This window comes from Scleropages formosus, chromosome 3, assembly GCF_900964775.1.
Source record: "Scleropages formosus chromosome 3, fSclFor1.1, whole genome shotgun sequence".
Taxonomy (NCBI): domain Eukaryota; kingdom Metazoa; phylum Chordata; class Actinopteri; order Osteoglossiformes; family Osteoglossidae; genus Scleropages; species Scleropages formosus.
Genome location: NC_041808.1, coordinates 2,301,649 through 2,356,683, shown reverse-complemented (window position 1 = coordinate 2,356,683; position 55,035 = coordinate 2,301,649). Strand labels below are relative to the sequence as shown.

Here is a 55,035-nt window from a genome sequence, read left to right as displayed (position 1 = left end):
AGGGCTACTACACTTGCGTTTTCTACCAGCTGGTGTTGTGGCTACCCAGAATTCGATTTGTTTTATCGTAGCCTTAAGGTCTGCTACTATTGTTTAGCTGCTGCTCTTGCTGCCTGGCTGTTCTCTGAAATTACAATAATTGAAATTTTATAACAAAATGTCTGCACGTAAAGCATGTGACATTAGTAATAAAACTGCTGTAAATTAAGCTAAATTATTTGTTACTGCAATGCCACTGAATATTCAAATCAAACAAAAAATTGTGTCATGGCGCACATTTTCAGGCATTTATAACACATAATTCACAAACTCAGCGAATATTACTGAATGCTCTGTGATGATTTGAAATACGCTGTACATACAACACAGTTCTGAATTCGTAATTTATTTTAATTATTGTAAGCAATAAAATTAAGAATTTTCAGATGAACAGACATTTCAGTTAAAAAAAAACACTACAGTAGGCATCATGCCAGCAAAGTACCGCAGTAATGTAATATTGTAGTATATCAGAAAACTACATTAATTACTGTAATCTCCCTTGGCATACTACAGTAACCTATAGAACACTACGGTAATATACAGAATTGAAGTAAAGCCCATACTATGTTGTATTAAAGAACTCAGTATATTATATCAAAACTATACTATAGTACTGCACTGTTATTCTCAACCTGTAGGCCTCAGTGTTCTGTGCCATCTGCTCTCAACCTTAAAATGTTTTATATAGGTTTTTTTTATTAAATAAAAACATCTATAATGATGCATGTAGCCAGAGATATAGGTAAATTTCAGTTCTGGTACTGTTTTTACACCTTCAACAAGACTGCAATGTCATTTGGACAAGACATTAGTAAGAACCGTCTGTCAACTGCAGGACATCCAAGTGCACACTAACCTAGGATCAAACAGCTTAAAGATTCATAATAAAACCTACACTCACCCAAACAATTAAAAAGCTTATTTTAAAAATGTAATTTTACGTTGAATAAAGAAAAATTCAAACTGTACAAATATTAAAGTATAAACTTGCCTTCCATAAATGTATGTGTCAACTACATTTCCTCATCTAGTGTTGGAAAAATTATTTTTTTATAAAAACATTAACAAATATTTCAGAGATCTACATTCATGTATCAATCAGCATCCTTCTGATTGGTGAAATGGAACGAAAAGTTTGAAGGCTTTCTTTCAAGTCCTTCCTGCTGAGTGGGACATGACACGCTACTTCCTTCAAACGTGGAAAACTTCCTAAACTTGTCAGACAGTTCAACGATTTAAAAAAAAAAAAAAAATTCAAAGCTCAGTCAGATTCATCAATGCATGTATGGCGAGCATCATCATCCCCCATGTTTCAGCAGATCTCTGTTCCTTCCTAGCTCTCAACAGGCACCTGTCCTGCTGATAGCGTCCCATGCACACAGTGTTTGAATGGCCGGCGCGTGTCCCCCCGAGGTACTCTCAGGAGCCGGGCAAACCAACGTCCACCGTAACGTTTACGTAAAGTGCAGCGCGCTCAACCGACAGAGTCTCGTAAGAGCAGGTGTTCAGTCCGTCATTCTTCCACACTTTTCGCGTCTGTCCCAGCAGACGCATCCTGGAGAAAAAAAAATTTTTTAAATGCAAAAATCCTTTCCTTTTTTATACTTGACACTTTTCTCCAAAACAACTTTAGCTACTTACAATTATTCATCCATTTATACAGCTGGGTAATTATTACTGGAGCAATTCAGAGTAAGTTCCTTGCTCAAGGGTACTACAGTTAGAGGTAGGATTCAAACCTGCAACCTCTGGGTCCAAAGGGAGCAGCTATAACCACAATGCTATCAGCTGTCCCTGGTGGCTGTTTGAACTAATTTTGCCACTATTAAATGTCACAGGGATTAATTGGCCATTTTTAAATTATTTACCAAGTTGCAAGGAACCACATGATGCTGCTTACAACTCATTGTTTATTTTGAAACAAGTTGGACCAGTACACCTGATCACTGTCACACAGAAACAAAAAAAAAAAAAAAATTGCTCACTACCTGTCTTTATTAACTTCATTTCCATTGTCTCTCTTGTGGAAGATCATTGTGTATCGAGCCACTCTTGGAGGTGGACGCAAAATCTTCATGCGCTGAAGTTCCACCCTAACGAAACAAAATACACACACACACACACACACACACACACACACATACACACACACATTTTCCAGAAAACTGACGGCAATACTTAACACTGAACCAAATGCAAAGTCACACTGGACAAAGACACGAGCTGAAGTAACAATTTCAGGAATTATACGTACAACAAAAAGCAATTTGGAAAGTTTGTGCTCTGGTGGCAAGTGACTTGGAAGCCAGACTACAGCGTTTTTACACTGCTCCAATTTCCTGTGATGCCAGAGGAAGCAATGAGCATATTTTTGTCTAATATCAATTTTCTGTCTCCATCTTGGGACAAGCGGTTTCAGACAATGTGTGTGTGTGTGTCTCCATTTTGTTTTAAATGCCCTCATTCATCTGATGTTTGATAAAATATTTGGAACTTGGGATAAATTGTTATGGAATGGCACGGTCATGTTGACCAAGATTGTCTGTGTGTCCAGAAGAAACCTTGAGTCAAGTGTGGAACAACAGGAACTACCTTTAAACTATGTAATAGCTAAATATTTTTACTGAGAAAACCATTAAAAGCATAGACATTACAGTATTTACCATTTCATATTATACTTCCTATAAATAAAACATGCAACGTGAAAACAATTCATATCAGTAGCTAACCTGAATAATGATAAATTTCTTTGTCGGACTTTTGTTTTCAAATATAGCGAGATTTAACATTAGGAAAATAAATGAAAACTTGGCAACTGAATACCACCTGCAGGCAATTCTACTTTTATTAATTAAAAAAAATAAAATAAAAATGGACCTTTACTAAGTATGCCAGTGCTGACTGTACTCAAATAGTGCAGTGATATTCTTACCGAACGCGAAGATCGTCGTCCTCTCCACCCCATCCCCAGTAATTGTTGGAAAACCCGTTCACTTTAAGGAACTGCTCCTTCCTCATTGCTGTCACCCCTCCAAAATATCCTTTGTACCGCAATCTGTGAGTAAACGAAACGCAGCTATTTCACACGCCCACTTTCTATTGAGAAACCATTCAAACATAACAATCAACACGGGATATGCCGGAACACACGTTTAACACTCACCTTTCTACACTAAGTGTCATCATTACAAAAATCATGAAATGGTGGCATTTCGCAAACATTTGTGCAAAATTAGCTACAGATGATTTGTCATATTATTCAAAACTCAAACTGTCAATCTGAATAAATTATACATTTTAGATTACACACTTTCCTGGCAGACACAACACAGTATTTGCACATTCTAATAAGTTCACCTATACGAAGCTCACTATATGCCCAGCAGTGCCCCACCCCCCACAGGACTGGAGCTGTCACGTCTCTGTATTTACAGCTGCTGTAGGAACACGAGTCTTCTCTTGAAACCAGATACAATTACATGTACTGACAGTAATTAATTCATTTTTTTTATGAGACCAGAGCTGAAACGTAATCTTTTTTGACACTTACTTATAGCCGGTCACGTTCCTGCCAACCACGAGATGTTTGGGATAGTGCTCACACATGTAGAGGTTGTGGTCATTCTCAGGCAAGAGGTCCACATCGTGAAAAATAAAACAATCCCAGCTGTAATCCTTCAAAGCTTCCAGGTAGCCGACGTTCAGCAGCTTGGCTCGGTTGAACATGGCATTTCCAGCCTTTCCCAGAAAATGGTTAAAAAATAAATTGTGGACAAAGACGTTCCTAATTGGTTAGACTGGTGAAGTATCAATTGTGAATCTTTGGGTCCTTTTTTTTTTTTTTTTTTTTAAAAAACATGTACATTTTTTTCCCCTGCTTTCCTGTCTTTTCCTTTGCCCTAAAATCTGTCCCTAGTGCTCCCCTGCCCTTCTGCACCCATCAGACATGTAATATTTGTATTTACCACAAAACCAGGAATGTTTACCATTTTAACAAATTTTATGCAATTATGACAAATATTAATTTACAAATATTTATGCAATTATGACAAATATTAATTTATGCAATCATAAATTACACTTATTTAGAAAATTTCTCAACACTCAATGACTAATAACTTTGAAAGCCTTACATTTATTATGGTGAAACTAAACCAACGTGGAGCGAGACACAGGGGTGCTGTAGTACCAGTAGGAGTTCTCAATGGACCAGGCAAATATATTTAATTTACAGTACATTTATTCATTAGCTGATGCTTTTCTAAAAAGTGACTTACAGTGTTAATCTACCCACAATTACATACCCAGTTATACAGATGGGTAATTTTACTGGAGCAATTTAGGTTAATAATCTTGCTCAGGGGTACTACAGCTGGATGCAGGATTCCAACCTGAGGCCTTCGGGTCCAAACCACTACACTAAATGCCGTTCCCACGCGAAACTGGACACCTCAGTCCACCAATCAGTTCAGACTGGTTCACGCAGACCTCGTGTCACACGCACATCTGGAATGGGGGGTTACCTGATGGATCACGTAGATGGCGTAGTGCAGCTGCTGCCTCTGCAGAAACGGGTGCAGATGGTACAGCAGGTATAGAAGGTGCTTCTCGCGGTTGCGGTGAGGAATGAGGACAGCGACGCTCTGCCTGGCTCGGCACTCCTCCGGCTCAAATTTACCCTCGGCCACCTTGCTGTTCTTTGTCTCCACGTCCTTCAGGGTCAGGGAGGACGGGAAGGACAGCGGCAGCGATCCCACTGAACAAGACAAACATCAAGTCACTTTCCCAGCTCTGTAGAACACCACATGTATTTCACAACGTTATTTATTCTAAGATGCAGTTTTCAAATGTCTCTAAATTATGCCATATTAATTTTTAACAGCAAAAGTTTTCCACTGAGGAAAGTCCTAAAATGAGACTAGGAAAACAGGGCAAATGCTACTGAAATAGTATCCCATCCATCCAATTTCAATAACCACTTGTCCTGAGCAGGGTCACGGTGACCCAGAGCCGATCCTGGAAACATTGGGTGAGAGGCTGGCGGGGGGGAGGGATACACTGTGGACAAGAAGCCAGTCAGCTGCAGGGTGGTTAAATCACACACACACACACACACACACACACACACACACACACACATTTTCAGAACCGCTTGTCCCATACGGGGTCGCGGGGAATCGGAGCCTACCCGGTAACACAGGGCGTAAGGCCGGAGGGGGAGGGGACACACCCAGGACAGGACGCCAGCCCATCACAAGGCACCCCAAGCGGGACTTGAACCCCAGACCCACCGGAGAACAGGACTGCGGTCCAACCCACTGCGCCACTGCACCCCCTTGGTTAAATAACACTTTACTAATTTTCTTTTACAGACATACAAAACATGTAAGTCTACCTCTAAGCACCTGTTTGGGCACCTAAGTTTCTGCAACATAAAACAAACATACTTTTTTGATATTTAGTAGATTTTCTTTTAAAGTATAAAATGTTGGTCATGTAAACTGTGGCAAACAAAACCCCGGTGTGTAAACATTTCCATAGTCAAATTTACTTGGTTAAGGAATTTATAGGCCACATGACAAAAGCAAACACAGACAGCATGAGCTCCCAAGGCACAGAAACAGCAACACACACACACCTGAAGATATACTGAGAAAAATCAGACAATATATATGAAATTGTATCAAACAAATACATCTTCCATACCATTTCATGTACAATTATATAAAAATTAAACATTTCATATAATACATTTACATTTTATACATTTAGAACTACTTTTTCGGCAGATAGGGCTGTATTTCCTATTTTTATGCATGCAACTGTTTCCTAACTCTCACTTACTTGATACTATGTAGTATTTGAATATTGGATTTACATTTACATACTTTTCTCCAAAGCAACTTCCAATGAACTCTGTGTACTGTTATCAGCCCACACACCTTATTCACCAAGGTGACTTACACTGCTAGATACACTACTTACAATGGGTCCTTCATTCATACATCAGTGGAACACACACCCTCTCTGTTACTCACACACTATGGGAAACCTGAACAGTATGTCGTTGGACTGTGGGAGGAAACCAGAGCACCGGGCAGAAACCCACGCAGACACAGGGATAACATGCAAACTCCACACAGACTGAGCATGGATCGAACCCATGTCCTCTCATACCACCCAGGTGCCGTGAGACAGCAGTGCTACTCGCTGTGTCACCATGCCACCTTTAATTAATTAAATATTTTTACAGAGCGCTCTTTTCATGCAGTGACACAGAGTGCTTTAACACAGGCATAACGCTTTACTAAATTTATTATTCATTTATTTTAAACTCAAGTATTCACTTTATTACAGTAGTGCTGATCGGTTTCTTTTGCCCCCAGCTTATATTCCAGTGTAACGCATACATGTCCCGTACGTGAAAACTTTAGATGAAGCGGTGAATAAAGACGCCCTGTCCGATTCAGTACTCACTGAGAAGTGGAGAGGGCAGGGAGCACTGACGAGTGGCTGAGGACAGGACGTGTGAATGAGCAGGTTGGTGCGATTCTCCTTCCTCGGGCTGCTCCAGGACGAGGGGCCACAGAGCGCTTGGAGCATCGCGCACAAAGTCACTGGCAACATTCGCGATCCAGGCCAGAACAAAGAAAGACAGCAGCAGAATGAGGAAATATTTGCCCTTTCGACTGAACTTACAGACAGCTGGACAAGTGCCCATGGCCATGGAGGGGGAAGGAGGAGGAGAGGAAAAAAAAAAGTCAAAAATCTGTACGTAAATGTGATGCTTTCGAATCCTTTGGCACCATAAACAATGTGAAGAGCAGCTGAATGTGAGTCTTCAAAAAAAAAAAAAAAAAAAAGATTGGCAGGTATGTTTCCAAGTGTTAGAAAACCTTTTTCCCCTCCTTCTTCAAATGTCAAAACACCCAGGTGCGACTCTTCATCTGCAGACAATAAAACGGGGGGACAGAAACGACACCTTCACAGCGAAGTTACAACACGGCTCCTGCAGGAAAGGAGAGGAGAAATGCGTCGTTCACTTTTACACGGTGACCCTACCTCATGTCAGAATGCCCCACCGCGGTATTACAGAAAATACCTCCAGTAATCCGTACGCCTCTTACTAATGATGTATTCAGAGCAGCTTCCCAAAAAACAGCGCACATGATTTAAACATGATCCCTTCCTTCTCCCTTTGCTTCCCCCAAAATTCATTCATTCATTCATTCATTCACTCACTGTCACTCACTGTTCATCCCCTCCCAAGTGTAAATATATTTCACTGGAAGTCAGAGGAAGCGGTGTTTGGGGAACAGGTCCAACGAGTTTCTCCAGCTGGGCTACATTCCGCACTGCTCTTCCTGTGAAAACGCTACACTGGACACACACACACACAATCACTGAGGACATCCACAGAGCACTTTCCGCACTCAAACACGTGGACACCAGCACGCGCGAGCAAGCGAGCGACACCTTTAATGCCATATTATTAGGCACAGCGGGTGGCGCAGTGGTTAGAGCTGCTACCTGCCTGGACAGCTGGATCTAAACTTTGCGAAGGTCGAAGGTTCGATTCCCACCTCCAGCACTAGAGACTGGTACCTTTCTTTCAAGATACTTACCCTAAAACTATGCCAGTAAGAATTACCTGACCCTATGGAAAATGGGCAAATAATTAAATTATGCAGCTAAACAGAGTGAGTCTAGAAAAGCGCCAGGTAATGTAAATGCGCCGAATCTAATGTTCGCTCGCGCGCCGCTGTAGAAGTTACGCGTATGCAAATGAGGCACAAGTTTAGCGAGCTGAGGCGAATTTGTTGCTCCCCTTCCCCCCTTTTGGAGCACTGACTGAGCTCAGCTCGCACGCAGTCAGTCAGTGCCCCGGCGCACAGCGCTCAAACTGACATTTCATTTCCACACGACTCTAGCCATCGCCGCACACAGCACCGCTGTCTACACACACTTAGCTTAGCTCGGGCTCGCGCTAGTTGCTAAACACTTGACATGATGATCATCATCATGAGACCAACCAAGCACGACGCTCGCAGCTTTAAGTTTAAGTTCAACTATGTTCACCTGCGCCGCAGCTCTGATAAAACTCGAGGCTGCCGCAAGGACAACCGGCAAAGTTTGAAAGTAGAGCGATACGTACCTCTACCTGCGAGCAGCCCTGCCCCATCTCCGACCATCCTCTCTCAGGTAACGCGTTCACGGCGCTAAACGGGGTGACGTACTTCCGCCTCGGGAGCGCGCACTGCCGGCACGGCCACGAAAATAACAGGAAATACACCGGAAGTCCCGTTATCCTCACTCGCCAGCTGCGTCTTCAAAGATCCCTTAAGTGTTAGGTGAGGCTTGGCGGTGCCGCGCATTAGTGGCGCTTTTTCGGAGTTTTGGCATACAGCATCCCAGCGTAGGTGTGAAAAAATAAAGAAAGAAATAAAGAAAGAAAGAAAGAAAGAAAGAAAGAAAGAAAACGAATAGGATGATATGAACCTACTTTCAGTTATGTAGAACTCAGTATTCCTAAAAGCAGTGAAATAATAATTCTCGTGTCGGTGTCGGGTTGCCAACTCCTGCAGAAGATAATCAGAGGTTCTTAGGAAGAATAAGGAGCAGTATATAGGGACAAAAAAGAAATCTCTGCTTGACTGAATTAAATGCTAAAATGAATTTGAGACACATTTAATTTTCTTTTAGCTCACTAATATACATGTCAGCTATAAAAAAATAAATTAATTTTAATTAATGTCTAATCCTAAAGTCTCACACCATTACTATTACACACATATCACTATAGTGTCTCCCTGGTGATTTATAACACTTGTTACACAACTGATGAACAGACAGTCCTTTTGAGTGATTTTTTTTAAAACTTTAATGAACAAATTCAAAAAAGTGAAATTTGCATCAATGAAAAGCACACGCTTTGATAAGGTTAACTTTTCTTTAAGCACAGCAAATGATTGAAGGTAGACTGCATTTCACACATTTTTATGAAGAGCACAAACAAAAGTGCAATATTCTGACCGGTTAAAGTGCAAACAAAAAAGTCCCTTCTCTTTCTTTCTTCTGACATCCTCTTTATTTTTTCCATGAGTACTTCTTCTCACTCTTCCTGGATCAGGGCCTTGGCGTGGCGGAAGGGCGTACGTGATCTAGGGATCTCCAGAGCTATGTCATCGGGAGCATTATGCTCCTGGTAGGGTCTCCCAAGGCGAACAAGTCTGGAGTGAAGATCCAGAATAACACGATCCAAAAACCTCCATGAAAAATGGAAACAGAAAAACATTTACCCTGCCCAGAATAGGGTCACCGGGACCTAAGCCTGGAGCCAGGCCTGGGGGTAGTGTTCCTAGGCGAGCGCCTGGTGGCCAGGCAGCCCACGTAGCCTGGCCGGGCTCAGCCCAAAAAGGCATCATCGGGTGGCCATGTGGGCCCACCACCTGCAAGGTCCAGCATGGGGGTCCGGTGCTATGTATACCTGGTGGCGGGAGGGGGCGGGGTGGCACATGGCGTCACGGCCCCTCGCGACGAAAACCGGCTCTTGGTACGTGGAATGTCACCTCACTTGGAGGGAAGGAGCCGGAACTGGTGCGGGAGGTTGAGAAATACCAACTAGATATAGTTGGGCTCACCTCCACTCACAGTGTTGGCTCTGGAACCAAACTCCTCGATAAGGGGTGGTCCCTCTCCTACTCAGGAGTTGCACGAGGTGAGAGGCGCCGGGCGGGTGTGGGGATACTCACAAGTCCCTGGCTGGCTGTCATACAGTTGGAGTTTGCCCCGGTGGACGAGAGGGTCGCCTCAATGCGACTTAGGGCCGCAGAGAGAAAAACTTTGACTGTTGTGTGTGCTTATGCACCAAACAGCAGTTCAGAGTATTCGGCCTTCTTGGAGAAGGTGGGAGGGGTTCTGGACAGGGCCCCACCTACAGACTCCATTGTCCTGCTGGGGGACTTCAACGCTCATGTTGGCAATGACTGGGAAATCTAGCGGGGGGTGACTGGGAAGAACGGACTGCCCGATCTGAACCCGAATGGTGAAATATTATTGGACTTCTGTGCTAGTCATGGTTTGTCCATAACAAACACCATGTTCGAACACAAGGATGCTCATAAGTGTACTTGGTACCAGAGCTCCTTGGGCCAAAGGTCAATGATCGACTTTGTAGTCGTTTCTTCTGACTTGAGGCCACATGTTTTGGACATTTGGGTGAAGAGAGGTGCTGAGCTGTCAACTGATCACCATTTGGTGGTGAGTTGGATCAGATGGCGGGGAAAACTGATGGACAGACCCGGTAGGCCCAGATGTTTAATGAGGGTGTGCTGGGAACGACTGTCAGAGGACCTTGTCCGGAATGATTTTAACTCACACCTCCGGGAGAGCTTGTCCCATGTCCCGGAGGAGGTAGGGGACATGGAGTCTGAATGGACCCTGTTCAAAACCTCCATTGTGGAAGCAGCCAAGCACAGCTGTGGCCAAAAGCTTGTTGGTGCCAGCCAGGGCGGGAACCTGAGAACCCGCTGGTGAATACCGGTGGTGAGGGAAGCTGTCAAGCTGAAGAAGGAGGCCTTTAGGGCCTGGTTGGCTCTGGGGACTCCTGACTCAGCAGACAGGTACCGGCAGGTGAAAAAGGCAGCAGCGGCTGCAGTTGCAGAAGCAAAATCCCGGGCATGGGAGGAGTTTGGAGAGGCCATGGAAAACGACTATTGGTCGGCTTCAAATCGGTTCTGGAGACCCATCCAGCAGCTCAGAAGGGGTTGGAAGAGTTTCGCTCAGGCTGTATTTAGCAGGAGTGGAGAAACTCTGACCTCTGATGAGGACATTGTTGGGAGGTGGAAGGAGCACTTTGAAGAACTCTTAAACCCGAGTGATATGCCTCCCTTACAGGAGTCAGGGCCAGAGGCTTTCGGGCTGTCAGAGTCCATTTCCCTGGTGGAAGTCACTGAGGTAGGTGGTAAGCTCCACAGTGGCAAAGCACTGGGGGTGGATGAGATCCGCCCGGAAATGCTTAAGGCCCTGGATGTTGCAGGGCTGTCATGGTTGACACGCCTCTGCAATGTTACATGGACCTCGGGGACAGTGCCGTTGGATTGGCAAACTGGGGTGGTAGTCCCTATCTTTAGAAAGGGGACCAGAGAGCGTGTGCTAACTATCGGGGCATCACACTTCTCAGCCTTCCTGGAAAAGTCTGTGCCGGGGTGCTGGAGAGGAGGCTCCGGCCGATAGTTGAACCTCAGATTGAAGAGGAACAATGCGGATTCCGCCCTGGCCGTGGAACAGTGGACCAGCTTTTTACCCTCTCACAGATCATTGAAGGGGCATGGGAACTTGCTAATCCAGTCTACATGTGTTTTGTGGATTTGGAGAAGGCCTATGACCATGTTCCCCGGGAAATTCTGTGGGAGGTGCTTCGGGAGTACGGGCTACCGGGGCCACTACTGCGGGCCATTTGGTCCTTGTACATACGGAGCAAAAGCTGTGTTCGCATACTCAGCATTAAGTCAGGCCTGTTCAGTGTGGGTGTTGGACTCCGCCAAGGTTGTGCCTTGTCTCCACTCCTGTTTGTGGTTTTCATGGACAGGATATCAAGGCACAGGCGAGGTCAGGAGGGCATTCTGCGTGGGAGTTGGAAGGTGACGTCTCTGCTTTTTGCAGATGATGTTGTCCTTTTGGCACTGTCACATGGCTGCCTCCAGCACTCACTGGAACGGTTTGCAGCTGAGTGTGAAGCGGTGGGGATGAGGATCAGCACCTCAAAGTCTGAGTCCATGGTTCTCTCATGGAAAAGGGTGGTATGCCCCCTCCAGGTAAAAGGAGTTTTTGCCCCAGGTCGAGGAGTTCAAGTATCTTGGGGTCTTGTTCACGAGTGAGGGAAGAAGGGAGCGTGAGATTGGCCACAGACTGGGAGCAGCGGCAGCAGTAATGCGGTCGCTGTACCGGTCTGTAGTGGTGAAGGGGGAGCTAAGCCATAAGACGAAGCTCTCTATTTACCGATCGATCTATGTCCCTAGCCTCACCTATGGTCATCAACTCTGAGTGATGACCGAAAGAATAAGATCGCGGATACAAGCAGCCGAAATGAGTTTTCTCCGCAGGGTGCTGGGACTCACTCTCCGTGACAGGGTGAGGAGTTCGGACATCCGGGAGGAGCTCAGAGTAGAGCCGCTACTCCTTCCCATTGAGAGGAGCCAGTTGAGGTGGTTTGGGCATCTGATAAGGATGCCCCCTGGATGCCTCCCTTTGGAGGTATACCAGGCACGGCCAACTGGGACGAGGCCCCGAGGTCGGCCCAGGACCCGCTGGAGGGATTATATCTCACAGTTGGCCTGGGAACGGCTGGGGATCCCCCAGGTTGAGCTGGAGGAAGTTGCGGGGGACAGGGGCAGCTGGGCCTCTATGCTCTCCCTGCTGCCACCGCTACCCTTTTAGGACAAGCGGGACAGAAGATGGATGGATGGATGGACTTCTTTTCACTTCTTGCATCAGCAAGAATTTCTTTGTCCTGAAGTACAGTTTTGTAAAATTCACTACATGGTTTATTAAGGTTCATGGTCACAAGCAGTTCAACAGTCATACACAGCATATACGGGCAATAAGGGCTGTGTGTGTCCCAAACGATGTTCTGAGCAATACTCTTTTGTACCTGCCAGTGGTTTTGTACAGACTGGAGGGCTATTGCTAATATTGTAATATAGCGCCTGTCCATCTGCACTTCTGATAGAATATCATTCATTGTGCTGAACCGCTCATCCCAGTCACGGTCATGGTGGTCCGTCCGGAGCCTCTCCTGGAAGCACAAGGCACTATTACTCATTGTATATACCACCGGTGAACAGTACACCAGCCCATTGCTCCCCCCCCCGTCCCACACACACACACACACACACACACACACACACACACACACACACACTAAGGGCCTCCTTGATAACGCATCAATAAGAATGTAACTATCAGACAGGCTAAATGGTGCTGAATCATGCCCAGTTTTCCAGGTTTCTCAATAAGTATGAGAGCAGTTGCACCTTCCTTTGAAAGCTTATGCTGTACCATTAATGATTCAGTAACAGAATAATTTCCTCAAAGTGAGGAAATGTGAAGAAAACATTTAAACTGTACGGTTTTTAAAAATTAAAAAATGTAGGTTATGGTGAAGGAGCGGCTGCCGCGTGGGGGCGCTGTTCGCTTCCCAGTGGAGATGGATTGAGGGCGCGCGTATAATAACCGATATCGGAATCACATAGATGGGTCCAGACAAAACAAAATAAATAAATAAATAAAATATAAATTTAATATGAAGTCAATGTAATAAAATAAAAAAAAAAATTCACATTGTTTATTTTGTTTGCTTTTCTCAAGGGGAACTCCTATATCTTGAAAGTTAATATGGGCTGCGCTATATTATCAAAACACTTTTAAAAACATTGCTGTGAAGGAGCAAGTCAAAAAAAGACAAAATAATCGAGAAAAGAAAACACTGCAAAGAGGATTCAAGTGAAAAACTATTTTGGGAATAGATAATTCATAACCTAAAATACTGACGAGTGCGGATATTTGACAGACATCAGCTTTTTGCAAAGTGCAATTTTCGAAAAAGCATATTGATCATACATCATCACTGCACTATAGATACAACAGCTCATGCAACTATCAAATTAAAAACAAAAACGAAGCACACAGTATTTCATGAATGAGGCAAAATACCAATTTCCATTATTATGTGTATTCACATTACTACATATGTGGAATAAAATTATGATATCTTGAACCATAACAGTTCCTATGGAACCGAACATTACGGATACAAGTAATAAAAATTAGGTAAGCACATAAATAAGAATTATGAGCCGTTATGGCAAATGGCACATTTACAGTGCAGCTGATCCCCCAATAAACGAGTACTTCGTGTTACGACCATCTGAGTTACGATTTTTTCAAGAAACGTGGTCGGCATTTAAGGCAAAACACTCTTTAATATGTTCTTCCCGTGCGATTCTCAGTTGTATTGCAGTTCACCTTCTTTTTTTTGACCCCTCGTTTAAATTAGACTTTAATGTTGCTTCATGTTAATAAAAAGAAATAAAATAAACTGCTGTATATGTGAAGTGCCCTGCATATCGGGAACCAGCATTGCACGAGCTGATGAAAAAACAGCACGGTTTTTAGCTCGTTTCAGCTTAAGATGGAGTTTTCACTCACTCACTGTACCTCAACCGGCAATAAATCGAGGAATTAAACCGCATTAAAAGTTCTGATGACTGACGTGGTGGGCTGATTCAGGACGGAAAATTGCGAGTTACGAAACAACTTCCGGCCTCTACTACGTTCGTAAATTGAAGGACAGGAGTACAGTATAGGAATACGCGCATTGAATTATGGGACACGATATCGCCCGCAAATCCCGCGTGGGAAGAGGCGTCACAAAACAGCGTATGTGGCCAGTAACCCTCCATGATAAAGGCTGACTCGACCAAGCGCGGGCACACGGGAGCGCGCGAAATAGCTGCGCCTGTGGCACGCGCACGCGTGCACATATCTAGTCACGATCCGGAAAACTTATTAAATAACAACGTGCACTCCACTGGTGATTAGTTTTTTATCAGTGTCTTCGACGTATTTTAACTCCGTAGACATCAGTATGTGCTAAGATAACGGAGAAACACGTATTTTCACATGTTTAGAGAATTACCGTCCTTTCGTTGACCCAGAATGCACTGGGAAACGCGTGACAGCTTCGCCTGACGAGATTACGGTCCCACTGGCAGGGATTTCAGTAATACGCTGGAGAGAGGTCGCTTATCTCCAGCCAACCAATCAGAGGCGTTTTGCGTCACAACGTAGATAAATAATTTTCTATGACGTAACGCTTGGTTTCGTCTCGGCGGCCATTTTCTGTGTCGGGGAATCTAGCTGAGTGGCGAGCTTACCGAGGAAAGAAACGGCATCAAGTGGTTTTCTTCGTGTCTCGAGATATCGAAGGGATCAAATGTGTGAAAAGACTGTGTCGTAACACGTTTTACGTTCAATGTACATTTGGAAAAGAGCTTGACTGCACGCGCCACGCAAACATGTCGGACGACGCGGCGAGGGACGACGCCTGTCGAGAGTATCAGTCGTCGCTGGAAGATCTGACTTTCAACAGCAAACCGCACATCAACATGCTGACCATACTCGCCGAGGAGAACCTGCACTTCGCCAAGGATATCGTCGCAATAATTGAAGCACAAATCGCCAAGGTTTTTATGAAAATAGAATTTTTAATTTGAGCTGTTAATGCCGCTGTAGGAAGCAGTAGGTTTGTAGTGACGCGCCGGGTTTGGGAGACAACATGGCGGCCCTTTGTGCCGCGCGCGCTCTCTCCTCCGGCCTCGCGCACACCACTCTTTGTGGGCAGCCGGCGCCGTGGCGCACATTGTTTAACGTTCAAAGTCGACATCTCCATGTGAACAACACCACGCAGTCGGCCTAGCTGACGCGTTAATGAGCACGCACATACTTTGGAACCGAGCTGGCTAGGCTATTATTATTGCCCTCGACAACATGGCTCACATTGCTTTCATACAAAGTTGGCTTTATTGGGAACGTCACTTTGACTTCCAGCTTTGCGCCGCTTCGCCGGTTGGGGGAAGTGTGAGCGCGCGGCGCGTAGCTGGCTGACTGGGTTGTAAAGGTTGGCCGCGCGCCGCTCGGTGCCATTGCCAAGTTGCGTTGCGTGACACGTGGTACGGGCCCCCGTCGCCTGTAGCCGCTGCTGGTTCGGCCACGTTTCTGTGATCTGTTACATCTGCTTAGAATTCCTTCCATGTTCCTTTCCACGAAGAAAGGCTCCATTGTTTGTAAACCGCCGCCTTCTACGTCTTTTAAGCTGGAAGGTTGAGTCCCAAATCGGTGAATGTCGTGTGTGTGTGTGTGTGTGTGTCGCATTTGAATGACAAGATCCATCTGAAAGTGAGTGATCCCACTAACCCAGGTTAGCCTGTCTGTCGGTTAGGGGAAAAGGGTCTAAGATGATGCCAAGTCCAGTCTAGCGAGTCAGGAAGTGTGTGTCGCGCCAAAATTGCGTTCAAGTCCATCTCCCGATGCGGATCATAGTGCTTGAATTTGAAAAGAAAGGATATTTGTCATTACTGGTAGTGATCTGAATTAATTCTGGAATGTGAATGATGGTATATTTTAATGTGACAATAAAAAATATGAAATATTGTTCTGTCTTTTTTATTTGCCCAGTGTAATTTATTGGTACATAACATTGCCATTTTACTAATGTGTGACTCAATGACATCTGTACAGTGTATATGAATAACCTAATATAAAATACCGAGCGTTTTTGGTGTCATTGACTCCCTTGGATTGATAGAATGCAGAGTACGGTGTTTTACCTTCCCTCCGTCGAAGTGACTGTTCTGTCAATGGCTGCCATGTACCACAGCCAGTTTGTGTACTCCATTCAACTTGAGGATTGTTTTATTGTGGCGCAAGTACACCCAAGATGCATCATATATACTAAAGCATTGGTTCATAATTACTGGAAAAAAGTTTTTTTTTTTTTTTTAATGAGTTTTTGAAGTTTTCAGTAATTGGCCAATACAGTTTGCAGTGCGTTATGTGTAATAAAGCTGAATGTGAAAATTGGTGCATCACTCTTTAGCCACTTTTTGTTTGGAACACAACTGACCTGGGATTTTTGGAATATTTGCCCTTTTTTTTTTTTTTTTTTTTTAAAAAAAAAAAAAAAAAAAATATGGGGAGAGCAAGATCTCAAGAATGGATTTCCTTCCCGTCATCAGTCGGAGTTTTTTTCCTTTTTTTTAGTTGTAAATCTTTTCCCAGGTCTTGTGGAGTGCTTTGAAGACCACCCCTTAAACTTTTTTCCTCCTGTCAACATGAATCTTCAGATTCTTTTTCAGCAAAAAGTTGTATACAAATGTATACAACAGATTCGTTCTCAAAAGTATTTATTATTCCAGTTGCTTGAGAGTTAACACAAAACATGGTTGAGGTAATGAATATGTGGTCTGTGCCAAATGAATTGTCCGATGCTCCTGTTACTTGTTCTAAACTGTCAAGTTTTCTATTACTCTAGGTACCTCCTGCTGAGAAGCTTCCAGTTTTGTACTTAGTGGATTCCATAGTGAAGAATGTTGGAGGCGAATACCTTACAGTGTTCGCTAAAAACCTAGTCACTACATTTTTATTGGTTTTTTCAAAGGTACTTTCTATATTTTATGTATATGTACTTTGAGTTGTAATTTTGTTTACAAAGCTGATATGCGTCATTATAGCTGGTAACATTTTTGAGAAACAGTTGTTTACAGAATATTATGCATGTCATAATCTTAACGATGTAAATAATGATCTTTTGCCAAAGCTTTTCAGTATGTTTGTCAGTAGTTTTTAACAGCTGCAGTCTGAGCATGTCAGCAAATTTTATCGCAGTACACTTAAAGATCCATTCAGGGTACTGATCCCTGAGTACCCTGTTTGCAGATTTTTTAAAATTTTCTTGTTTTGTTGCAGCTGATCTAAATATGTTTTGAGCGGAAAACATTTCAAAGTTCTAAGTCAGACTGGATGCATTAGCAAACAACTTGGTTATATTTACTGTTAAAGGAGTGCATTTTGGGTGTTCATTAATATAAATCACATTTAGTACAGAGTTATTGTATTTTGAAAGATAAAGGAAGTTTTTGCCTTTTTTGACAGTGTTTTCTTGCAGTTTAATAGAGCTGTCTGCTAATGTATGTGGTTTGATCTGTTTTGTTTAATTCAGCACTTTCAAGCATAATAAACAGGTCGCTGCAACAAAACCCAAGAGAACCTCAGATGAAACTAGTCCTGTTAAACCAATTATGTTTGTGTTGCACTACTGGTTTGTGACTAACTGCAGAATCAGATTGACTGAGTTGCTTTTTGTTTTAGGTGGATGACAACACTAGAAAAAGTCTTTTCAAATTGCGCTCCACCTGGGATGAAATTTTCCCTTTGAAGAAACTTTATGCATTAGATGTCAGAGTTAATTCCATAGATCCCGCGTGGCCAGTTAAACCCCTCCCGCCTAATGTGAACGCCAGCATTCACGTGAATCCGAAATTTCTAAAACCGGTAGGTGGTTTTCAGCTCATTGTGATTCCCCCCATTTCCCCCCTGTATGGTTGTCAGAAACGCTCTGTCACCTTAATTCTCAATTTGGCATCTTCAGCGCAGGTTGCTTTCTTAAGGCCGCTTTTTTTTTTGCATTCCGTAGACTGAGGAAGTTGCGCTACCCAGCGGCAACAATACCCCGCAAGCGACAGCCACACCTATAGTGAGTGAGAAGAGCTTGACTCAGGAGCAAGCAATACGGCAGCAGCTGCTGGCAAAGCAAAAGCAGTTGCTTGAGCTTCAGCAGAAGAAGATAGAGCTAGAACTTGAACAAACAAAAGCCCAGTTGGTAAGTGACTCTTACAGGTTCATACGTTTCACTTCACATTTTGGCCGTTGTATTTTCTTCCCCACAATCACTACCCCTGTTGTGTGTGTCTTAGATGATCTGCAGGCCAACTTAAGTGTCACCGTTTTGTGTACTTAATAAAATCTTGATGACGTACTTCTGACCGCTTCGCAGTGACTAGTGAGACTTTTTCCCCTTTGTTACGTGGTGACAAAGCAGCTTTTGCCAATGAAATGAGCAGCGCAGGTTGCAGCCCGAAGGGTAAAATTGAGAATGGATATTCCTTGGTGAGAGGGTTACTCACATCATGGCTTCCACACCAGTCTTTCATGGCGGTCGTTGCAGTTTGGCACAGAAATGGTTAAATTTATCATAGGTATTTGTGGTGTTGACCTCAAATGAAGCTTCATTTGGGACCAGGTAAGTAGCAGTAGTCATGCTCACAGTAACTGCTGCTACCTCCTGTTAGTTTTCATTGCTGAAATGTTGCACCTGTTGAAGTACATGAACATACACTTGAAATGTGATGTGAATTCAAGCTGCACCAGGAAACCACCCAAAAAAAAAAAATGAATTCAAACACAGCAGTATACATATGAGAGCAGTGTACACTGGCTGCTCATTTCCCAGACACAGCTGACAGCAGCAAAATGTTCATAATAATAAATAATACAGGTATTTAGATTTATGTGCTGCTTAGGTTGGGTAAAATTGAGATGTGTACAATAAAAGCAAAGGTGTTGAGGTTTTGTTTAAGCACATTAAAATTAAATTTGTAAGTCAACAACCCCTCAAACACTTGTGCGGTGCTGCTGGTTGACTGATTCACTTATAAATTATGCAGCATTCAATAGCTTCTCACTTCCACTCTCAACTTTAGCTCCACTGTTCTGCTGAAACTTCAGTACTGATCGGAGTGTCTTAAATCTTGTCATAAAAAGTGAATGCAAAACATTTTCTAAAAATTCTGAATTTCAGAGTAATGCAGAAAAATTGATTTCTAGTTTTGGGAGACTTGGCTGAACATGAATAAAAACAGTCAACATTTCCCTTAATACTGTAATGTGGGGAATAACAGCACAGCACATATGAAGGTGTGCGCAGAAGACTAGAAACCCTGTGGGAAGATAGTGATGACATGTAACTGCTCTTACAGTGATTTTCATGAAGTGAAGCACTTTCAAACAGGTTTAAGATGCAGTAACAGTATTATTACTGATGAGAGCAGAAAACGATGTTGGATGCAAGGCTGATCTGCCCCTTTAAGCGAAATTTTTGGACAGATAATACTTATGAATAAAATCACTTAAGAATTCATAGCTTGTGAGTCATGGTAAGTGCCCTCAAGACTTGATTTCAGACACAGTCGGTGCGCATGTGGAGACAAGCATGGATTTCTGACAGCAGTTACTTAGTACTTTCTATAGTGACAATGCTTAATGTTAGGGTCCACCTTGAAATTTTGTGATGCTTTACTTTCAGCAGTCAGCAACAGAAACATTTCACCATAATGCTAAAAAACACTTTGATTTGTTAATTCCAACCCAGATAAAAGTTAGCATTTGAAATTTTCATGCGGTACCATTTCACACGGAGGGGAGTTATGATGAGTTCATAGATAGACATGGGTATGATCCTGAATATGACTGACCATACATGACCCTTCATAAGGCTCTACAAGGGCAGTGTTTAAATACTATGACCATGGCTGGTTGAAAAATTTTTTTTTTCTGTGCTTTTATTGGGATTTAAAAATACAGCTCCACAAATGGGTTGTATTCCGAATGTGCTGTATACGTTAGTTGTCCTATGTTTATACATTTGAAAGTGATTTGCTTGGGGAACTTGTGTTGAGGTCAGCGTTGCTGTACAGCTGACCCAATTTTCTCTATTACTTGCTAAAACCATGACTTGCCTCTCAAAGTTTTCTTTGCCTTCTCACGGTCTTGTCTAATGTGCAGTACATTTAGTGCGCTTTGCACTCCTGCTTTTTGTGCCAATACCATCTTTGAACAAATTTTTTGCACTAATCTGCAGTTACGCATTATTTGTATAATGATTGTGTATGAGCATAATTATTATCATTATTGTTAATCTCAAAAGTGTATATGGTTTTTCTGAATTTGGTGTCAGACTCTAGCTTGCCTGTTTTCTTTTCTCTATTGTGTATGAAAATGGATCACCTTAAATGTCAAGTAATGTTTACAACATCTTTTGGGTTAATTTTTGGAATTAAACTGCCATCGATCCTTTTTTTTTTTTTTTTCCCCCCCTCCCAAGGCTGCCAATCAGTTGGCATCTACAGTCACCCCATGTGTTAATATTCCAAGTCAACCTGGTATTGGGGCAAAAAGTGCTCACCTGCCTAATGCGTCTGGTAAACCTTGGCTTCCGTCACAGCCAGAAAGCAAGATATCTACACGAGATCCTCGTCTCAATCGGGCTGGGCAGGCTCCTCCACATGTCAGCGAACAAGTTCCAAATAAAAAGGAAAGCCACACAATGGGCGCTTTTATAAATGCGTCAGATAAGAAAAATACACTTGAGAAGCTTGGAAAATTTGAAAAGATGAGGATACCTAAAAAAGAGGTGCCAGAAGAAAAGCCAAAATCCAAATCACCATCTCCGTTAAATAGAGGTGCTCACATGAGAAGTAAAAACTCTGAAGCAGAAAACGTAAAGGCGGGAGATGTAAATAAGAGGGACCCGAGGCTAAGGAAACACCTGTACGATAAAGCGGAGGATGAAGCCAAGGAAAAGAAACGGTTCTCTGACAAAAAGGACAGGGATGACTCTGCCAAAGTGTCTGAGTACAGATCTGCAGGTGCGAGAAATAAGCTTGTTAATGGTTCTGTCAGCAAGTATGACAGAAACGAAATGCTCGACAAGGCGGAATCCAAAACAAACAAAGCAAATATGAGAAAACGGTCTCGTTCGAGGTCCCGATCGCCACCGTTACATTCCCCAAAGAGAAAAGATAGACGCTCACCCAAGAGGAGAATGCGAAGCATTTCGTCATCCCCTCCGAAGTTTGGTAAAGGTAGGCAAGCAGGACCGAAACATTCGCACCTGGAAGAATACTTGCACCGTGCCAGTTTAAAGGAGGAAAGGGCTGCTCTGAAGAAGAACACTAGTGAACCAAGAAGACCGAAAAGATCGCTAGAGGAAAGGCAGAATGAACCGAGGGACTCTCATTCGCCCAGATTACCCTCTGAGGTGAAAGAGAATGCAAACAAGAGGTGGAGAAGTGGATGGGAGGAAAACAAACAGTAAGTGCAGCTGTTACTCTTTCGTACATCCGGCCTTGAATTTTTCTGGAGATTTGATAAAGGGTTTTACAGGTGAATTAGGTTGTAGTAACAGATTTGGTTGTCTGGGATTAAAATAAGTACAGCTAGACCTCGAATTACAACAGAGACAATTTACAACGATCATCTCGTTAACGTCACTAACCCGTTTTCGAGTTGTGATGTTTGGTCGTAACGATGGCCACTCCACCTGGTGTAGAGTAACATCGGCTGGTTCCTATTGTCTGGCTCTGTGTTTGGGCTTCTCAACAGCCAGTGCGTTTTGTTTACAGAACATTTTGTTTGCGATTCAAAGGCAATAGATTTCGAAATTAGTGGAAGCGAATATGCTTTGACACTTAACGTTTATTAATTTATGTGGCACTTTAATCCAAAGCAACTTAAAATGTTAATCTACTTAGTTACCGATTTATACGGCCAAGTCATTTTTACCGGAGCAATTTATGTTAAATACCTTGCTCAGGGGTGCTACAGCCACACATGAAATTGGAAACTAACTTTTTGGACCAAAGGCAGCAGCTGTAACCACTGCGCTATCAGCTACCCACCAGTAACCATGTTAACATATCGTAAACGTGTGTTTTCTTTGAAATCATATTGCTATGAAAATATAAAGGTACAAGAGAAGTTACTATGTGTTTTAATTGCTTATAAATCCTTATGTTTCGTACAATATAATTAGATGTTTGACTGAGGGTGGAGTCGTCAGAACAGAAAACGATTGTAAATTGAGGTCTGCTTGTAATCTTTGCTTTGCTCACTGCCTGTGATTTTCTTCTATCCTTTTTGAGGATAGCACAGTTTGATTTTAGTTTCAGAAATACTTTACACACAGCAAAGCATTGCTGTTCTCTATTGACAGTACATGGACTGCTTTGTTTAAAATAGACATTTAAGATGTGCAGAATTACAGTACTTAGAATAAATTGCTCATCTCCATTTCCATTGTGTTTTGAGCACAAAAGATGGTTTTTTGCACACTGCTTTTAATTCTTGACATAATGGCTAAAAGCAAAGGTAACTGTGCTGTCAGAAGTGCTTCACCCTGTAATTCTGAAACACTTTTATTTCCCCCCACCCCCCCAAGTCTGAAGCAGCCTGATGAGAACTTGGTGTGTGGAAAGTTGGGCCCACAGAGACACAAACAGTCGTGGTCGGGCAACCAGAGAGGCCCTTCTACTCGGCCCCCCAAACAGCATCGTCTGAGTGTTGATGCCAACCTTCAAATACCAGAAGTGCTAAACTCTGCAAGCAAAAGAGATCTCTTAAAAAAGGTATTCATGACACTTTGTGTTTTTCTCTTAAGGTCCTTGATTTTTCTGCACTACTGAGTTCTGTGCAAACTGTCTCTGTATAGACTTTAAAAAAAAAAATAATAAAATATAAAGCTTTTCATGTGCGTTGCCACGAGTGACTGTGGTACGAGTGCCAATTCAAGGCTGTTACCTTTGTTTTGAGAAGCTGAACCAGATTGGCTTTTCACCGCATAAGTTTCTAGTTTTTGGCTGGTTTCTGACTTTATTCGGTACAGGTTTATTCCCACAGATTTTTGCTTTAATAATATGAGTGAGGCGGTTCGATAACTTTTAGTTTACCACAGAAAGCTTATAGAAAAGCAGTAGTTTTTCTGTAGTAAACTGCCATGGAAAAATGAAGTGCAACTAATTACATTGCTGTTGTAATAATAATAAAAAAAAAAAATGTAATACATCGAGTACAGGGAGGTGCGGTGGTGCAGTGGACTTGGCCGGGTCTGGGGTTCGAGTCCTGCTTGGGGTGCCTTGCAGCGGAGTGTCCCCCCCCTCCAGCCTTGTGCCCTGTGTTGTCGGGTTAGGCTCCGGTAGTTTCAGGCTGTGTGTGTGAATGCATCGAGTATTAAATGTATGCTTAGGGTCTTTAAGAAACAAAAAAAATGGAAGGAAAGCTTGTTTAGCAACCAGATTGTTTAATACTTTGATTTTCTTCATGAGCAAACAAAGATTTTTTTGTGAAAGGATAAAAATGTCCATCTCCCAGGTTTTCCAAAAAATACACAATAAGAAGCTATTTTGGAGCAAAATTTTGTTTTTGTTTTATACAAACATTTAAGGAACACTATCACAAGAGCACAAGAAACCAATATGCCACCGGAAGATTATTGTTGTTTCTTCTGAACTTGCCTGTTCAAACCTTTGACATCTGAAAAGAACCTGGCACAGATGTGATGGTCGTTCAGAATTTTTCATCACACGGCAGGAAATGTTTCAGAGTTGGAACATTTTGTTTTGTAAAGGAATTTGTAGAATCCCCTTTGACCGTTTGATAGATAATAATAATCACAGAGAGCTCAATGCTTGGAACAATAGTACTTATTAGAGTTTGGTACATGAAAACCAAGTCAAAGTATTAAAATACCCTTTACAGTTAAGTTATAAGGAGCTTTTTGCTATACGTTTTCTGTACTGTTTTCTTCCTGTTAGTGCTGTTGAACTGCATTTCCTCTTCTCCTCAAGGTATATGTGCAGCATTCCTTAGTTTAAAATGCCGTTTTATAGTCGCCATGGGAATGAATGACTTTTTTGCTTATATTTGTGGTTACTTCATCGACACATGTATATCTGTTGCCAAAATGACACTTGGAACATGTTTATAATTTATACCTTTACTTGTTAATATTCCACTCTGCAGTTTAAAAAAAAAGCTATTGGTGATATAAAATGCCAGTATGAGAATTCTTTGCAGATCAGAATCTGAGATCAAAGGCTTTCAAATTGATTGTTTTTGTATGATTTTTTTTTTTTTTTTCCTTTTTACCCAGATTTCAGTTATATATCCCTGCTGCCGTTTTCTTATTTTTGCCAATGTTTTATGACCTTTTCAAACCATGCATTTATTTGGACGTTTAATACCCCATTGTCTAATGGATCATAGTGGGGCACATGGTGTCAGCAGCCAGCCTTCAGCCAATGACCTGCCTATGTAATTATTTAATCACCAAAAACGGAATATATGGAGATGACACTTGGATGGTGTGAAAGAGGTTTGCTGCAGAAATGCGGGCAAGGAAAATTTGAGGAAGAACAGCCAAATAGTTACCAAGCACTACATTAAATTGAACCTTAATTTCTCCTTTCCTTTGAATTTTTTCACATTGCATTTGCTTTTGAAAACAGACTATTGACACTGTAACGTTCACAGTAATTTTTAACATTTGTTTCTTTATTTGCATAAGATTTGAGCTTGGTGGAATAAGACTTATTTGGTATTTATGTGAAGAACTTCCAGGTGTGTGTGCATGCACCCGCAATATGTGAAATTATTTCTGAAGAAAAAAGTGACCGGTTGCAATTATGCTCTTGGTTTGCGTGGTTGAATTGACACAAAGCTGATCTATATTTTTCTTTCACTTTTTAAACTAGGCTAGCAAAAGGCTAGCAGATGGGGAAATATCCCACGATGACTTTCTTAACGTGGCCCACCAAATCAAACAACTGTTTCAGTACCAAGAGGAAAAGCAAAGATCTGACTCATGGGAAGGGTCAGTTGAAGATGTTCAGTTTGGGACCAGAAAGAAACCATTATTATCTACACCTCCTCTCCAGCAGGCAAATCTGTCAGATGCTGAAATATCTTATTATGAACATAAAGCTAAGCTGAGAAGGACACAGGTCCAGCACCAAGGTAACGGATACGCACATCATTTAAAATGACATCTTATTGTAATACTCTCCTCTTAGCTTAAACCTATAGTGTTAATAAATGTTTGCACAATAAAGATTTTATTTGGCTAGATTAAGCCAGATATAATACCATAAATGTGTAATTTATATGCAAAAATGTGTGAGCGTATAACACATTTTTCGAGGGCAGGCTAGAGTTGTCAACTTTTTATGTATGTAATTCTTTTTTAAAAAAATAAATACGCACTGCAGTTTTAATTTTTCATAGGTGGGAAAGATTGTCACTCACCGTACAGTGAGAGATCGCAGATTGTGCGATCTATGTATGAAGAAACAGACCAGGTAAAAGGTGGATCTGAATTGCAGAAAAGATACGGTGAAATGGCTGAAGGTGTGAAACTGGAAGATTCATCGAAATCGCTGTGTTTGAGACATGAAGAGCTGAAAAAAAATGATCGTCCTTCTCCAAGCCCAGTAAACTTTGATGGACCCTCTGGAAAATCTCCTGTCTCAGGCTTTGATTGTTCATCCAGCTTAGATGCAGAGTGTCATGAAATAATTGAGAGAGAGCAGAGTCCCAATAAAAGATTTGACATTCCCTCCAGCTCTGAGCATCTACTTCCGCAGTCTGATGGTGAAGCTCCGTTGAGTTTGGAACATCCTGAGTCTTCTGGACAAGGAAGGGGTGTACAGCAAGGCCATTTACATTGCTCATCACCAGGACAGACGCCACCTCATGTTTCCGATGGTTTGCTTTTACAAACCGGTCTGTCAAGATATGATGGGCCTCAGATGGCACAGAGGTTTGATAGCCAACAGTCTTCATTATACGACGGACCCACAAGTCACAAAGGACAGCCTAGATTAGATGGACCAGCAAGACCTCATCAGCAAGGAAGATTTGATAACTCTGGACCAGGAAGACTTGAAAGTCAAACAGGGTCTCGAGGTCCTTCTAGGTTTGATGGGCAACATCAGCAATGCCGCAGTAGATTTGATGGCCCGCAAGCATCTAGACGGTTTGATGGTCCACTAATCCATAAGGGTCCAGAGAGGTTTGAAGGCCCTAATCAATATGATGGCACATCAGGGCTGGCAGGTTCACAGAGGTTTGGTGACCCTCAAGGTATAGGGAGATTTGATGGGCCACGTCTTCAGCAAGGAACTGGCCGATTTGAAGGGTCAGTTAGACAGCAAGGTCCTAGCAGGTTTGATGCGCCAGGGCTTATGTTTGATAGTGCACAAATGCAGTCTGGTAGATTTGATGGGCCCATGAGGTTTGAAAACCCCCACATCCAGCAAGGTCCTGGGGGATTTGAAGGACATTTTGGCGGGCCCCAAGTTCAGAAAGGCTCGGGCAGATATGTTGGACTTCCAGGTCACCAGGGACGAATGAGGTTCGAGGGACCAGCTAATCAGCCATGCGCCGCACGCTTTGAGCAAACTCAAAGACCATTGGGTCCTATGAGATACGAAGGGCAGCAGCAAGGAATGGCCAGGTTTGACTGCACAGCTGGTCAGCAAGTCCCGCCCAGGTTTTGTGGTCCACTAAATGTTCAAAATCAGTTGAGACCACAGGGTCCGTCCATGTTTGAATCAAACCAAAGTCAACCCCCTCTGTCTACACCATGTGGTCAGCAGTCAAATTTCAGTATGACCGATCCTAGATTTTCTGAGCCTATAAATGTGTTTGCTGGCGCAGCACCATCTTTTCAAGGACAGCAGAATCTGTCTCAAGACCCCAATTTCAACGTGCAGCAGGTAGCTGGTACAGCAGGTTTCAACAGTTCTTTTGCCGGACCAGTTTCATCGTTTTATAATCCTGGTGTGCCAGCTGGAAATGCAAACACGTCCATTCCTGGTGGAAACATCACACAAACGGTAAGTCCTAAACATTTGTTTCAAAAGACGAACTTGACTTGCTACCATCACTAGTTTCCCATAACAGAATGTGGGTGAACAGGAGTAGTGAACTTTTCATGTCGTATATCCAGAGTTGGGTTTTAGGACATTAACTGTGGATCAGCTGTATCTACAGCAGCAAGCAGGCACCTGTCTTGTGGTGCTGGGGAGTGTGGAGGGACATGCCGTTAACATACAACAGCAAGAATGTTAATTTGTTCGTTTATAGCAGCTAACGTGTAGTTTGATATTCAGCCAGAGTCAGCATGCTTTGCAGATGCTGTTTTTTGTTTAAATAAGCTAAGATGTGCACCGTGTTTTTGTTGCCTTTCAGATGAACATGCTGCCTGGCCTTGGAAAAACTGACCCTTACGGTCAAGGACAGTCCTATGTACCAATGCAGCAAAACCCCATATCTTTCAGTCAAACAGGTAAAAGAGCCGTTTGGTATCTTATCCTGCACGATTTCTCTGCTTGAGATTCAAGTTTGTCCTTACATCCTCTTGTGTCATGTTTTGATAGGTTCACAATTTCCATCATCTGAAAGTCACTTTGGACAAGTGGACGTTAATGACCTGTTCTCAAAGCTCATTTCCACTGGAATAATAAAGCTGCCACAGTCCGAGACGACTGCAAGCGGTAGGTTTTAGGTTACTTCCTTTCTTTTGCTCTCAATGTGTTTGGTTCTCTCATGTTCCACTGTATTTTGGTGAACTGGGAAATCGAGTTATTATACAGTAACAGTACTGTTATTAGTTGTCAACTGACTTAAAAATCCTATTTAATGTAGAATGCTGGGGGAGGGGCACTCGGACCCCCAGATTTTTATTTTTTTTTCTCCCTTAACTTTCAGTTGGGAGTTTTTTTTGTTCCTTTCCTCCGTGCCCAGTAGGCAAACTTATAGCTTTATAAAACCATTGATAGCATATTACTCTAGTCTATAGTCAGCTGTCTTTGTTGTATTTCTTTCTTTGCCTTATGCCTTTGTTCAAGCTCTCTGTGTCGCTGTGTTTTAAGATCACTCTATAAAAATGAATATTTTACCTGCAGAAGTCACTTAGATTTAGTTTTCTGTGATTTATTTGACTTTTTACCGTGTTTTAGACACGGCTACACCTGCACAGCTTCAGCCAGTCGTGGAAGAGGAGGAGGAGGAGGAACAGGATGATGATCAGAATGTTCCTGATCTCACCAGCTTTACCCTGGATGATATGAAACAGTGCGATATCTACTTTTTACTTTTATTTTCCACCTACCAACTAAGTATTTTCCTGATAGACTGATGGCTGTTGTATTGTTGTGTGTTTGGCGAACTCCTCTTTATCACCATCTTAGACGTGATCAAAGAATTAAAATGGCTGTACAGTTCTGTTGTGCAGCTGGAAGTAGTATAAAGCAGTATTTTTTGACTTTGTGTATGTCTTAGATGAAGAGGGTGTTATTAGACGACACTGTTTTTGTCTGTATATTTTGCTAAGACATACTAAGATTTTATTTTATCTTTTTATGTATTAAAAAAAGCATTCTAATTGGAAGTGGTATTTATTTTTTTAAAATATGCTTTTCCTAACAGGAGATATGACAGTGTTGTCATCAAACTGTACACTGGGATTCAGTGTTACTCCTGTGGGATGCGATTCACTGCCTCGCAGACAGATGTGTATGCAGATCACCTAGACTGGCACTACAGACAAAACAGATCGGAGAAGGACATCAGCAAAAAAGTCACACACAGACGGTGGTACTACAGTCTTACGGTAAGTTTGGGTTTTACTGTGCTGCTGGTCAAATGTTACCTGCATGAAAACGGTGTTGTTCATTAGAGTATGTGTGTGTGTGTGTGTGTGTGTGTGTGTGTGTGTGTGTGTGTGTGTGTTGCAGGACTGGATTGAATTTGAAGAAATTGCTGACCTTGAGGAGAGAGCCAAGAGTCAGTTTTTTGAGAAAGTTCATGAAGAAGTGGTCCAGAAAACTCAGGAAGCTGCAAAGGAGAAGGAATTTTCAAGTGTCAGAGCAGCTCCAGATGTTGTTGATGAGGTAAGTTCCTGTGTTGATCCTGCTACCGGTGTACTTACCTGGCTGGCTATAGAAAACTCTGTTAATGGTACAATTTTTGTTCCTTTCTGTCAAGTCCTGTGAAATCTGTCAGGAACAGTTTGAAACGTACTGGGAGGAGGAGGAGGAAGAGTGGCACCTCAAAAATGCAATCCGTGTCGATGACAAGGTACGGCCAGAATTATGGAAGACAAGTGTTTGTTCACTCTCTTACTATAGTAAATGCCCTTAATTTGTGAGCATAGATTCTGTTACACAGGATATCTTCAGTACATTTCAGAGGTCAGGTTTTACAGTGGTAACTGTCCCTGGTAACTGGATGCTGTTGTGTTGTGTGACCCTGGGGCAATCTCACCAGTTGGTCACTGGAAATGGTGCACAAAAAGTTCAAATTCAGTATCCTTTTTTTTTCCAAATTTATTTTCTGGTTTATGCTGTGGAAAAGGGAGAATTGACAATGGCAGCCCCTCACCATTCTGGAAAACATTTTCTGTTTTTAATCAGTATTTTTTGATGGCTAAGGCTTTTGATAGAGCCTGTAGCTGTGGTCCTGCTGACCCTCAGTGTGTGATAGTTCGTTGAAAACTTTCTTAAACAACAGAGCTACTGCTCAGTGATGTCCTTAGAATAATAGAAGAGATTTTTATTAGACTTTTTCTGTTCTTCGTTCTTGTCGATACGCTGATTTATGTCACAGCGGCTGTGTGCGGAGTACTTTTCTTTCTTTGCCATAGCTGAAATACATGCACAGTAATGCCAAAGTAAGCGATCTGACAGTGTAAATGAGTTGTAAAAGAAAACGGTATCGTCGACAACAGCAAACCGAAGACGACTCGGTCTCGTGTCGGCCTGATAGGAACAGGCAACCGCCACTGTTGACTCAAATCACACATTACGTAAAATTCTCGATGATTGGAAATCGGGTGTTTTATGATGCCACGTATGTCCGGTTAATGAACCATGTGTATACAAGCACAAGGCTTAGAGGGGTCTTTACCCAAGAGCCGGTTATGCTACTGGAATGACATGCATAAAATTAAAGGCTTTTATGCTTCCTGTGCTTTGGTTTATCATGCATTAGTACTGTTGAAGTAAAAGCTTGTTAAAGCAGTTGCTGGAATGTTGAGAGGAAACGGCTGCCTATGCTACAGTCACTTTCCCCTTATCTTTTTCAGACCTATCATCCTTCATGTTATGAGGACTATAAAAATGTAAGTAGTTTTCTTTCTGATACTTGACATTTTGACATTATTTTAAAATACGTTCTGATCTTTAGTTTTCTTTCTCCACTTTCCCAAAGACATCTGCATTTGTGGACTGCACTCCATCTCCTAACAAAGCTCTTTTGGAGAACCCTTTAAATGTGTTTATAAAAGAAGAAAAAGAACAATCTTCATGCTCAAGTGTTAAACAGGAATCCGATATGCAGAATAGCTCTACAGAAGTGAATGTCAAAGAGGAAGGTGATTGAGTTAGAGGTGGAGACAGAAGTCAATGCAATTATTTTTAAATGATTCTGCTTTTCCCAGTTTGTTGGTGAGGCAGTACTGTAATTTCATTTTGTGAAGAGATTTTTTTATATTGGTGAGCTCTGAGGCAGGGACCTCAACTATGCATACATTAAATACGTTTTTGTATTTGCAATTGCCTTGAAAATTCAGGTGTTTCTGCTGTGTGAATGGTCCATGAAAATGTACCTTTGGGGAAAAAAATATGTATGTATAAAACTGAATTTATAAATAAAGCTATTTTTGCTATTCATTGTGTATATTGTTAAACGGTGTACTACTAGCATCGACTTGTGCTTTTTTTCTTTGACCAACACACATTTGCGTTGGGATTTTCCAAGTCTAGAAATTAACAAAAGAAATTTATTTCTGCTTTTTTGGAAGGAATAGTTGTTAATTTCCTGTGTTGGTAGCAGAGTTTATTCAAGGTAAGATACAACGCAATATGGTCCTGGCTTTGAACTGTACATAATTTAATAGGCGCTCTAGGACATCGACAATTTGATTTGTAAGTACTGGGTTTCAATGGAGTGTTCTGTTAAAATTCTTTTTTTTGCAGAGACTTAGTGAAAAGAGTTCTGCTTTACAGTACTGGATATTAAATAAAGTAAATACAAAAATTGTTTGTGTGTGTGAAAAGTAATTGCAGTGTGTCTTGCTTCTCCTTTTTTCCTTTCCCTGTATTGTATATTTTGATTTTCTTCGTCGTTTATGTTGAAATGCTAAATAAAGACATTTAAAGGAATATGCACGTCTGACTTGCTTTCTTCCCTCAATTCAATATGATCTGGTATTGTCCAACATTTTTGTTATTATTGTAATTTCCATTTTATGTTTCGTATATTCATTTAGCAGACACTTGCATCTAAACTAATGAACAATTCATAGCAAATAAACAAGAAGCTGGATATGGAAATGATATACATATGTAGGGATACATGAGAATGTTTTGGTAGGTCAAATGTAACTCATACCTGAGCAATTATTACTTGAGCAATAATTTTGAACACCCTGGAAAAGCTGGATAGTCTTGATGGAGGAACCCAGGAGACCAGACAACACATGTCCTGTAGATATTATGCATGGTATCTCTGCAGGACCAGCTTATGGTTTTGGTGTACGAAGCGGAGCAGAGACTTCTACTTTTAACCAGTAAAGCAGATGGAATGGGTGAGTTGTCTGGTTTGTTTTTTAAAAAAAAAGCTGGGTATCATCAGCATGGCAGTGAGAGTCAAACGAAGTGGAGCAGATGGAGAAAAGGGGCCGAGTGCTGAGCCCTGGGGAACACCAGTTGAGAGACTGAGGGGAAGAGAGGGAGCAATACCAAACCACCTGGTAAGATCTACTTGAAAGGTAAGAAACTATTTCAAGACTGTTTGAATAAGTATAAAACCTTGGTATTATAAAAATTTTGAAACCCTTTAAAATGTAGTTTTAAAATCAGTTCTGTGCCCTGAAAAAAGGGGGAGTTCATGTTGAACCTTTTTGTCCTTTTTAATTCTCAATTAATTGTTAGGACCTATCAGTTTCTCAAGCTTAAATCTTGCCCAAGAGTGAGGGTAGCTACTGGTTCATTGACCCCTAGAGATCGATTTTTCTCCGTTTTCTTTGGCCTTGGGGTTTTTTCCTTTTCCTTTCCACAGCTGTGAGGGTAAGTACCCTTGACTGAATTGATAAAGTAAAATCAGTGAGCTGTATAAATGGGTAAATCAAAGCAAGTAGCGTAACTCCTGTGGGTTACTGTGGAGAAAAGAATCAGCTAAATAGTAAATAATGAATCTGCTTTTTAGTTATATGCAGCCTCGTGCCATGCACAATTAAAATACTCTCAAAATACGATTTATGATACATGACAAGTAGGGTAACATCCAGTGTACAGCATGGTAAAGTCAGTGGCTTCACTCCCACTTTCCTTCTCTTTGAATGATATGATCTGCCCAATCTGCTCTCTACTGGATGAACACAGCCATGTGGGCGGTGGGTAAACTTGTCTGACACACACACACTAGAGTCCACTGTCAAACAAAACAAAACTGGAGGCATATAATGAAGTAGTACAATATTATACATATACCGTCTTGATGGTTGCTTTGCCCTGTCCACTGCGTGGCAGCACGGTCAAGAAAAATACCGCGAAAACATCAGCATAAGACTGCGATCTGAGTATCTGAGCTTATAATGCCTGTCCCCGGAAATGGTACAAAAATAGTTTTTGCAGCTGCGATGATAAGCTATGTGAAGTAACAAAAACAAACACAAATAACCCAAAACAGTATCTTCCCATGACCTTTCCACTAGCTTACCTTGACCCATCTTCATAAAACCGGGCGCCCAGCTAGATTTATTCGGCAGTGTCGCAACCAAGGCCGATCAGTCCCATTAATATACTGTACATACATACTGTATCGCGTTCCATTGATGCAAACTGAACAAAACTGATTCTTAAGTTGACCACTGAAATATTATACCCATATATTCACCATAGCAAATTTTCATAGCACATTGAAATATATACATATAAATGTATAATATACAAGTAAAAAAGTCAATCAGGGACAGTTGGAGCTGAAGCCTGTTGCTGTGCAGGTCCAAATCCCACTTCCAGCTGTAGTACCCTTGAGCAACTTATTTACCCTGAATTGCTCCAGTAAAATTGCCCAGCTCTATAAATGAGTAAATAAGTGTAAGTAGCTTAACATTGTAAGCCGCTTTGGAGAAAAGCATCAGCTAAATTAGTCTATGAAATGAGTCAACCACTTAATTTCTGTCTTTCTGATGTTCCATCCATCCATCCATCCATCCATCCATCCCATAGACACAGGGTGGGAGGACGAGTATAACCTATTATGACGAAATAGTTTTAAAAACTCTGTAAAAAGTTGGAAAACTCTGACGTCAGGTTACATAGTTATGAAGTAAATTTAAAGCTGTGAATAAAAGCAAAAATGTAACTCCCACCAAAACGATCATTTTGATTATGTGCTTTCACATTTGATGTAACGCATAATCATGAGACTCGGCTTTTTTACGGAATAATACTACTTCGTACTTCTTTGTGCAAAGTAATTCCTAGGAATTTCTTTCATTTTTAATACATCCATCATTAGCCAAACTGGCAGACATATTTGTACAAGTTTTGCACAATATTGCAATATTTTCCCATCACTGGCAAGTCACACAGTTTCACAGAAGGCCTGTTGGGAATCCAGAGCGAATATGTTGTTTGTCAGACTCGTCTAATAGTGGGTCTAAAGGGAGCCAACATGACGGGAACTGGAAGCATCCCCTGTCGATGTTTTAAGCATTGACTCAAAATTGTTTTACATTTTTGGAGGGAAGTATTAGACCAAACCCCTCTGTATGCCGAGCTGTCACTCGCAAAAAAAAATAAAATTATTTACATTAATCGAGAATTGCGATCGGCTGAGCCTGTCAATGTGATATTAAATACAGTTGGTGTCTGTACTAGATGCCGACATTACTGCACTCGTCTCAGAGTAAACTGTCCTCGGCCATCATGTAAAAGGGTCCCATAAATACCGGCTCGTAAAATGAAAAGCTACATCAACACATGAAATTACATTCCCTTTTTCATACAACAGGCTTCTTATTCAGTACAACAGCATTTTTGCCAGGATAGGTGTCCAATTTACTTCCATCACAAATATTTTGTCCACTGACAATTTGTATTCACTGTGACCTAAAAGTGTCTGCGAAAAGAATAATTGTAAATGCAAATGATGACTTTGTCTTTCATGCTGCAAGGCCCACAGACGCCCTGCTTCTTCCAAAACAAAACCAACTATTTACTTCATCCATCCTATCACATTAGCTGTCTCAACCAATCACAGCCCTTGATTACGGTAAATATAATATCACAACTGACCCAGACTATGTTAAGGTTCTGATTTACCCATTCATACTGCATTAACTATCAATTATTTAACATTTCCATGTTGAGCAGCGTCAGTTGCTCGAAAACAAGCATCAATTATATGGCGATGTCCGTGACATTATAGAGTTCAGTCCAAAAGTCTTGAATTTCATGTGACTGTGAGTTTATTGACTGTGAACTTACTGAAATTGAATATCTTAAACAAAGAATAACACATTTCACAGTTCAACTGATTATTCATAATTTCATGATTTGTCCTTCACTCCAATTTTTTCATATTTGTGTGTAGAGTAACATAATAAAAAATTGAGGCTAATAGTCATTCAAGATGGGTAGTTTGAGAATGATGCTCACAAGAAGAAACGTTCTCTTCGCTCAGGTATGTGGGTAACGCTCCGACTGATGCTCCTTCACTAGAACACCAACTATACGCTCCGGCTGCAGCAGAGAACCTACCGAAGACACATATTTTATGTGTTTTTAAACGTGCTGCATCACAGCTGCAGAGTGGTGTTTATTCCTATAACATGTGAAACTAAAAGAGGAAGTTAAAATATCTAGTGTTGTGCCCTGTGATCTGAAAACATTCCAGCGATTCGTAGACAGTACAATAAGCAGAGAATAATATCTCCCCTAAGAAATGATTTAACTGCTGGTGACTGTGTGCCACCTCCTTGCAGCCCTGCTGCTGACTCATAAAGGCTGGAAACATTTTGTCCTTTCAAATCTAAACCACAGGCTTTCTGCGAAAAGGACTGTGCAATATTACAGCAGGTTCTTTACGCTGTAACCACAGCAGAATCAAACAAGACCACATAGAAGTGTCTTTAGAAGACTGTCTGGAAGCATTTGAAATACAAATGATTTGTTGAGGAACTTAACATTACTGCACATGGTTGAATTATTATTGTTATTATTATTAGGTAAAGGTCAATATCTTGTATAACACTGAGGGCACATAGGTTCAGAAATCATGTGTATGACAAATCATTTAAGCACTTATCTTTAACGAAATTATAGCTCAATTCCTAAAACCAACGGTAGCAATTAAAATTAAATCAGAAGTAAACAGACGTTTAGTTGTAAACATAAATTTTTTTGTTTTTTTAAAAAAGTAAGTCAATGCACACATTGAAATGACGGGTAAAATGACAAAAATGACCCCAAATACACATAACAGCACATTGAACAAAAGACAGACAGGTTTACTTTTATCGGTGCGTTATCTATTACGACATTCCAACTTTGTAAACATGAATCATTTTCACCGACATTTAAAATATCCATGTAGAATAATGATTTCATTTCCAGGCCACACCTGGAACTTTCTCCCAGATTCGGCTACTATCCACTTTCATTCATTTAATGGATTTTCCCAATTATGTATTTTATTTTATTAAAATAAATTAAATTGAATTTACCCTTTTCTGAAGGACAACAACACCTTTCAAATACGGAAACATACTTACACATTGAAAGTAAAAAGGTACTTTTTAAAGAACGCAATTTTTTAAATTGGTCAATATTAACTTTAGCCATAAAAATTGTGCATTTGGTATAACAGCAAGCGCAATACGCAGCATGGTAAGATGCGTAAGATTTTCGCTGTGAAACAAACATTCCTGAGATGGGGAGTCACTGAGGTTCTTACACTGATTTACTCATTTATTCAGCAGGGTAATTTTTACTGTTTCTGTTCAGGGTAAGCGCTTTGCTCAAGAGTGTAACAGTGGGAGAAGGGATTTGAGCCAAGCAACCTCCGGATGCTTAGCTCTGCACCACGCACACACGCATTTTCTGAACCGCGGGGTCGCGGGGAACCGGAGCCTAACACGGCAACTCAGGGCGTAAGGCCAGAGGGGGAGGGGACACACCCAGGACGGGACGCCAGTCCGCCGCAAGGCACCCCAAGCGGGACTCGAACCCCGACGAGCAGGACCCGGTCCAACCCACTGCGCCACCGCGCCCCCCCAGCTCTGCACCATCTTCTGCCAATTACAGTGAGCGCAATTTGGGACCCCTTGACGTCAGAGAGGCTCCAATACTAAAGAGGGTCCGGCCCCTCGACCAGAAGCAGAGTACACGGACTTGCTGGTGTCTCCGTGTCACATGGTCCCGACTTGCCGAGCACTGAACCCAAAGAGGCCTCTCCTGGACACAAACCGCTGCCTCGTCATCTGGGTGAGGGACACTAGTGAAGTTTATTTCCTAATGGGGCCGGACTTCAGCGAAGAACAATATGTCAAGTACAGATACTGCCGGTGAGTCATATTTTCCTTACGGAAGTTACTAAGCCTTGTATACATTTCCCAAAATTTGGACTTTCATCTGTTGTACAGTTTACATCAGTTTTTTTTCCGGTTCTCCGCTGTTGTATATGATTAATGCAATCATAAAAAGTCATATAAAAGCTTCTGCTGAATGAACAAATGGAAATGTAAATATAAAGTTATATTCTGAGACAGACAGAAGTAAAAAATAGCTTAAACACATAATATATGTATTGATGAAAATACCTTTGCATTTTCATTTGTTTACTTAGCATACTTAGTATATGGGCAGCATGGTGGCACAGCGAGTAGCGCTGCTGTCTCACAGCACCTGGCTGGTGCAAGAGGACATGGGTTTGATCCCCGCTCAGTCTGCGTGGGGTTTGTATGTTCTCCCTGTATGTGTGTGTTTTCCTCCAGGCGCTCTGGTTTCCTCCCACAGTCCAACGACATACTGTTCAGGTTCCCCATAGTGTGTGAGTGACAGAGAGAGTGTGTGCTCTACTGATGTATGGGTGAGTGACCCAGTGTAAGTAGTGTATCTAGCAGTGTAAGTCACCACAGTGAATAAGGTGTGTGGGCTGATAGTAACACTACATAGAGTTCATTGGAAGTCGCTTTGGAGAAAAGCATCTGCTAAATAAATGAATGTATGCTTATGAAAATATGCTCATAGTCAGTGCAGTATTACAAGTACTGCTGTTTCAATCATAAGTGCAGGATCTTCACCGTTCAACTTGCACTTATCGGAATACTTTACACACAGCAGGAGCATCCTATGGACCTTTTTTAAAGTAATTAGGTGCTTTGCTAAGGGGCTACAATTAATAATCTCCCTCCAGCGATCACAGCTTTTACCTTATTTGTTAGACCTGAAATCACAGAAATAAAGTTTTTTTTCTACGACTACTTTGCTTTGGAGGAAAGTGTGCTAAATGAATAAATGCAAATGTATATATGTTTATTGTGATTAGGGATTGATGGACCATTTCATTTATGGGTATGTAACCTCATATACAGATGGACTCTTCAGCACTGTCCAAAATGATTAAAATGGAAAACTCACAGGTTGGAATCTTATGATGTGTATGTGTATGCAGCAGGAATTTCCACTATACGAGAGAAACTACACCAATAAAAAAAAATCACAGCTGCATGTCTTTACGTAGAACTACGTGTGGGTGGTGAGCCCCGACCCACTAGGCCGAATATCAGGTCGGTCTCTGCCGCATCCACGTACGCGGGCTCGTGCTGCACAGTGATGTCGGGTACGCGAGAAGTCGATGGTTGAGGCTTCGAGGCCGCCGGAGGCGATTTTGCAGCCTCCCGCGCACGCTGCTCACGCTTTGCTTTGCTGAGCTGGTGTGTTGGCTGGTGTCTTTCAAATCCCAGAGGCCTCGACTGGCTCCCTAAGACTTAGTGCAGCTTGTCAGTCGCGATAGTACTTTGCGTCGTGTTTGTTTGGCATCTTTGAAATGTTTAATTCGATGATCCGTATTCGGGCCCCCTACCTTGGTCTAAATGAAAGTTTTCCTGCCGGCACGATATGCGTCCGATAGCGCGGCTCTCTAGCGACGAACCGAGTGCTGACGTCAACGCTATGACGTGGTACGAACATGACGACATGTAGAGCAACGTGTGGCAAATCCACAATGAGGGAAATGTGGGACATTTTCGCAACGTCACCAGCTCGCTCAGGCTGAACCGGCAGCGGCCGTTCATATCTCGTTCGACGCGGTGTTCCTTCCTCTGTCCAACGGTATATGCACTATCTCTCTGTGTCATTTAATTTGCGAGCAGTAGCGGTGAGAGGGGTTGCATTTTTTCGTGACAGTCAATTCCAAAGTTACCCCCCCATGTAGTAAGGAGAAAGACGTAGTTCTACGTGAAAAATACCGAAAAATTAGGCTATAAATGTAATGCAGCTGTTGAGAGTATCCTTCTTGTGATAGAAGAGGTCGTGTGAAGGGTCACGTAAATGTCGGTATCAAAGAGGGGTCGGTTCCCAAAAGCATCTCTGCACGGTGATCATAAGGGTTCAGCAGGAACACAACAGTTGATCACTGTGGTGCTGCGCTGGTTCTGGGAAATGGTCCCAGGATCAGTCAGACAAAAACGGAAGTGCAGCGCGGAAGCTTTGAACTCAGTTTTCACTGTTACGTTACATAGCATTTTTCTAGGAACTATTACCAAAGAATAAAAACATGGGCATGAAACTTATCTGCAGGAAGTTTGTGCGTTGACCCTGAAAAATACTGCGTATTGAGCACATTTTAACCGTTATCCTCTTGCATTCGGCCAATAAATTCCTGGCATGAATCATTTGTTCAGCTCGTTCATGAAAACAAAAAACTGCTGTGGAATATGTAGACATACTGTATGAATACCTTGTTTTACTGCCAGGGAATTGTTCGGGAGGGCGTGGTGGTGCAGCAGGTTCAACCAGTGCTCATTGTCGGGTGGGTCTCGGGTTCAAGCCCTGCTTGGGGTGTCTTGCAATGGACTGTCATCCCCCCCGAGTGTGTCCGCCCTAGCCTTGCACCCTGTGTTGCTGGGTAAGGCCTAGGACAAGCACTCTGACACCTGGTTTTTATTTTTTCTGTATACAAAGGTTTTTTCATAACTGGTCTTTGGTGCATTTCATTGGAACTGGTTTTAGACAACAAAAAAATTTGGTAATGTCCATATTAATGTGTCCCTGAACCATCAGAAATCAGCTGACAGGTGGTACTGTGCCAATCACTCAACAGTAAATTTGCAGTGTTAATCTATAAAATCAGAGGCCACTCGATATTAAATTCAAATCTCACCCCCTGATGTTGTGACCTTGATCAAGGTGCTTACCCTGGATTAATATAGTAAAAATTACCCATTTCCATGGATGGGTATCTCATTGTCAGTAGTTAAACATTGTAGATCAGACTGACATAAGACAATTGTGCTGTATCTAAAGAGATCTTCAGAGCTCTGAAGGACTTCATGAGAAGGATCTGGATGGAAGAATGCAGGAATATTCATCTTTCATATCTTTCTTATCAAAGTGCTGCTGTCTCACAGCCCCTGGGTGGTATGAGAGGACATGTGTTTGATCCCTGCTCGGTCTGTGTGGAGTTTGTATGTTCTCCCCGTGCCTGTGTGGGTTTCCTCCAGGTGCTCTGGGTCCCTTCCAGCATCCAGTGACATGCTGTGCAAGTTCACCCATGGTGTGTGACTGACAGAGAGAGAGTGTGTTCCACTAATGTATGGATGAATGACCCATTGTAAGTAATGTATCTAGCAGTGTAAGTCACCGTGGTGAATAAGGTGTGTGGGCTGATAGTAACACTACACAGTGTTCATTGGAAGTCGCTTTGGAGAAAAGCATCTGCTAAATAAATGAATGTATTTGTTAAATGCCGATTTGACATTTGAATAAGTGATGCCTTACGGTTTTTCCACGGACAAAAATTTACGATTCTTTGGTTGAAATGTTTACGTCTGAGAGTAAAAAATGTACCCATATTTTATTTATTTGCTTTTTAATTTTTAGAAATAGCGAGAGACAAATCCTCTTGAGACATTCCTTGGCGAAATCCAAGCGAAGCCACGCCTACATGTTCAATGCACGTTCCAGCAGTCTCTCTGCCCTGGAGGAGCGCTTCCTGGACGCAGCGGAATATGGAAACATTCCTGTAGTAAGGAAGATGCTAGAAGACATTCCCGACCTCAACGTCAACTGTGTGGACTACATGGGCCAGAATGCACTCCAGCTCGCTGTGGCCAACGAACACCTGGAGGTCACCGAGCTCCTGCTGAAGAAAGAGAACCTGGCCCGCATTGGGGACGCTCTGCTGCTGGCCATCAGTAAAGGGTACGTCCGAATTGTGGAGGCCATCCTGGGGCACCAATCCTTCGCCGACAGCCGAAGACTGACCGCCAGTCCAAGCCAGGCGGAAATGCACGACGAATTCTTTGCCTACGATGAAGACGGTACACGCTTCTCCCACAACATCACGCCGATCATCCTGGCCTCTCACTGTCACGAGTACGAGATTGTGCACATCCTTCTGAGGAGAGGAGCCAGGATTGAACGACCTCATGATTACTTCTGCAAGTGCGACACCTGCAACTATCACCAAATGCATGACTCGTTCAGCCACTCGCGCTCGCGCATCAACGCCTACAAAGGGTTGGCCAGCCCGGCCTACCTTTCCCTCTCCAGTGAGGATCCAGTGCTGACAGCTCTGGAGCTCAGCAACGAACTGGCCACGCTGGCCAACATAGAGAAGGAATTCAAGGTAGGCAAAATCCTGATCGTAAAACACTTCCCACTTGAGCCAAAAACCAAAAGTACGAACATCCAAAGTTCTAAGGTCAAGTGTCCAGCTGTGTCCTCAAGTGTTTTCTGGATGTTCAACACTAATGAGATGTTCATGAGACAAAGATGAGACCTTGAGTTTGATGAAGGAAGTATTATGGTGTGGTTTAAGCAACACAACTGAAATTGCTAGCATACAGAATAAAGCAAAAAGTTTTTTTTTTTGTCTTTTGGGACAAGAGAAAACCTGTTTCTGATATAGATGGAATAAAAGCAGACTTTTACACTACTGCACCTGAGACAGAGCAACCCTACAGGTACAGCGATCCCTGAGATACACCCATTCGAGCTATGAGAATTCGACTTTATGATGAATTTCATTTAAAACCTGTACATCGACTTGGAAGGTATTTCTTTGAGTTTAGGAGGACTAAGTTTGGATTTTGTGGGCCTCCCAAGTGCTGAGCAGCACAAGACATATCCATTTAATCATTTTGCCGATGCCTTTTCTACAGCCAGTTACTGTGATTATGACCTAGTATTTAGCTCGCACCTTTAGCCAGGGTGACTCACACTGTACTATAGTACAGTTTATAGTTTGATACACTATAGTAAATTTGCTACAGAACCCATGTCCAACCATACAGCCCAGGAACAGTGAGATGCCATGTCCGTTTTTTCAGTGAATACGAATTCATTAGCATTTTCATTGATTCTGTTGGTTTTTACTGTTGTTTTTTTGCAGGTTGAATTAATACATAAAAACTGAATGTTATATGTGTGTATGTTGTGATTATCAGTGTTTAAGTGTATGCTATGTAGGAACTTGGAAAGAGCTGAACCAGTGCAGGTAGAAAAACATGTAATAATAATAATAATAATAATAATAATAATAATAATAATAAGAAGAAGAAGAAGAAGTTTTGTCTTTTTTCATGGAGTTTGGTAATACTTTCGCATAAACAAGTGTTATCCTTTGAGAGCGTTGAATGCGTTAAAAATTTTCCAACTGAAATGGAAGTTAATTACATCTTTCAGTTATGAGTGGATTTCTTAGGAACACATTACCTGAGTAATGCGGAGGAAGACTGTACAGTGATATTTGTCCGTATTTGTTTAAATGTTTACTCTACATTTCTATTGTTGTGCCGCAGGCTGTAATTCAGTGGACTGGAAAAATATGTAAAGCGCAATCAAATGGCATCTTGTCAGCTGGGTTTATCACGCATTCTTCACTAAATTGTCATAAGCTGTATGAAAGCTTTTAAAAATGCACTGTTTAGCAAAATAATGCAGCCACCATGGCAGCAATCTTGGACCCTGTGATCTGCAAGCTGTTGTTTTGAAAAAAGACATATTTATAAATTCAGCAGCAGCAGTAGTGGGAAATGTGCCCAACATAACATTTGTGTTTAAACACAGAAACGTGACACAGTAGTTCTCCACTGTTACATCACTTAAAAAAAAAAAAAAAAATTAAAATATTTAAAATATTTAAAAAAAATAAAAACATATACATGTCAAACTATGATGGTGGTCACCAGTAATATGACTCATCCACACATTTTTTTTCATGACTAATAACATAACCAGGAAACGAAGGTCACCTGCCATGTGTGTGAGGTTTTTTGAGCCAAGTCACACTTGGCTGCATTAAAAATTGTTCGGAACGCTACCAAGAGCACTAAGAATAAAAAAACAGAATGATGGCCAATACGATTTCCGCGTGAGCACGAACATGTGGAAAAGGATCCATATATTCGAATGTTATTAAATGTAACAATACGAAATGTTCAACAGCCAACTTTGGCCCTGTTTCTGATGTTAGATAATATACACTTTCACAAATTTGTGGCGCAGTGGGTTGGACCGGGTCCTGCTCTCCGGTGGGTCTGGGGTTCGAGTCCCACTTGGGGTGCCTTGCGACGGACTGGCGTCCCGTCCTGGGTGTGTCCCCTCCCCTCCTGCGTTGCCGGGTTAGGCTCCGGCTCCCCACGACCCTGTATGGGACAAGCGGTTCGGGCAATGTGTGTGTAAATTTATTGTGAATTGTTTATTTAGTTTTGGTGAAATATTTGCAAGGCAAAATCTTGTGTTATTTGAGGATACATGTACTTATTGCTAGGACAAATGATAGTTTTGTTTTGATGTTGGATTATGTTGTTGTTTGTTATTTACATTTACATTTATTCATTTATCGGACTCTTTTCTCCGAAAACAATATGAAAAACACATCTCAGCAACACAAGGATGTAAAATTGTAAGTCGCTTTGGAGAAAAGTATCAGCTAAATGACTAAATGTAAATGTAACATAAAATATGTAAAATCATAGAATTGAAAATATATAATACAACATGTATGTATATTGAAAACATATACGGAATTTCAACATATATATGACATGTCCGATGTCAAAAAACCAGGGTACTTATTTGAATTCAGAGATGAAAATACGGAAATACCCAACATTTAGTTTGTACTCTTTACTAACGGCAGCATCAACAGGAACCACCCCTCCTTGGTGCAGCTACTGCAAAAATGTTTACTGTTCAATGTTTCTTGTTTCAGAATGATTATAAGAAACTCTCTGTGCAGTGTAAAGACTTTGTCGTGGGACTTTTGGATTTGTGTCGGAACACGGAAGAGGTGGAAGCCATATTGAACGGAAATGTCGACTTAAGCGAAAGCCCAGGTTCGACCGGTCGGCCAAGCTTAGTTCGATTAAAACTGGCTATTAAATATGAACTGAAAAAGGTAAGAATGATGCAGGTCAGCTGCGCCGATCACAAAATATAAAACCTTGTTGGAGCAGGAAAAAGTGTGCTTTCCTCCGTAACACGATGCCTACTCTCCCGCCTCATCCCATCCAGTTTGTCGCTCATCCCAACTGCCAGCAGCAGCTTCTCTCCATCTGGTACGAGAACCTTTCAGGACTTCGTCAGCAGACCATGGCTGTCAAGTTCCTGGTGGTTCTGGGAGTTGCCATGGGGCTGCCCTTCCTGGCCTTGGTCTACCTGGTTGCACCCTGTAGCAGGGTAAGCCCCCCGGGCGCTCATTTGCATGCACTCCCAATGTGCAATGTAAAAAATGCCATAAATGAATAAACACAAATATGACAGTATACTGAATTAAAAAAGCAATAATTCAATTTACGGTTTCAAAGATTAATTGAAAGAATGTTATACAGTGATTTCCCTTGAATAAATGTGTGGTCTAGTGTCATTTTAGAAAACAACATTACACCTCTGTCCAGGGCAGCTTACTATAGTAGCTTTGAAGACCAAGCTACTTACTGTTTTCTATAAATGTATACAGCTGGGTAATTTTTACTGGAACTATTCAGCATAGCACCTTAGTTAAAGGCCTTAGAGCAGGAACAGAGAATCAAACCCAGGACTTTCCAGTTGCAAGGTGGAGGCTCTAAGCAGCCTGCTGCCTGCATCCTGGGGTGATGTAAAGACAGTTTATTTAATGGCAGTGGCTCATGCAGTATAAGGTCATGACGGATACATCAATTTGTATTATTAATGAGTCAAACGAGCACAATCGTGAGCTAAATAGAGGCTGATCAATTAAGAGCGGAGCTGAAACAAAATCCTGCACAGACAGTGAGCTGCTGGGATCCCAGCTAAAAGTCTTGGTCTGACAATATTTTTTATTTGTAATGAACTTTAATGGCTGGTTAAATACTTGCATTATTCATTACTAAAGTTATTTTATTGCCTGCTAATGATCTAGACGCTGACATGACTAACTGTGTGTTTTGCTTTATTTCTTCCAAGGTGGGAAAGGTCATGCGTGGTCCCTTTATGAAATTTGTAGCGCATGCAGCCTCCTTTACTATCTTCCTTGTCCTTCTCATCATGAACGCTGCGGATCGCTTCAATGGGACGAAGCTGCTCCCCGACATGGTACTTAATGACCACCCCTTGCAGCTGTTTCGCATGAAGACTACACCATTCACCTGGATGGAGATACTCATCATCTCCTGGGTCATAGGTCAGTTTGTAGTGTCATCATTTGCTCCTGTATTTCCAACAGCATGAGCAGTAAGATAAATTACTTGTTATGTGAGCAGGACAATATTATGAATTGCAGAAGATCATATCTGTATATCCCTACAAAATCTAATAGCTGTGAAATATTAAAGTTAAGATTCTTAGCCTAAAGTTCTTGTAGAATGTATAGGCTTCTCTGTAAAGAGTCTTGAAAAAGTTACAGAAAGATGGTCACTTCATGTACATTACTTTGTTCGTCATACTACATATACAATCGCCCCCTAACTAATGGTGGGTACGACTCACAGCCCAAATTCTTTAAACCTTGAACTCAATAAGATGCTGGATATGTTCAAAGCAATCTTGTACCATATTGACTTGATTCCTTCAGAATTTTTGGTGGTACAGTCATCCCGTTCCATCTAATTCTAAAGTCTGAGATGTGGAGACAGGTGCAGAAAACATTCCCCATACCTTTAGATATGTAGGAGTCTTCACCGTTGTCATCAGCCAGGATGGATGCATGGAATCTTGCTGTGCACGATGTTAACCTTTGCTAACAGCACACTGGAATGGAAAGGATTCACCAGGCAATTTATGTTCTTCAGTAGTCCAACTTTGCTGATCTTATGCCCACCGGAGGTCCATAGTCTTGTTCTGAGCTCATAGATGGATGAACCTAGCTCATGGATGAACCCCAGCATTGCCATTTGCTGCTATCTGCTGCTGTAGCTAATCTTCGTCAAGGTCTTCATGGGATGCCCTTCTACAGGGCCCTGTTCTACTAACCTGTTGCTGGCTTATTGGTGGCCTGTCCTGTCATTTTCCTCTGACCCCTCGGTTTCATGAGGCCCCTTTGGCACCAGGACTACCACCTAGAGGAATTTGTTGTCTTTTTTGGATCTATTTTCAGATAACTCTTTGGCACAGCAATGCATGAAAACCCTAGGGGGTGACCATTAGTGAGGTGCTGGAACGAACGTGTCGGACACCAACGCTCACGTTGCTAAGATCACATGTTTTTCCAACAATAATGTTCAAGTGACACAGGATCTGGACCTCCGAACCCTGTCTATCTGCTTTATATATTGAGTCACAGTCAACTTACTGTGTGTGTCGGGGCTCTGTATGTGCAAAAGGGTGTGTGTTCCTAATAAAAGGGCCGGAAAGTGTAGATAGCTGTGTGTCAGTTTTTCTCTGGTGTTGAAAACAGCTACATTTTAATTCAGAAATATGAATAAATTAAGCTTCTTTTTTAAACATTTAATAATGTTCAACATCACAACATTAATGAGAGAATTATTCCTTTTTTCTCATTTTTGCCTGTTGGTCCATGGGTGCTACCAGTATACTCAGAACTTCTGTTCATAAATGATATTTTTCTGCCTAGGGATGATTTGGGCAGAATGCAAAGAGATCTGGTCTCAGGGCCCTCGGGAGTATCTGCTGGAACCATGGAACCTTTTGGACTTTGGAATGTTGGCAATTTTTTTAGCGTCATTCATAACACGGTTTTTGGCATTCAGACATGCATGCCTCGCACAAAGCTTTGTCAACAAGCATTACACCGACCTGTCCAACATTACCCTGCCCTTCGAAATCAAATATTACACACTGGGTGAGTAGAAATATTCAAATTACATTTACAATATAAATGTAACTGTAATATTAAGAGCGTGAACTGTCCATATGTTTGGTTTTCAAAGTAACCTCTGCTTTATTAAAATACAGGCAGTCCCCAGGTTACGAATGCCCGACTTACATACAACCTGTAGTTACAAACTACCCCCCGTGAAGCCTATTATATAAAAAATTTGAGTGACAAACAATGATTTGTAAGTAGCGCTGTAGATGCGCTACTTTGCGACATACATCAAAACATAGCGCGTCCACAGCGGTTCGCTGGCTCGTAGGCGCGTGAGCCCAAGGTAGGACTAAGACTTCGTTCTTTTCAGTCGGACCACATTGCTGTTAACAGTGTCTCATGTGTTACTGTATTTTGCATCCTTTTTTTTTTGTTTTTACCCTCATGATCATGGCACCAAAGTGTAAATGTGATGCAGGTGATGGGGATGCATCAAATAAACTAAAGTGGAAATAAAGCGATCATGAAAAGGTGAAATGCCAACGAACATTGGAAAAGCGTTAGGCTACGTCAACAATCGGGACAATTTTAAAGGACAAAGCGAAAATAACGGAGCATGTAAAAGACTGTGTCCAGATCAAATCTAGAATTATCCAACTTACCTACAAATTTGACTTAAAGACAGACTTAGGGATGGAACTTGTTCGTAATCTGGGGACTGCCTGTGTGGTTTTTAGTTGTGCCGCCTCACTGCACATATTGGTGGAGCAATTAAAGCAGCTTTTCCATTTGAATTAAACACATTGAAACTTGAATTATTGCCACGTTTCAACTCAGAATTCATGTTGCCTTTAAACCTGGATGATTCAATGTGGGTCTGCAACTGACTGGATGTGCAGAATGAATGTAGCTTAAATGGAATGAAATCTTTATACATTTTAAGTTTCAATATTAAGGTACCTACTATTATTTACCTATTTATAAAACTGGGTAATCTTACTGGCACAACTAAGGGCAAGTACATTGATCAAGGGCAAAAACATGGGAGAGTGAGGTGAAATAAAGAGTGAAGCCACTGAGGAATTATTTGTTTAATTAATAAATTATTTAATTTTATTAATAAATTATTGAACTTATAATTTTTTTTTTTTTGCAGCTGTCAGGTATGTTGACTTTGTTCTTGTTTTGCAGCCCGTATCAAGTGGCTTCCTTCAGACCCCCAGCTCATTTCAGAAGGCCTGTATGCCATTGCGGTGGTGCTGAGCTTCTCGCGCATTGCATACATCCTGCCTGCAAACGAGAGCTTTGGGCCCCTGCAGATATCACTGGGGCGAACTGTGAAAGATATCTTCAAATTCATGGTCATCTTCATTTTGGTGTTTCTAGCCTTCATGATTGGAATGTTTAACCTCTACTCCTACTACCTGGGAGCCAAACAAAATGATGCATTCACTACGTAAGTATGCAGTGAGGAGGCGGGGGGCAGGCGAGTGTTTTGGTGTGTACTTGCACACACTTAAATAGAAAATTGCACTGAAATATGTCATCTGAATTGTTCAAAACATCTCTTAGTGGAATTTCAGTGCTGTGGCCATTAGGTACAGACACCGCTCTACTTGCGTAAATTTGACTTACGTAAATCTGGATTTATGTAAAAAATTCTCGGCATGTACATTCATGGATAGCGCTTTTATTTTACACAAAACATCTGAAATACGTTACGCGCAATGCCTGCTGGTAAACGTGCACTTGAAGGAAAACGAGAACCGTCTTGCAAGCCAACAGCAATGAATCTGGAGATGAAATTGAAAATAATAAGGAAGTATGAAGGTGAACAAAGATCATCGTCTATAGCACGGGAGCCAGGTTTAGCCGAATTGACTGCGAATATGATAGCGAAGGATGCTGAATGTACGAAGGACCGTGTGATGATGTTGAATGGTGGGGGAGGAGGTATGTATGTAACATACAGTATGTAACTTTTGACTTATGTAAGGGGTTGAAGAACGTCTATTTGCGTAAGTCGAGGGTGTCTGTACTTGAGTTCTGTTTTGGTCAAGGATGTGGATTTGTGACCTCATGGTCGCCAGTTCAGGCTTTAGCTGAGCCTCAGTTTCGCACCCATGGGTAACGTGTCAAAGCTGTGTTGCTACAGCAAAATATCATACTTGGTATTAAAATGTAAGGTGGGTCATCAGATGATGAACAATAAAATAATACCTCAAAGAGAAAAGTTATTACATTCAAAGGTTATTATGGTCGTGTGAATTTTCACATGGTTTTTACATGGGAGTACTACTGCACTGCCACGTCGAGATAAAAACTAAGAATTTACAATGTGTGCAAATAAAAAAAATTCACTTTTTAAAAGCACAGCCAATAAATGATGGGCAATATTGTGGAAACATTCTCTGTCTAGAGTTTAAATTATTTATTTACAGACACCCCTCGACTTATGCAAATAGACTGTTCTTCAACCGTTTATGTAAGTCAAAAGTTACGTACATCAGTTTCCCCCTCCTCCCCCACCATTCAACATAGGCTAGTCTACCTCACCTTAGCCTAGCCTAGGCATTTGTTGCAAACACGGGTATGAAAAAAATTACGCAATATAATAATCTAGTACTTCCTCGTAATTTTCAATTTCGCCTCCAAATCGACTGCTGTACGCTTGCGAAACGGTTCTCGTTGTCCTTCAAGTACACGTTCACCACCAGGCATTGTGAATAATGAAAATGGTAAAAAATATGGGAAAAAAGCACCACACTAATGAGAGGAAATGTGTTCATGGCTCGAAACATGCTGGAAGTGGGAAGATGCAGTTTCCTGCCTTGTCTGGTTACGTCGACTGCGTAAAATAAAAACGCTATCCGTAAATAATGTGTATGCTGGGAATTGTTCACGTAAATCTGAATTTCGTAAGTCGAATTTACGTAAGTAGAGGAACAGTTATGAAGACGTAGAAAATATCGGTTAGTGAGCTGTATGGTGTATGATTCTTGTACATCGTTCTTTAAGTGTAAATTTTTCTCTATTATTTCGATGTTTCCCCGCAGAATCGAAGAAAGCTTTAAGACTTTGTTTTGGGCTATTTTTGGACTGTCCGAAGTTAAGTCTGTCGTGGTTAATAACGGACACAAATTCATTGAAAACATTGGCTATGTCCTCTATGGGGTGTACAACGTAACCATGGTAATCGTTCTGCTGAACATGCTCATCGCCATGATAAACAGCTCCTTCCAGGAGATTGAGGTAATGTACCGTACTTGGTCCATTGTTTTATGAACACTCTGTGTGTGTGGAATTCTGCGTCCTGTCATTTTACACCTCCGCAATCCTCTTTCACATAACTTTGATGACAGTAAAGGCATTCTCTAATCTAATAAACAATATGAGTGCTCTAAATAAACAGCGACAAGAATGCAGGTGCACAGAGAATATGTGTATATATGTTTTTCAGGAAGGAAACTGAAACATGCAGAGAACATGCAAACTCAGTCTAGGAAATGTTCTGCTCCTGGTGCCAACCTAAAATAAATTTATCTTGTTTCAGTTTGTCATATGGACACATAATATATTCCATTTCTGAAAAAAAATCAGAGTTAACATTAAATATTCAATACATTTTACTCTATAGGTGTTATACATTCAGGGCATGAATGTGACGGAATGGGATAGAACATTGTAGAACTCACATCTGTAAATTGCTTTTTTATTTTTTCCACAAATAGACACATTTCAACCCCCGGCCTTATAAATTATGTACAGAAGATGAAAGAACACGTACAGAAATAGAAAATATCTGTCACATGACTCAGTGTGACATCAGGAACAATACTGCATGGATGAACAAAGCAGTGAACTTTTTCTGTTTGCTTTTTATGGATTTTTTTAAAAAATAAAATTATTTCTTTAAAAAAATATGAAAAATATTCAATTTTTAAAATATCGAATTATTGCCCTTTTATCGTCTTATTTTTAAATAGAATACAGTTAATAATTTGCAAAACTTCTTAATCCTGATGCTGCTGCTGTCACATGAACCTTGTTTGTTTTATTTTGACTTTTTACAACTTAAAAGTTAAATTTCAAGATAGCTGTTGATATTAATCCTGCTTGATTCTATATGTTTTTATTCTTAAGAAGCACTGTAATGTAGTTCACATATGAGACTGGAAGGAAATTGGACAAGAATTTTATTTTAATGACAGAATAAAGTAGCAGAAACAACAGAAAACTTTTGCAGTAACCTAATTTCTTTGCCACATTGTTTATGCAGTGCAGCTTTTGTGGAACATACTGTAGCATTTATTTAAAACTACTTATCGAGCAAGAAATTTTTCTACATTGCATATTTAGCAGACACTCAGAGCTTTTGAGACATTGTTGGCCCCATTTCTGATTGTCTCTGTTTTTGCACCTTTTCACATTAAACTTGGGTCTGGTTTCACTTCTGCTGGCATATCTATGGAGCCTGATAAAGAAAACGTGATACCAGCATTGTTTCTATGTCATTTCCTTGGTTTGAAGATACTGAAATGTGCAATCATGGGTGTGAAAAAGGAAACATAGTCACCTTTAGCTGCAATGACTGCAACTAGACACTTTATTTAGATCCTGACCAGGGCCTCAGGTCGCTGTTTTTCCACCATTCTGATGCTGACCTTGTATGTTTGGATCATTGTCGTGCTTCGTGACCCAGCCGTGCTTCATCTTCACCTTTAGCTCACGGAGTGACGGCCTGAGATTTTCTTAAATTTTCTGATTCAGAGAAGAATTCATGGCGTCTTCAATGACAGCTTGGGACCCACATCTGTGGTCCTGTTACATCTGCCCAATGCCAAATATGGCATTTCAAATTAGATATCAAATGAAACAAAATGAAGTAAATTAAATTAAATACACATACACACATTTTCAGAACCGCTTGTCCCTTACGGGGTCACGGGGAACCGGAGCCTACCCGGCAACACAGGGCGTAAGGCCAGAGGGGGAAGGGGACGCACCCAGGACGGGACGCCAGTCCGTCACAAGGCACCCCAAGCGGGACTCGAACCCCAGACCCACCGGAGAGTAGGACATTAAATTAAATATGAAATATTATTTTATTAAAGTGCAGAAACGGAGAAAATTGTACAAGGGACTAATAGTTTTCCCACAGCACCGTATGCTTTCAGATTAACATATTTAAGTGTTTTACCATGGTGTGCAGGATGATGCTGACGTCGAGTGGAAGTTTGCCCGCTCCAAGCTTTGGATCTCTTACTTTGAGGAGGGGAGAACTCTGCCCGTCCCATTTAACCTGATCCCCAGCCCAAAGTCAGTGATTAACTTCTTTCTGTTGACCAAAGAGCTCATGCTGCGATGTAGACAAGAGGTGAACAGAAGAAGGGATGCGGCGCTTGAGGAGGTGAGTCTCACGCAGACACGCACGCAGTGATTTCCCAAGACCCCTAATATTACACTAATGGAGCAAAGTCTGTTGTTTACGTCTGGGAAAAGCTCCCACGTACATTATGTGCTTGTCTAAATCTGTTTGTAGACATTACGCAATAGCTTTTTATCATTGATGTCATTGTACTTTATTGCAAATTCCAAATAAAACCAGCCAGCACTGTGAAATAACACATGGGATTTGTATGATGCTTTAAGTAAACTAGCAATACCTAATAGGTTATGAGAGGTGGGATTTTGTTTTTCCTAACAAAAAACGTAAAATCATGCTATTGAAACATTCACAAGCTAAGAAACACTATAATAACATTTGAAATTGAAAATTCTGTGAACAGTTGTGACTGGAGGTGGCGCCACCTAGTGGAAGGAACCGGTATTAACTCAACATGCGCAGAAAGGGCTGCTGTCTGATTCTGATCTTTCACTTAGATTTAATTAAAATGAATTTTTCCTTGCAATGCTGACTCTCTGAACATCCAGAAAATTAAGTGAACATGTTGAAATTGCTGATGTGATTATGAATTAATTTTTAAAATGAGACTGTTAAGATTTTGCACAAATGTATTTTTCAGATTATTAATTAAAATTTACTGAAAGTGTCCACATATTTTTTCAATTTTTATTAATTCCAGCTGGGTCCAGACAACAAAGCAGGAGACAGAAGTTCATCTTGCCAAAGCGTCTATCAGGTACACGGAGTGCTCTCACCAATTACCTGAAGAACTAGTCATCTGGAAGGGGGTGTGATGGTGCAGTGGGTTGGACCACAGTCCTGATTTCTAGGGGGTCTGGGGTTCGAGTCTCGCTTGGGATGCCTTGTGATGGACTGGTGTCCCGTCCTGGGTGTGTCCTCTGGCCTTATGCCCTGTGTTGCCGGGTTAGGCTCTGGTTCCCTGCAACCCTGTATGGGACAAGCGGTTCTGAAAATGTGTGTGTGTGTGTGTAATCACATGGGCATTTTAAATTCCCTTCTTTTTTGACTGGAAACATTAACTGAGCAGCAGGACACTCAGCTGCTTCAGGTTTAATTTAGAACAGAGTCATGATTTACCCTTCTTCACAGCAAGGTGTAAAAAAATGATCTTGCTCATGCAATAATAATGTATCAGTTTTCCTTACATGCTTTTTCCATTTTAATTTTCCTGAGCTTCAGCCCGGTTTACTTTTAGTACAGTATTCTTCACAGGGTGTGTCACAGAGCACCTTGCAGAGTCACAGAGAAACAAACTGGAAAAATTATTTAAGTGTAACAGATAAATGCTATCTATTTTATTATGAACCACTGGGTATTATATTATTATTATCATTATTATTATTATTATAGATTATAATGGTTGCTATAGTGGTAATATCATAGATTACTGGGTATTACAGTATCCACTGGGTCCAAAGCCCCAGTGGGGGGCTCTCTGGTCCATGCAGATGAGATGCATACAGCATATTTTATAATAACAAGTGTGGGACAGGGGTTACAGGATGAGGAAGCTGTGCTCATCTGTTGGAACTGTGTGAAATCTTTGTACTGTATGTATGTGTGTGTATATATGCATGTATGGAGGTATGTGTGTATGTAGGTATGTTTGTATCTAGATGATAGCCCTCATAACTATCTCACAACTTTTTTTCTCACAGAAAATAATGAAGCGTCTCATTAAACGATACGTCCTGCAAGCACAAATCGATAGAGAAAGCGATGAAGTAAATGAAGGTTTGTGTTTTATCTGCTGGTCTTGCAGTTTTTTTGTTTCTTTTTTTCCCCCTCTACATATAAAAAAAAATCCAGTAAACGAACCTTATGAAAAGCACAGATTGGGTTTGATGGGAGCGTCACAATTTTCTTTTTTTTTTTTTGTTTCCAGGAGAACTGAAGGAAATAAAACAGGACATTTCCAGTTTACGATACGAGCTTCTGGAAGAGAAGTCCCACAGCATGGAGCACCTGAAGAATCTCATTAAGAGACTGGAAGGGAAACTCTGCGTCGAACCCAAGCACTGGTGAGCGCCAGCCATTCGAGGCCACGCTGGAGCTCTCTTCTCCTCATGAAGCTTTCCATTAATTTAATAGTAAAGTCCTTAATTACGAATATTCTGAAGTTCTGGATGCCGATAATCTAAATTAAGATACAATAATACACAGGGAAAGATGTTCAACCCCTCGTGCCAAAAACCAAGGGGGCTAGACAAACCAACCATGCCACAATATACCATCCCTCCCAAAACCAACCAATTCCCTTCACAAAAAAATATCATGGGCAAACACCATCCTCCTTGCCGGGAGCCACCGCATGCACTTGTCAAGAAAAAGAGATAAATTAAGAAAAATGTGAACAACATTGGGACCTAAAAATCTAAACGCAATGAGGTTTTTTTTCATAATGCGATAGCTTAACATTTGACCGAGCGACAGTGCTGGAAAAAATCGATATTAAAACTGTGACTATGAAGAACTGTTAACTTATGGTCAAGGTACTAATTATGCCTAAATAGCACGTTCACCCAGATGGCTGGCCTTCAAAAATATCTACATTAACTTTTTTCACAGAAAAACAAGAACAGTGTTTTTAAGCCCCTTTGATCTGTAAAGTATGTTTGAAGCCATAATGATTATCATATTATAGTTAA

At 41.5% G+C, this 55,035-nt stretch overlaps 3 protein-coding genes across 7 annotated transcripts; 2 read left to right on the top strand and 1 right to left on the bottom strand.

Moving 5' to 3' along the window:
- Positions 1-457: 457 nt before the first annotated feature.
- Positions 458-8,267, bottom strand: b4galt4 (UDP-Gal:betaGlcNAc beta 1,4- galactosyltransferase, polypeptide 4). 4 transcript variants are annotated; one of them, XM_018736216.2, is made up of 8 exons: positions 8,198-8,262; positions 7,295-7,417; positions 6,520-7,051; positions 4,566-4,798; positions 3,593-3,780; positions 2,975-3,097; positions 2,031-2,135; positions 458-1,597 (listed from the first exon to the last, which is right to left on the bottom strand). In XM_018736216.2, exons 3-8 carry the CDS (start codon positions 6,767-6,769, stop codon positions 1,462-1,464), a joined length of 1,035 nt encoding a protein of 344 aa, XP_018591732.1. In that variant the 5' UTR covers positions 6,770-7,051; positions 7,295-7,417; positions 8,198-8,262; the 3' UTR covers positions 458-1,461. The 4 variants fall into 4 exon arrangements, with proteins under 4 accessions (XP_018591732.1, XP_018591731.1, XP_018591730.1 ...); XM_018736215.2 differs by having other exon boundaries at positions 7,295-7,422; positions 8,198-8,261; XM_018736214.2 differs by lacking the exon at positions 7,295-7,417 and having other exon boundaries at positions 8,198-8,267.
- Positions 8,268-14,893: 6,626 nt separating this feature from the next.
- pcf11 (PCF11 cleavage and polyadenylation factor subunit) lies at positions 14,894-30,919 on the top strand. Its single transcript, XM_018736270.2, is given in 17 exon segments — positions 14,894-15,287; positions 17,135-17,260; positions 17,971-18,153; positions 18,296-18,481; positions 20,762-21,750; positions 22,877-23,063; positions 25,188-25,449; positions 25,717-27,329; positions 27,685-27,781; positions 27,873-27,989; positions 28,455-28,569; positions 28,924-29,107; positions 29,232-29,387; positions 29,482-29,574; positions 30,581-30,616; positions 30,706-30,866; positions 30,868-30,919. Coding segments are annotated over 17 exon segments (4,725 nt in total). The 5' UTR covers positions 14,894-15,119.
- A 5,975-nt stretch (positions 30,920-36,894) lies between these two features.
- Positions 36,895-54,601, top strand: trpc6a (transient receptor potential cation channel, subfamily C, member 6a). Of its 2 annotated transcripts, XM_018736208.2 has the most exons (12): positions 36,895-37,069; positions 40,608-41,355; positions 43,945-44,130; positions 44,247-44,411; positions 45,159-45,375; positions 46,765-46,992; positions 48,151-48,415; positions 50,016-50,211; positions 52,172-52,369; positions 53,046-53,102; positions 54,046-54,121; positions 54,273-54,601. In XM_018736208.2, exons 1-12 carry the CDS (start codon positions 36,918-36,920, stop codon positions 54,410-54,412), a joined length of 2,628 nt encoding a protein of 875 aa, XP_018591724.1. In that variant the 5' UTR covers positions 36,895-36,917; the 3' UTR covers positions 54,413-54,601. The 2 variants fall into 2 exon arrangements, with proteins under 2 accessions (XP_018591724.1, XP_018591725.1); XM_018736209.1 differs by lacking the exons at positions 54,046-54,121; positions 54,273-54,601 and having other exon boundaries at positions 52,311-52,369.
- The last annotated feature ends 434 nt before the right edge of the window (positions 54,602-55,035 follow it).

Bases quoted from the DNA above. Each gene is read 5' to 3' on its own strand.
- b4galt4 (XM_018736214.2), bottom strand. From the start codon at position 6,769: ATGGCCATGGGCACTTGTCCAGCTGTCTGTAAGTTCAGTCGAAAGGGC. The intron at 3,781-4,565 runs GTAACCCCCCAT...TTTCTGGGAAAG, and splicing joins CCATCTACGTGATCCATCAG to GCTGGAAATGCCATGTTCAA. The intron at 3,098-3,592 runs GTAAGTGTCAAA...GTTTACTCACAG, and splicing joins AGGAACGTGACCGGCTATAA to ATTGCGGTACAAAGGATATT.
- trpc6a (XM_018736208.2), top strand. From the start codon at position 36,918: ATGGTCCCGACTTGCCGAGCACTGAACCCAAAGAGGCCTCTCCTGGAC. The intron at 41,356-43,944 runs GTAGGCAAAATC...TTCTTGTTTCAG, and splicing joins ACATAGAGAAGGAATTCAAG to AATGATTATAAGAAACTCTC. The intron at 53,103-54,045 runs GTACACGGAGTG...TTTTTCTCACAG, and splicing joins CTTGCCAAAGCGTCTATCAG to AAAATAATGAAGCGTCTCAT.